The 60,948-nt window shown below is 48.4% G+C and overlaps 5 protein-coding genes across 6 annotated transcripts in view; all 5 read right to left on the bottom strand.

The window, feature by feature from the left end:
• Positions 1-4,876: 4,876 nt before the first annotated feature.
• Positions 4,877-5,783, bottom strand: LOC104036429 (placenta-specific gene 8 protein). The gene is made up of 3 exons (XM_009490037.1): positions 5,678-5,783; positions 5,330-5,454; positions 4,877-4,984 (listed from the first exon to the last, which is right to left on the bottom strand). Exons 1-3 carry the CDS (start codon positions 5,781-5,783, stop codon positions 4,877-4,879), a joined length of 339 nt encoding a protein of 112 aa, XP_009488312.1.
• A 5,319-nt stretch (positions 5,784-11,102) lies between these two features.
• Positions 11,103-14,881, bottom strand: LOC142592848 (placenta-specific gene 8 protein-like). Its single transcript, XM_075709454.1, has 4 exons — positions 14,756-14,881; positions 12,906-13,034; positions 12,594-12,718; positions 11,103-11,210 (listed from the first exon to the last, which is right to left on the bottom strand). Exons 2-4 carry the CDS (start codon positions 13,018-13,020, stop codon positions 11,103-11,105), a joined length of 348 nt encoding a protein of 115 aa, XP_075565569.1. The 5' UTR covers positions 13,021-13,034; positions 14,756-14,881.
• On the bottom strand, positions 13,015-35,763 carry COQ2 (coenzyme Q2, polyprenyltransferase). 2 transcript variants are annotated; one of them, XM_075709453.1, is made up of 9 exons: positions 35,738-35,763; positions 35,448-35,629; positions 34,962-35,128; positions 32,837-32,958; positions 32,520-32,605; positions 31,188-31,321; positions 28,174-28,362; positions 25,290-25,442; positions 13,015-13,034 (listed from the first exon to the last, which is right to left on the bottom strand). In XM_075709453.1, the coding sequence occupies exons 1-8, from the start codon at positions 35,761-35,763 to the stop codon at positions 25,329-25,331; spliced, it is 1,020 nt and encodes a 339-aa protein (XP_075565568.1). In that variant the 3' UTR covers positions 13,015-13,034; positions 25,290-25,328. The 2 variants fall into 2 exon arrangements, with proteins under 2 accessions (XP_075565568.1, XP_075565567.1); XM_075709452.1 differs by lacking the exon at positions 13,015-13,034 and having other exon boundaries at positions 24,923-25,442.
• A 2,417-nt stretch (positions 35,764-38,180) lies between these two features.
• On the bottom strand, positions 38,181-41,969 carry LOC104035851 (placenta-specific gene 8 protein). The gene is made up of 4 exons (XM_075709348.1): positions 41,835-41,969; positions 39,985-40,113; positions 39,672-39,796; positions 38,181-38,288 (listed from the first exon to the last, which is right to left on the bottom strand). Exons 2-4 carry the CDS (start codon positions 40,097-40,099, stop codon positions 38,181-38,183), a joined length of 348 nt encoding a protein of 115 aa, XP_075565463.1. The 5' UTR covers positions 40,100-40,113; positions 41,835-41,969.
• A 5,758-nt stretch (positions 41,970-47,727) lies between these two features.
• HPSE (heparanase) overlaps positions 47,728-60,948 on the bottom strand; it is a 14,057-nt gene continuing 836 nt past the window's right edge. The window contains exons 2-12 of the mRNA XM_075709343.1: positions 59,820-59,965; positions 58,290-58,415; positions 57,725-57,898; positions 57,081-57,252; positions 56,410-56,457; positions 54,288-54,381; positions 53,571-53,677; positions 52,508-52,622; positions 50,546-50,664; positions 50,246-50,392; positions 47,728-49,528 (exon numbers count right to left, since the gene is read on the bottom strand). Coding sequence (XP_075565458.1) covers positions 49,369-49,528; positions 50,246-50,392; positions 50,546-50,664; positions 52,508-52,622; positions 53,571-53,677; positions 54,288-54,381; positions 56,410-56,457; positions 57,081-57,252; positions 57,725-57,898; positions 58,290-58,415; positions 59,820-59,965 — 1,408 coding nt within the window. The 3' untranslated portion in view covers positions 47,728-49,368. The remainder of the gene's footprint in view (positions 49,529-50,245; positions 50,393-50,545; positions 50,665-52,507; positions 52,623-53,570; positions 53,678-54,287; positions 54,382-56,409; positions 56,458-57,080; positions 57,253-57,724; positions 57,899-58,289; positions 58,416-59,819; positions 59,966-60,948) is intronic.

Below are 60,948 nucleotides of genomic sequence, written 5' to 3'. Positions count from 1 at the left end.
CAGCCACAGGGTTGTGGCTACCTTATCTTTCTGGCTTGCACTGCTTTCAGGGCCTTCTTTCATGTAGCTAAGTAGGAGTTCAGCACATAGTCAGCATATCTAGGTAACAGTTCCCTGTTTGCAGCCCAAGGCTTTAACAGGCCTTGCTACTAATACTTTGTATTAGACTCTGTTTGAGCTAGGTAATTGTCGTGGTTTAGCCCCAGCCAGCAACTCAGCACCACGCAGCCGCTCGCTCACTCCCCCTACCCCGATGGGATGGGGGAGAGAATCGGAGGAGTAAGAGTGAGAAACGCTCCTGGGTTGAGATAAGAACAGTTTAATAATTGAAATAAAGTAAAATAGTAATGATAATAATAACAATATAATAATGATAATAACAATAATAATATACAAAGCAAGTGGCGCACAATGCAATTGCTCACCACCCGCTGACCGATACCCAGACAGTTCCCAAGCAGCGGTCGCTGCTCCCCGGCCAACCCCCCCAGTTTATATATTGAGCATGACATCGTATGGTATGGAATAGCCCTTTGGTCAGTTTGGATCAACTGTTCTGGCTGTGCCCCCTCCCAGTTTCCTGTGCACCTGGCAGAGCATGGGAAGCTGAAAAGTCCTTGACTGGCATAAGCAGTACTCAGCAACAACTAAAAACATCAGCATGTTATCAACATTCTTCTCCTACTAAATCCAAAACACAGCACTATGCCTGCTACTAGGAAGAAAATTAACTCTATCCCAGCCGAAACCAGGACAGTAGTGCCTTCTACAACAGTTCTCCCTTTGGTTTTCTTTTCTTAGCATTCCTGCTTAACGTGTCAGACAAAGGTCACAAAGTCTTTCTAGACAATTAACCTCCATGTTCTTATATAGAGGATAATCAGAAGTACCAAATGCAATAACGCTAAGCATACTACTATTATCATGGGATGTCAAATGTGGTTATGTATTCCAGTGGCTGTAGGGGACCATCCGAATGGGACTCCCACGGATGGTGGTCGCCATCCTTTTTCACCCTTTCAAGGACATTGTGGATTTCTTCCGCATCATAATAGACAGTGATCAGGGTCCTTAGTCCATTTTCTTTTCCTGAAACTTTGACAGCAAAGTAAGAACATAGTGAAACATTATATGGCCCTTCCCATCTCAGTCCTGCTTTAGATTTTCAAGAAAATATCTTTATTAGAACTTTATCCCCCGGCTGTATATCATGTACCTGTATTTCAGGTGGCGCTGACTGGTACCATTGAGCATATTTTCTATGGTCTTCAAACTGTTTCTGCATACTTAAAACATTCTGGGTTAGTTGTTCATCTCCATCCAACAGGCTGGTCTTATCTGGGATGTAAGTTCCTGGTATAGCTAAATGTCTCCCAAAGAGAATTTCCGCCTGCGTTAGTCCTATGGGTTGTTGCGGGGCATTTCAGACACCCCATAGGACTAAGTGCAATGTGTCCAGCCACTTCAACCCAGTATTCACGGAAATTTTTGCTATCTTATCTTTTAAGGTTCTGTTTAATCTTTCTACCTGTCCTGAGGATTGTGGGCAATAGGGAGTGTGCAAATTACCCTCTATACCTAGTGACTTACGTAAGTGACTAATTATATTTGCTGTAAAATGGCACCTCTGATTCAATTGATTCAGGAACTCCATATCTGGGTATAATGTCCTTTGATAACACTTTTACTACTCCTCCTGTGTCTGCTTTTCTCATGTGGAAAGATTCTACCCAACCTGACAATTGATCTACTATAACTAGTAAGTGTTTGTACCCACTGGTGGAGGGCATATCTGTGTAATCTATTTGCAATCGCTGAAAAGGAAGGTAGGCCCATGGTCATTCCCTGACCTCTGAGCTCAGCTTAATACTGGAAAACTTTTGGCAGGTTGGGCAGCTACCAGTGATCCTTTTCGCAGCCGCATAAGCTCCAGGTGCTGACCATATCTTTTACACCTGGTTAGCCACTGCCTCTGCTCCTCCATGAGCTTTGTTGTGAAACCACCCGGCCACAGTAATTAAATATTTCTTTGACAACACTGGTTTTCCTCCAATTGCCCATATTCTACTGTCATCTTGTTTTGCTTCCCACTTTTCCCATTGTTTCTTTTCCTCTGCTGAAAGGTCCTTTTCATACCCACTGCCCTTCCCTTAGGATAAACCCTAAATATTTAACTTCCTTCTGACACAGAAGAAGTTTGGCTGGAGACACACAATGACCTTTCTCTGCTAGGACAGCATGTAAGATGTACAGTATCTTTAATACAGGCATCCTCATCTTTGCTCACTATCAGCAAATCATCTACCTATTGTACAAGAGTGGATTTGCCCAGTAGTCTTATATCACTCAAATAATTTTTCAATATTTGTAAAAAAATGTAGGAGACCCCGCAAACCCCTGTGGGAGTCGTGTCCAGGTTAATTGTTGTCCTTTCCTCATAAAGGCAAAGGAAAGTTGGCTGTCCTCATCTAAAGGGATGCTAAAGAAGGCAGCTGTTAAATCAATCACTGTAAAATATCTTGCCCAGTGTGGTATTTGTAAAAGTATGATAGAGGGATCAGGCACTACTGGATGAGGAGGCACTACGTACTGATTAATTACCCGTAGGTCTTGTACAAAACAGTATTCCGGGTCTCCATCTTCATCTAATCTATTCTTTTTTACAGGGAGTATAGGAGTATTACACAGTGACACACACACTTTCAAAATTCCTTGGGCTAAATACGGGTCTATTTGGTTTTGAATGCTCTTCTCAGCTTCTTGGGGAATTGGATACTGCTTCACAGCCAGAGGGGGGTCTCCTCCCTTTGTTTTTGTGTTTATGGGTTGAGCTGAAAGTAGTTATCCTACATCCATGCTAGCCTTATTCCACAGCTTTGTTGGTATGGATTTCAACACTTCTGGTATTTTTAACTCATTATTTGGGCTTCCTGTGATGGCAGTCATTCCCATGATTATTAAATCTATTCCTTCAGGTGACAAGTGTAATTCTACATCTAAAGGCTGCAAGAGATCTCTCCCTAACAGGCACACTGGGGAGTCCTCCGCCAATACAAATTGCCCCCATATACTCATTTCCTATGGTTACCAATAGGGGTTTGCTCAAAATCTGTTCTCTTTGTCCTGTGACTCCATGTATTAAAATTCTATCTGTGGTCCAAGACCCTCTCGGCGTAAAATTCAAGAGGGATAATGTGGCTCCTGTGTCTACCAAGAATTCAACTTCATGACCTTCAACTTTACTATAATATGTCCCTGCTGATCTAATTGCGTTACCCACATACTAAAAATTTCTAATCTTTCTGCTTCCCCTGCAAGATCCGCAGGGTCTCTTTCCTCCAGTCATTGCAATTGCGAATCTTCCCAGGGCAATTCTCCCCGGTGATAATTCTCTTCTTTTGTCTTTTCCCATGACCAGAGTGGGCATTCTCACTGTATATGCCCTAAATTCCCACAGTAATAACACTGCTGTCCAACATTCCTTCCCAGTCCCCTTTCTTCTTTTCCTGGTCTTAGCTCAGACCTTGTATCCGGTGGCCTTCTCCCTCAGCCCCTGTCCCTCACTTGCAAATTCCTTTCTTTAACCTGCTCAGCTTTTTGCTTTTCCTCGCGCCCATCATATACAAACACAGCAATACTCAAAATCTTTTACAAATTCTCTCCCTACCACCCGGGCATGTGTTCTTTGAAGTAATTCTGTATGTTGAGGCCCACCTGATCCACAGAAATGCTAATTGCAAGCGCGTCATCAAAATTCTGTTGTGTCATTCCTCCATGTTTTAACAGAACTTGTCAGAGTCATCCCCCAAAATCGCTAGGATGTTCATCAGGTTATTGCCTGCACCCTCGTACTTTAGCCCACTTCACCCCTAATTCTCCACATGCCCTAATGGCTTCTACCAAGCCCAGAGCCCTGTCTGCCAAACGGCTCAATCCCTGCCTGATTATAGTCCCAATTTGGATCATTTGCCGGCCAGGGGTTTCTGTTTCTTCCTGCCTGCTGTGCCAGTTCTGCATCCTTATTACTTTCTCCCTTTCTTCGGGGTGAAAGAGCTCCCTTAATAGCATTTGAGTGTCACTCCAATTTGGATTATACCCTGTACATATATTTGAGAATAGTTGGGCACACCTCTCAGCATCCTCCCTTAGGCGGGGCATCTTACTTCCCCACAACGCTAAGTCACTAGGTTTCCAAGGCTGGCCTCTATAGAAGGTTAATACTGGCGCTGTCTCTGCTGGGGCCCCAGGTTGCATAGCAGCAGGATTAGGAATGTGAGTTATAGGAAAGAGCCTGGCAGCCAGAGGGTTAACAGAAGGAGAATCAGAAGGCAGAGGCACAGGTAAGGTGGGGATAAACTACTCATGCTGTCCTCTGGTGCTGCAGGAGGACACAGAGAAATAAATAACAACACACAGGCAGGAAGACAAACTCTGCTGTTTATTGCTGGTGTTACCCAGGGAAGGGGGAATCGCCCGCAATCAAGGCCAAGCCCGGCTGTGTTTCCCAAGGTCCAGGGCAGCGGCGACTCCTGCCCGCAGCAGCTCCGCAGGGTGCAGCGAGGACGGTGGCATCTGCAGTGGGTTGGGAGAGGAGAGTCAGGGAGCAGGGCCATGCCTTGCTACACCGCGTGCATGCGTCTGTCTGTCCCCCAGTCCTGCCTCACCGGACCCAGGTGACAGGCCCTGAGCGGATCCCCTGCCCTGCAAGAAGTTCCCAGCAACATTTTGCTGCGGGACATGTCACCCTTTCGCCTGGCCATGGCTGTTTCGGCACCGCAGCAGCCCTGTGTCTTAACTCAGGTGTCAGTGGAGACTCTGGGAACCCACTTGGCTCTGTGCAGCAGTGACTTTATAAACCAGTGCCAGCACGACGAGCTTACCAGAATATGCCCAGCTCCTTCCTCCGGTTGATGTCTCTCTTCAGCTGGCACAGCGCGCACAGGGGGCAGCACATGGTGGAGGTGAAATCACCCAGAATGGAGCCCTGCAGAGCAAGGGGCGCTGTATGAATAACCCTTTCCCACGTCAGCTTTTAAGTCTCCCTATTTTTTATCGTCAACACCCCTAGGCAGCTCACCCCTGGCCCCGCAGCACACTGCCGCTCATGCCCAGCGAGGACTGGGATGAGGCGGGATGCGATGGGATTAACCCCGTCTCACAGCAGGGATGCAGGTGTGTCCCTGGCTCCCTGCCTGCGGGGCTGCCCGTGCAACTCCCCACCGCTGCTCTTCCCCTCGGGCACCCCTTCCTCCTTCCCTGAGCCCACACCCCAGCACCCAGCTCAGGGCTGTTGCTGCCAGCGGGGTAGGCCCCGCGGTTGGGCACTGACCGGGATGTTGTATCTGGTGCGGTAGAGGGTCCTCATGGCCACGCTGGCCCCGCACAGGCAGCACTCGTTCATGTCCCCGGCCACTTGGCAGGAGAGGCAGGGAAAGCAGAAGGCTCCGCAAATACCTGCGGGACAGCGAGACATGGGCTTGGCTGAGGGGTGCAAGGAAAGAGGAAAGGGGGGAAAGCTGGCTGGGGATGCGGCCATGGGAGCCGTGGCTCCTGACCTCAGACGAGAGCTGCTCCGCTGCAGTGGAGTTTGCAGCAGGGGCGATGCCACAGAAGGAGTGGGGAAAACAGAAACACGTGGTGAGCCAGCGCTAGGAATGAGGGGTACGTATGTACTCACACACGCCGCAGTCAGAGCAGCAGTCCAGCAGCCCCGACAGCCACTCGCCCGTCTGCGGGGCAGTCAAAAACTGGGGCTGGACTGTGATCACATGGTGAGAGGCCATTGCCAGCACGGGGCCAGGTCCCTCCAGGCAGTTTGTGGTCTGGAAGGAAAAGCCGTCAGAGAAAGATGCCGCAGGTGTTTCTGAAGTGGGTGCCTTGCTCAGGCTGCTGCTTTCAAAGATGGAGAGGGCAGCACAGGTCCCCAAGGGGTCCCCACTGCCAGGGCACCGCCACCTCCACCGCAAAGTGGGGGGCACAGCTCTGCCAGGTGCTGCCACTGTCCTTTACAACAAAGCCCTCCCCAAAACCAGCCCCCCACCAAAGGCAGCAACACCTTGTCCCCCTGCCTATGCAAGTAAAATGCCTTTGTAAAAACAGAGGTCCTTCTGCTTCAGAACATCAGTGCTTCAACCCTTCAACCCTGTCTTCTCATACCCAGTTCATCTTTCATCATTAAAATGGTGAAATCAGCTTAAAACATATATATATATTTTTTTTTAACGCTCACAGTGTCCCAAAGCTACTACAGCTTGGTTCTAGCTTTCCCAAGCTCTCAATAGTCACCCAAATCTTTGCTTTGTTCTCTGAGCATCTCAGCCTGTTTGCCTTCCCCTCTCCCTTCCTTCTTCACCTGCTTTCTTAGCAGGCTTCAAGGCAATGGGTTTTCCTTGTCCCTTTCCATCACCCTAAGCCCAGTCACCAGTTCCCACCCCTCCTCCACTTGTCTGTCTGTGCCAGTGCCTCATCCTCCTCTTCCTTGGTTCCCTGGAGCCACCGTGGCCCCTGGAGCCCTGCTCCTGCCCATCCTTCCCCAGTGAGGGGCTGCAGCCTCTGAGAGCAGCAGAGCTCCTGCTCTGCAGCACCATCCCCAAACCCACCTGACCCATGTAACAACTCCACCTCCAACTGTGGCCCCTTCCCTCCCCGCTGCCCCCTGCAAGGCATGACCACCCTCTGCCATTATCACTTCAGCTTTGGAGCTTTAATTTAAAAAAAAAAAAAAAATAGAGGATGCTCCCATAGGAAGTTTCATACAGACACACTCCCTGCCCTGTGCCCAAGCTCGGCACTGCTTTGTTAAGCACCATGGTGATGAGATGCAAAGGCTCCCATTCTTTTACAGCTACAAGGGCTCTCTCCCGCTCCCTGTGCATAGTCACACATCCTCAGCAAAGAAATCATTACCGGGAAAGCAGCCTGAACTTTGGACCCCATAACCACGGGCTGCTGCTCCTTTGCCCAGGAAGGCTCCCAGGGTGGCTCCCCATGAGGCCCTTTCCAGCCACCACATCCCCACACGGCCCACGGGCATTTCCACGATGGGCGTTACGGGTGTTTAACAGAGCACCTTCGGACAGTTCGTGCCCCGCCTGCCCCTGCCCAGCTTTGACATACTTGTCCTGCCTGCGCGGGCAGCACCGCTGCCTGCCTGGGTGAGGGCCAGGGCGGGGGTGCCCGCTGAGCAGCCCCTCCCTGCCCCGCAGCTCACTGCCCTTGTGTGACAAAGGAGCGCCTGAGTTTCGGGGTGCTGAGAGGAGCCAAAAGAAAAACAGGGGAACCATTTACGTTTTGAAGCAAGGGATGATGGCATTAATCCCTGCAAATTCTTTTAAAACTCTATAAAGGGAATGGAATTACTTTCATGGTAGAATGACACATCTATACAGAATTTAAGCATTAAACGCAAATCTCCAGGAATACAGTGGAATAAATATATTACTACGCCCAGCACTCAGGTGATGCCATGGAGTGCATTACCCGCGGCCGACACCGGAGAGATAGAGGCTGCGGCACTGCATTTGTATTGACTATGGTCAACAGGCCAAAAACCCACCCAAAAAGGGGTGGGTGGCTCTACCGGCAGCTCCTGTGGCTCCCCATCATTTACAGACTGGCCCAGACACATCTCTGCTGTCAGACACAGCCTGTTGCTGTACGGCTGACCATTGTCCCCTGGTAGTACACAGAGAGGAAAAGGGGTGTTGAATTATGCCGTAAAAGGGAAGAAAGCTTGTAAAAAGTCTCCACGCGATTTGCTCGTGACTTTTTGCAGCTTTCTGCAGGCAGCAGAAGCGTAGCTGGGCTGACCCTAGCTGAGACACCAGTACCTGCTCCCATTAGGTGACGAGTGGCCTCGAAGGGTGACCCGACAGCTGGTGGGATTGCCTCAGCCACGGCCCCCGCCGAGGGTTAGAAGACAAGGGTGTTTTCCTGCCGCGACTGAACAGGGCTGCTGGGCAGTGAGGACGCTGCCGGGCCCTCTCCGGGGCAGGTCCCCCAGCTGTCACAGAATCATAGAATCATTTAGGTTGGAAAAGACCTTTGAGATCATCCAGCCCAACCATTAACCTAACACTACAAAGTCCACCACTAAACCAATTGAGGGTAGAGCAGCAACCCCAGGCCTCCTGGCTTGGTGGCTGGATCATTTATAATGAAAGTAAAAACTAGGAATCATTAAGATTGGAAAGGACCTCTAAGATCATCATTCCAGTCATCAGCCCAGCACCCCCATGCCCACTAAACCATGTCCCAAAGTGCCACGCCTGCCCCTTTTTTGAACTCTAGACCCTCGGAGCCAGCGCAGGCAACCCCACAGCCGCGGGGGCCGCGGCGCCCACCGTCCCTCGCCGGACCCCCCGGCCCCTGCCCCGGCCCTGGCCGCCTGCCCCCGCCCGCTCGGGCGTGGGGCCCCGGGGGGCTCCCGGCCGCTGCTGCTGCGGCGCCCCTCGGCACGCGCCAGCGGCCGCCGCTGCGCGGCACCCGGGCACGGGAGGATTTGGGCAGAAGCGCGAGGCAGGAGGGGCAGGGGCGAGGACGCCGGGCAAGGGCAGCGCGGGGGTCCCCTGCGGGGACAGGGGTGCCCAGCAGCAGGCAGGGCCGCAGGGAGAAGCGGGAGCAGCAGCAGCGGCGGCAGCAGGAGAAGGTTTAGGGGCAGGGCCGCACCAGCCTCCCGTGCCAAAAGAGACGCTCCCCCACCGCCAGATAGCAAGGTTAATAGCAGCGCACCCTGAAAACGCAGGCGGGCGGCGCTCACCGCCGCACACAGAGGCTTTGCGGGAAGGGCTGAGCGCAGGCTTTCCCACCGCTCCCCAGGTGTGAGCGCACCACCCCCCCGTGCAGACGGAGGCTGTGGTGCGGAGCAGGCAGCAGCCTGGAGAAGCCTCTGCCGCACGCTCGTGTCCTGAGAGGTGGCCCGGGCCCCGCACACCCAGCACACCACCCCGAGTGCCCCCAAATCTACAGCTCCACAGCACCACCAGCGGTGCTGGAACGGCTGATGGGAACAAAACAGACCCTGAGGGGCATGCAGACACACTTCACCAATAACCAAGGTCATAAAGCAGCATTTTGTTATGTATAGGCACGTTAGGTGCGCAAATGAACAATACAGTGCATAAGCTGATGTCCTTTACCTCTGCTGCCCGCTTCTGTCCATATGCCAGTCAGCAGCACCCACACGCTCTGGTTTAGCCCTGAAGTAGTCTTCCAGGTAGAACACCTGACCTCTCTTCCCACCCTTTCCCCTTCCCCAGCAACACCACTTCAGCCACGAGCGGTTTGCATGGTTTTGTACCGCAGCTCTTGCTGAAGCAAAGCCAAGCCATACGTACCCGCTGAGCTGCCCTTGTCCCAGGAAAGGTGTGGCCTTTTCCTGGTTCTCATCCTTTATATGCTCTGGCTGCTCCCTGGTGAACAACCTCAGCTCCCTCTGACTAACAGACCAGATGCCGCTGCAGGTGCTGCTTTGCACAATTGCAGCTTCCCCGCTCCTTGCTGCCACTTTTGCCGGGCTCCTGCTGCCCCCCCCCCCCCCCCCCCCCTTTCCCCACCCCAGCATCCCACAGGCCCAGAGCCCCGGTGGGACACACCGCTTTCAGGAGCAGTTTTCAGAGAAGGACAGTTGCATTCAGGCTCCTGGGCTGCCTTAAGAGATCTGCTGCTGGAGGAGCAGCGCCTTTCCTTCATTAAGCTTGAGCATCAGCAAGAACTGACCGTAACTCCACTGGGTGACACAGCTGCCTTGACATACAGCTATGAAATACCACACTGTGCTGGGATGAGGCGGCAGCATGGTATTTCTTCTCTCCCTCCCTCTGCTTTCCTGGCCTTTACCTCTCTTAGGCTAAATATGCATTTTCTGTATTTCCAGGGATCATCCACAGGACTGTCTGGGCCATCTGTGGTTTAGGCAGGTGCGAGTGCCACAACACAGACCCACCCCGCAGCACTGACAGAGACTCCACGTGCCCTTTACAAGGTGCATGGTGAAGGTGAAGGCAGAGAGGAAACCCCCACCCCATGTTTTCCTTAGAGAGAGAAGCTGGGGTAGATGTGTAGAGATCAAAAATCCTTTAGCATCCCTCTGAGAGTGATGGAGAGAGGGAGGATACAACCTCCGCCTTTTCAACAGAGAGCGCATCGCTAACAGCCCAGCACAGGCAAGCGTGCTCTGCCTGGCTGTGGCAGAGAGGACCTGGCCAACCCATGACCCAAGCAGGTTTTTAATCGCAGGAGGGCGGGAATTCATGCTCAGGGTCAGTAGGGGAGCATGTCCCTGCAATGCAGGAGGTGGGCTAGTGCCAGGCAGCCAAAGCTCCCCGTGGCTTTATGTTCAGAAAGGTGGGGCTGGCCAACAGCCCCAGGTGGCCACCCAGGACACTGCAGCAGGGACAACTTGGCACTCGGCGGCCTGCAGCCATCACCTGCCTGCGGGAAGCCCCAGATCTGCCCTGGAGCAGAAGTTACTTTTCCAAATTTTACAACTTGGATGAGCAACACTGACTCCTCTTATGTATTAAACATCCTTTCTAAAAGCTGAGCAAATAACAAAATAATAGTGAAAATCTTTCTCTGCAGCGGGAGCAGGGAAATCTTAGCTGGACCAGGGGTTGCTGAGACGGACAGAGCAGGAGAAGGATGGGTGCTCTCAGGTGGTGCAAGAGTGACACGCACACTGGTAGGAAAACAAACTCTGCTGTTTATTCATAATAGGACTCAGGGAAGGAGGAATCAACCATAATCAAGGCAAACATCCCGCGGTGCATTTCCCAACAGCCGGAGCAGTGGTGACTCCTGCCCACAGCGGCTCCGCAGGGTGCAGTGAGGACAGTGGCATCTGCAACAAGACAGGAGAGGAAGGTCAGGGAGTGGGGCCATGCCTTGCCACACTGTGTCTCCCCAATCCTGCCCCCCCGCCAATCCTGCCTGAGGTTCCCAGCAACATTTTGCTGCAGGACAGGTCACTCTTGTCACCTGTCCATGGCCATTTCCCCACTGCAGCAACCCTGTCTTACATCAGGTGTTGGCAGGAGAGACTCCAGGAAGCCACTTGGCTGCGTGCAGCGGTGGCTTTATAAACCAGCGCCAGCACACCCAGCTTACCAGAATATGCCCAGGTTCCTCCGCCGGTTGATGTCTCTCTTGATTTGGCAAACAGAGCACACAGGGCAGCACAGGGTGACACAGAAGTCAGAGCAAATGGACCCCTGTTAGGAAGACATTGTTTAGGGACAGAGCTGTGTTTCGGCCAAGAAAAGGTTAATCACATTCCACATAGTGTGCCCTTTGTTTCCTGGCTGGCTGCAGCAGCCCAAGTAACAGACACTCAAAACCAGTGGTTTTGGTACTGGTGGGTGCCCTGGGGGCTGGTGAAACCCAGACACTGGAAGGGAAGGAGGGAGCCCTTTGTTCTGGCTGGGACAGAGTTAATTTTCTTCCTAGTAGCTGGCATAGGGCTGTGGTTTGGATTTAGTATGAGAATAATGCTGATAACACACTGATGTTTTAGTTGTTGCTAAGTACCGCTTACGCTCATCAAGGACCTTTTCAGCTTCCCATGCTCTGCCAGGTGCACAAGAAGCTGGGAGGGGGCACAGCCAGGACAGCTGCCCCAAACTGGCCAAAGGGCTATTCCATACCATGTGATGTCACGCTCAGTATAGAAACTGGGGGGAGTGGGTCGGGGGGGCAGCGATTGCTGTTTGGGGACTGGCTGGGCATTGGTCAGCAGGTGGTGAGCAGTTGCATCACTTGTTTTTTTCCCCTGGGTTTTGTTTCTCTCTCTCATTCGCCTTTTTAATCACAATTTTTATTACTATTATTATTTCAATTATTAAAATGTTCTTATCTCAACCCACCAGGTTTCTTACTTTTGCCCTTCCAATTCGCTCCCCCATCCCACCAGGGGGAGAGGGTGAGCGAGCGGCTGTGTGGTGCTTGGTTGCTGACAGGGGCTAAACCCTGACACCCTTTCTGCAGGGTGCAGGTAGGTACTTACCTTTCAGCTTCCAAGGTTGAGATTTGGCAGAAAAATGCACACAGAAAGAGACAATTTGGGCAAACTGGACTTGGGCTACAACGGTTTGCACTGGGGACGGCACTACCCCCCAGTGGGAAGAAACCATTTTACATATGTACTGTATGCCAATGTTCACCTTTCTCCTGCATCTGATTATGGGTGTTTATCTGTGCAACTGACTTAATTTATTCTTTAGTCTGCCCATAATTATCTCAAACCTTTCCCATCTTTCAGAGACCGGGGATGGTGTGGGGAAGCAGCAGCCAAGGCTCTGAGAGCCACTGGGGTTGGTGGCAGCTGAAGGCAGGACACGTGCCCCCGGTGAAGGGTGCTGGGAAGGAGCTGTGTCCGATTAACATGCATTGTTGGACACCAGCCCAGGGATCAGCACGGCCGAGGGTGTCCCAACCCCTGTCCTGTGCTCCTGGCATCATGCAGGATACAAAAGCGAAAAAAAGGGCGAGCGGAGAGCGCTGCTGCCCCATGCTCATCCCTCGTGCAGAGAGAGGGGCCTTGGGGGCACCTCATCTTTCACCTCACAGCACGGTGAGGGGGTGGGTTAACCACTGACCGGGATGTTGTATCTGGTGCGGTAGAGGGTCCTCATGGCCACGCTGGTCCCACACAGGCAGCACTCATTCATGTCTCCGGCCACTTGGCAGGCGAGGCAGGGAAAGCAGAAAAACCCGCAGCAGACTGGCAGGGGGAGAAACGGAGCAGCAGGTGAGGCTCTGCCTGCCTGCCCCGCATCGGGGGAGGAACTGCAGCTACCACACCACCGACCCGAGCAGCAGGGGCGAGAAAAGTGTCCCGAGAGGGCATGGGACCGACTGCAGCACGTCACTGCCGACGGCTGAGAGATGGGACCGCGTGAGGCACTCACAGACACCGCAGTCGGTGCAGCAGTCCATCAGCCCTGTCTGCCACATGTTCCTCGAGACACTGGGCGTGGCCATGGCATACTGTGGCTGGACTGTCACGACGGACGGGGTGGCCATTCCTAGTTGCTCTTCTGAAAGAGACGGGAGGGGAACAGGACAGTTAGTGAAAAAACTGCAGTCGGTCTGATCCCCCAGCCAAGCTGGTTGCCATCACTCTGCAGCACGCAGCCTTTCGCCCAGCTCCCTTCCTGCCGCTGGAAGTGATGAAGGGTAACCATATCGTGCCTGCATTTGTGTCTTTTGAAGGTTTTTGCATTTTCTGCCATTTTAACCAGCCTTCAAAATAGCATAAGGCCATTGACGTTCCCCACTCCACCCCACAAAGGCTTCACTAGTGCTTAGATGCAGTTCACCAATTTCCCCTGTGCCAAGCAGGGCTGGGCAGTGAACCTAGGCTAAAACCAGTGACTTGGGCATTTTGGTTGTTGAACTTGGTATATTTCACACAAAGATTGCTTTGACATGGGTACAAAACATGTGGGAAGCAGCTGCGGTCTTGCCTTTCTTTGTAGGGAAGCCGGGCTCCACGCAAGAGAGAGACACCGTAGAAAACTGGTATCTCCGGTTTCTTGTAGAGAGCCAGAAAGGCAGAAACTCAACGCTATGGCCCAAGTCTGAACCCCAGTCCTTGCCTTCCTGCGGTTAAGCAAGCAAGTAAATCATGAGGTCTAAAATCTCAGGTCTAAAAAAATCCCCACAAATATCTGTGCTCCTATTCTCCCAGCCAGTGAAAGACAACACAAAACAATTAAACGCAAGTTTTGCCCTGAGGCCAAGTTCTTCTAGTTACGCACAAATAGAAGAAAGGGGAAAGAAAAAACATAAGATAAACTGCCTGCTCACATTTGTTGAGACTTTTTGCTATCACTTTGGGTTCCTTTTTTTCTTCTTATAAATAACAGCTTGGCAATAGCTGCTGGGTGGTCACGCTCCTTCCTGCGCAGCTCCTGAGCCCAGAATCCAGAACAGAAACTGAAACGAAGTGGCGATGCTCTCCATGCTTTGGGGCAATGCACGCTCCTCCAGAAAAGCCACTCCTGCCTTCACCTGCCAGCACACACCAGCCTGCAAGCCTGGCATGAACGCAGCCAGAGGCAGTATCAGGCATGCGTCCAGAGGGAAACTGAGCGTGCATTGCCTCCGAGCGCTTCCCTCTGCTGACCCACAGCTATACTACCGACACATGGTAAATCTCTCTACTTTCTACACATTTACAAATGCACAGTATTCTGTAGATGAGTATTATTCACACACTTTCTTCTCTCTTAGCTGCAAACAGTAATGAAGAGATTGCAATATTAAGATGCTCTTGTCACCAATAGCACACCCCATTGAAAAGGACAGCAAATACACAGGGAGACCAGGCAGCAACATATAAAAGCAACTGACATCCAAGCTTCTGGCAGGACAGCAGCTACATCCAGCACACCCTCAGAGTTTACCAGAAAACACATAGAGCTAAGCAGCCTTGCTAAGAGGAATTTGGTCTTCAGCATCCATGCAGACAAGAGAGAGCTCAATTTAAACGGAGAGCAATGTACCAGCCAGATTGCTTTAACACAGTTATACAATTCTGGTAGCAGGAGAAAGCAGCAAAGAAGAAATAACCCCACCATAATCCAGCTTTTGTGCATAGCTTTTTAGAAGCCTCCCCCCTTCCCCAAGTAGGATTTGCCATATATTTTCCTTTAAATTATGTGCTGAGCGAGGCGGGGAATCTCGTTTTGCACTATCATCCCACTCTTCCCAGGCTAACAAGTTTTTACTATTTCCATGCTTTAAGAGAACCAACCTTCTGCTGAGCAGCCTCTGTTAGTTCAGGCTTCCTTGCCGTCCGGAGCCCTGTGCAGAGAGACTCTGGGGAAATGAAACTATACTTTCTCTCTCTTGGAGGCTGTTATTGGTAGGCAGCAATGGTGGGAGGTAACTGGAGGGGAAGGTCAACAGCTGTACCCTATCAGAATTGCCACAGGCTTAACACATCAAAGCACATTATTTTTTCTTTCCTTTTCCCAGAATTAAACCACAGACTGCTATTCAACTTTCCAAAAAATGGTTGCATGTCTATTGTCTTACTCCTGTAACTGTGTACATGTGGTTGTTGTTTGGGGGAGAACAGCTCTGAATGGTGTGCATTCTTTGGGATAGACATTTTTCCAACATTTTTCCCCAAAGAAAAAGCATACTTCTCACACCAGGCTAAATGAAGAGTACCTCAGGGTGCTTCACTCTGAGCTTTTCCTTTTCCTCACGGAAAAGGCGTCAGATGAAGGAGTTTTGCAGATCTGCTTGCTTTCACAACCAGGCTTGGGCGATGGTGGGTGGGCAGCGTGGTGGTGAAAGGGGGCCATGGCAGGGGCTCCTGGGTGGCCAAACCATCCTGTGGCGCCCAGAACAGCCCCTGCCCCAGCCCGCTGACACAGGGGGCAAAACAGGACACTCTCAGTCAAAGCCAGCAACAGCTAAACCCATATGCATCAGGGGATGGCTCCCTGCGGGTCAGCACCCTGTGCCATGACACTGTGAATGGGGGGGAAGCCCCAGCCCGAACTGTTCTCCTCCACTTTCATTCAGCCCCAGAGAAGGAGGCAGCAGAATGCCATGGTACCTTTGCTTTTAATCCTCTCCTCCATCTGCAAGTGTGCTCCCTGCTCCTTCTTAGGGATGCATTTGGGTTTTCATTTCTGAATTAGTAAATACACCCCATGTGGAGGCTTTCTATAAGAAGTAGGCAGATTCTCTAAGTGCTTGTCACAAGCCATGTAGCCCAGCTATTGTAAAATTAACTGAGTCCTTACCATACACGCATCCATTTCCCTCTACGAGACACTACTATTTACTATTTCTTCAATAATATATCCCAAATATTTAACCTTCCACACCCTGTGCAAGTCACTGACAGTTCTGGATGCACTCTGGTCTCACCAGCCCTTTCAAGAGGCAGAGTAACAACCTCAGGGTTTCAACAGGGTTTTGTTTCAGACATGGAGAAAGGCTTCTGCGTCTGAAACATTGGGGTTTTTTTCCAGATGTTTCAGCTGGTTTCAGACATTTTCAGCACCTCTCCTCCAAACCTTGCCTCCTTCCCACAACCTGGACTGACTCAAGGCCAAAGGAAAATCCCTGCAACTACAACGCACACCTGTGCGTCCCTCATCCCTCCCATGCCACGGACAATGCACACAGTGGAGCGGGTCCACTCGGCTGGCTAATCAGACAGAAAAATGGCACTGGGGTTATGGCTGGGGGGTGCATTTCGACCTGGGCAAGCTGCCTGAACCCCTCATGCCACAGACACCCAAACACGAAGTCCAGCACACAGCAGGGAGCTCACAGCTGGGGCCAAGGGCGTTACCTGCTTTGCAGCAGCTCACAGCCACAGTGCATCAGACTCAAAGGAAAGTAGGAAGAGAAGTGGTTTTACATTCATCTGCGGACATATGCTGGCCTGGGCAGAGGTTTCTCATGAGATGCTTCACTCAGCCTGGCTGAGCTTCTGCTTCCTGCAGTCAGCGCCTGATATTTCTCACCATCCCTTCAGCACCTTCAGCGGTGCCAGTCTTCCTCCGGGTCACTCAGATTTACAGGACTACGCACCCTGGGAATCAAAGTTCATAGAACCACAGAATGCTTTGGGTTGGAAGGGACCTTTAGAGGTCATCTAGCCCACCCCCCTGCAGTGAGCAGGGACAGCTTTAACCAGATCAGGTTGCTCAGAGCCCCAGCCAACATGACCTTGAATGTTTCCAGGGACAGGGCCTCCACTGCCTCTCTGGGCAACCCATTCCAGTGCCTCGCCACCCTCATTGTAAAAAATGTCTTCCTTATATCCACTCTAAATCTACCCTCCTTTAGTTTAAAACCATTAGCCCTTGTCCTGTCACAACAGGCCTTGTTAAAAAGATTCTCCCCATCTTTCCTATAGGCCCCCTTTAAGTACTGAAAGGCCGCAATAAGGTCTCCCCGCAGCCTTCTCTTCTCCAGGCTGAACAACCCCAACGCCCTCAGCCTGTCCTTGTAGGAGAGGTGCTCCAGCCCTCGGATCATTTTTGTGGCCCTCCTCTGGACCCGCTCCAGCAGGTCCATGTCCTTCTTGTGCTGAGGGCTCCAGAGCTGGACGCAGTACTCCAGGTGAGGTCTCACCAGAGCAGTAGAGGGGCAGAATCACCTCCCTCGACCTGCTGGACATGCTGCTTTTGATGCAGCCCAGGATTTGGTTGGCTTTCTGGGCTGCAAGCGCACATCGCTGGCTCATGTCCAGCTTTTCATGCACCAGGACCCCCAAGTCCTTCTCCACAGGGCTGCTCTCAATCCCTTCATCCCCCAGCCTGTACTGATATTGGGGGTTGCCCCGTCCCAGGTGCAGGACCTTGCACTTGGCCTTGTTGAACCTCATGAGGTTCACACAGGCCCCCCTCTCCAGCTTGTCCAGGTCCCTCTGGATGACATCTCGTCCTTCTGGCGTGTCAACTGCACCACTCAGCTTGGTGTCGTCTGCAAACTTGCTGAGGGTGCACTCAATCCCACTGTCTATGTTGTTGATGAAGTTATTAAACAGCACGGGTCCCAGTACGGACCCCTGAGGGACGCCACTTGTCACCGGTCTCCATTTGGACATCGAGCCGTTGACCACTACCCTCTGGATGTGACCATCCAACCAATTCCTTATCCACCCAACAGTGCACCCATCAAATCCATATCTCCCCAATTTAGAGAGAAGGATGTTGTAGGGGACTGTGTCAAAGGCTTCACAGAAGTCCAGGTAGATGACATCCATTGCTTTTCCCTTGTCCACTGATGCAGTCACTCCTTCATAGAAAGCCACTAGGTTAGTCAGGCAGGACTTCATCTCAGGAGCTCACAAGGTAAAAAACAACTAAGGTAAAAATCAATAATCAAATCAACCCTCTTGTAACATACTCAACTCATCAATTTTTTAATCTGCTACTTCATTAATTCCCTAACTCACAAATTCACTGACTCGCACCTGCGCACAAGCAGAAGAGCTACCAGGGGGCATGGTGGTGGGAAGCAGGAGAACCTCAGCAGTCCGGCTGTTGTTGGGCTGGCTCCCGAGGCATTTTTGGGCAAGCTGACCTGTGTCTACCTTCCAGCTTGGACGTGTACTCTGTGCCATTTCTGTGGCCTCCCAAGAGTTTTATCCCAAGCTGCCAACTGCTGCCACCACACCGCAGGGGATGACAGACGTTACCATCTCCTGTCCTTTGTGCCCAGCATACATGATGCCCTTGCTTTAACCTGATGGCACTGCTCCCAGCGTACATGAGCAGCAGCGCATTAGTCCAACACCTGAGCAGGAGCTGAGCAAACAGCCACACATGATGCATCACAAAGTTAATTCAACATTAACCAAGGTATTGGCAGAATGACATCCAGCATGCTTTGCAACAGAATTTGACATGTGACAAGTACTTTTTAAAGGTACTGATGTTACTCAGTTGTCCTGCTTTCGGCTGGGATAGAGTTAATTTTCTTCCTAGTAGCTGGCATAGGGCTGTGGTTTGGATTTAGCGTGAGAATAATGTTGATAACACGCTGATGGTTTAGTTGTTGCTAAGTACTGCTTACACTAGTCAAGGACTTTTCAGCTTCCCATGCTCTGCCAGGTGCACAAGAAACTGGGAGGGGGCACAGCCAGGACAGCTGCCCCAAACTGGCCAAAGGGCTATTCCATACCATATGATGTCATGCTCAGTATAGAAACTGGGGGGAGTGGGTCGGGGGGCAGCAATCGCTGCTTGGGAACTGTCTGGGTATCGGTCGATGGGTGGTGAGCAACTGCATTGTGCGCCACTTGCTTTGTATATTATGTTGCTATTATTATTATATTGTTATTATTACTACCACTACTTATTTTATTTCAATTATTAAACTGTTCTTATCTCAACCCAGGAGTTTTTCCTCACTCTTACTCTTCCGATTCTCTCCCCCATTCCACCGGGGCAGGGGGAGTGAGCGAGTGGCTGCGTGGTGCTTAGTTGCTGGCTGGGGTTAAATCACAACATTAGTAGAGTAAGTTGTACTGTTGATTAAAAAGGGCCTTTGCTACTGTTGTAGTTTAACCCCAGATGACAACTAAGCCCCACACAACTGCTTACTCACTCCACCCTGGTGGGATGGGGGAGAGAATCAGCAGGGTAAAAGTGAGAAAACTCGTGGGTTGAGAAAAAAAAAAAAAGCTGCCCATGCAAGCAAAGCAAAACAAGGAATTCATTCACTACTTCCCATTGGCAGGCAGATGTTCAGCCATCTCCAGGAAAGCAGGGCTCCATCACACGTAACAGTTACTTGGGAAGACAAATGCCACCACTCCGAACGTCCCCCCTTTACCTTCTTCTTACCCCAGCTTTATATGCTGAGCATGACGTCATATGGTGTGGAACGTCCCTTTGGTCAGTTGGGGTCAGCTCTCCCAGCTGTGTCCCCTCCCAGCTTCTTGTGCACCCCCAGCCTACTCGCTGGTGGGGTGGGGTGAGAAGCAGAAAAGGCCTTGACTGTGTGTAAGCACTGCTCAGCATTAACTAAAATATCCCTGTGTTATCAACACTGTTTTCAGCACAAATCCAAAACATAGCCCCATACTAGCTCTAGTAGGAAGAAGAAAAGCTCTAGTATGAAGAAAATTAACTCTATCCCAGCCAAAACTGGCACAACTACTTAATAACAAAGATGCTTTTTAAGATAGATGGGAGAAGGCAATCTGAGAGAGAGTTGGACTGGGAGAGATGATGTGCAAGAAGGGGAAGCTGTGTGGCTCCGCTCCTGCTGTGTACACATGACCACAAATCTTCTTCAGGAGAGCTTTGCTCACCTTCAGTTTGATGGCAATCTCATTTCTCTGCTCCGTGTGCATGTGATGCCTCTTGTGCATGATGGGATTTCTTCTGTGTGACTTCATCCACCTGGCACCCAACACGCTCACCCTGATAGCCGCTCGTGGTAGCTCCTCATGTGTTTAACCTCCAGTTTTCTGAAGTCCCTTCTGACTGACCTTGGTGTAAATAAATCAGCACTGAGCAGCTCGAACTCCTGAAGGCAACTTTTTGGTCCCCCCGGCACTGCCACCGATTCCTTGAGCAAGGCCTGAAGACAGCAGACACAACAGTCATCGCCTTTGCACCCGCTCTGTAGCAGATGGTTTATTTGTACTAATGTTCCAAGATCTCAGAGGACCCCTGACAGCACAGCAGCTCACAACTGGGTCGAGACACACGGGAAGGAGTGAGAGGACACTCCCCATCTGTTACGATCCGATTTGGATGAGAGGAAGGCCTCCTTGCATTCTAACTGACCTCAGGCGAGTCTGGGAGGCTAGGGGCGGCTAGACCAACCTCTCATTTCAGGTTTGATCTCTTCAAGCGAGACTAAGACACAAACAAGGTCAGATGTCGTTAAGTCCACCCATTTATTAACTACTCAGAGGAGAGAGAAACAGACAGTGATAGAAAAGGAAGGCAAGATGGGAAATTAAGCAAGAGTTTGGGATAGAAAAGCGCAAACAGTCACCACTATGGATCCACAGCATCCCGGGGGTCCGTGCGTCTGGGGTCTTCGGTGGCAGGTGATCACGCCGGAGTCTGGGGCGGGGGTCTTTTATAGGCTGTGTGCCTGAGGCAACAACTTCACGCTTGCACAGAACTCCCTCGCGTCCTGCTTGCCCAGGGCGACGGCATGTATCCCGCGTCTCTGAGCCCCCTATGCCCGGGGTCTCGAGCGCCGACCACGTGCACACGCCCACAGCCAGTTATCTACACTGAGCGATATGCTACTATGGCCTTGCTGCTGCATGTCTTGCCTGCAAATTCCTGCAAGATTCTGTTAGCTTCATGTGGACAAGCTTTGAGACAAATGTTCAGCTGTTTTGTCCCTCACACCATCCTAGCCAGCATACGAGACAAAACAGGCAACTGGTCCCCAGGTTGTGCTGGCACTGGGCCAGCTGTGGAGAGCACCCTCACCAGATGAAGACCCAACAAGGGATGAACCTGCGGGTGCCAAGCCCTGCTTGGGGTTGAGCAACCGAGTCTTTATCACCTGCCACCTGGGAGAGACGGTATGCACTGCAACACCAGACCTTCAGCCTGTCCTCTACCCCAAGAGCAACCTCAGCCCCATCAGCTTCACGGACGACCTGCACTTACACAGCCTTGGCTTTCTGCCCCGAGTCTCCCCCCAGGCAGGAACAAGAGGGGAGACCTCACAGCCCCTCTGTCTGACAGATATGGTCAGCGCGACACCTTTTCCAGTGACCTGCCAAAGCTTTCATTTGTTGCATTACTGCATCCACTGTGTGGTGTCTAGCACGCGGAAGGTGGGGGGTGAGGAAAAGAAAAAGCATCACGTCAACACTAAGCAAATAAATTCTTTAAGGTCTCTTCCAACCAATGCTTCAATAAAATACAACAGTAATGCAGGTATTGCCAAAAACCACATTATGGTGTACATAAAGTCTGTGCTTTCCTTCATTTTTCTCTCAAGTACTTTTATTTCCATTTATATATTTCCTGAAAAAGTGGTTAATAGCATGACAGCATTTGGGGAAAAATCTGTCTGACAAATATTTGGCCATGCTACAGCATGACAGCCAACACAAAATGCACACAGGTCTTTCTATTAAGCAGCCACTTAACATTGTTGAATTTTTTCCTCTAAACAGTCCCCTCATGCTATGCACATGCTGTTGCCTGCAGGGTTAACTTGGAGGTAAAATTATTTCCCTTCAATATACTTTTCATTCAGAGGTGAACAATACTTTGATGCCAGTCCAGGAAAAAAAACAAGGTACTGTGGAATGGGTATGCAGTTGCTTCCTCCCTGTCCCCACAGCTTGTTACAGGCTTTGTTCTGTTCTTAATCCAGTTGAAGCAAAATAGTTTATATTGGATATCCTCGTTACTCTGTCATAGCCAGGAAGTTCTGCAATTCAGAGGCACTGTGTTCTGATGGTGTAAACAGTCAGGGGTGGGTTTTGGTTTTCTGTTTTTTTTATTAAGGCAGGGATTTCCTCTCACTCTTCCAGAAATCAAAGCTGTTTTGAACTTGGCATTTGAATACTGTTTTTTCTTGTTGGTTTTGTTTTGTTTTTTTAATTGTATTAGACCTCGTCCTGCTTAGCTCAGAGAAAACCATGTGCGTACAGCTGCCTGGCTAGGAGTAGGGGGGTGGCAGTTTTTAGCCACCAATACCCAGGAAAGGTGCTGTAAAACCAACAAGGGGTTTTGCAATTTCCTTTGTAATTCTGGTACTCTATCTGGCACACACTGTGTTAAAATGTGCTCTGACCTTTTGCCTCTGGCACAAATTACAGGGAGGCACTGCAGGAAACTCACATCTCCAGCACCCAGGAGCCTTCAGCTAGTACCGAAACCCGCTATCCATGGCCAGTTAACATCCACATTTTTTCTTGTCAGCTTTGTTTTGAAGCTTAAATGGACCTTCTCTCCTTGTATTTGCACTGTGATGCGTTTAGAAACAAATTAAGGACCCTTTCCCTGCTTTTTCCAAAAGGAATGTTGTGTTTGTTAGTCTTCTGTTTTCGCTGAGCAACTGCCAGTATTTCATGTTTGCCTTTGCAAGGCACATTTGACCTTCCTGCTGCCTCCAAAAGCATTTGTTATGGCAATATTCTGTGGAGTAACATTTGGAGAAGGAAGGGTAAAAGAAATGCAACATCTGACACTGGAGGAGAAACTTCTAGATGACACTGTTTATTTGTGCAAAAGCACACTAGCTAATAATGAAGCTGCTGTTTAGAGATAGGTGTATTCGAGAATTTTTGTTAAAAAAAGACTGTATCGAAATACAGCAGAGAGTGTCTTTGTGAAGATTTTGAATAGAATAGCTTGGGAATGGGAGGAGAAGAGAAGATACGCACATATACCTGCCAGCAGATACAAACAGGGTTTTAGCCAGGAAGTAGTTCAGCCTTTGTCTCTTTTGCACTTAAAAAGTTATTTCTTATTTCTGTGTATTAATCATAAAATGCTCACACAAATAACACTCTCAGTGTTATAGCCTAGAACCTAAAACTTTCTTCATTTCTCAGGCAATGAACCTAAAATACAGCTATAGCTTATCTTTGTAAAATGCATTTCGAGATGAATTTGGAAAACCCCCACAGAAAACGTGCAGTGATTTTCAAGTTTAGGACATGAGGACTGTTTTGAAACTTGAGTTTTTACTCTATTTAGCTACAAATTCTTCTTCCTCTCACTACAAGACAAACACATGCTTGTGACAAGTTGTCATCAGGCAAAGGACACTAGTAGGTACAAAGGCACTACAACATGTGAGTTCTTCCTAAATCTAAGCTACCTAAAGACACTGTAATGTGTCAGAAACAGATGAACAACTTTTGCCACAACCTCTCTAAGGTAATATTGCTACTATTAAGAAACTGATCCATACTAATTACTTCACAAGACTTTTTCATTACTAGTAAATGCCTTACAACCAAAGTTCAACACAAAGTTGGATGCACCCAATTCTCCCTCTACAAAATGCAGCTTTGTCACATAATTGTTCAGAAACTTACTATTCTTAATTTTTAAACTGCTTTTCTTCAATTTAATGTTTCCTCCACCCCCAAATTATAAACACTATTTAAGAACAATTTCTGTGTAAGGACCAGGGAGACCCTAAAAGCAGTTATACTTCCTAACATTTTCACATACTTATATGCAGTCAGGCTGAAAAATCCGCTCTAATTTGCTCAAAATATATTTGACATCATAGGTTAAATAGTAAAAGAAAAAAACAACTTTACAAGGTGTTCATTAAAAAGAAGAAATGTTCAGAACCCACAAAAGTCTGTTCCAGGCCCCAAAAGCCATTTTTGTGACTAAAGCCACTGACTCATTATGTGCCTTCTCATTTCCCTGCAACAGGAACTTCTTTGCCTGTTCACCATCATCGGTAACACAAAACTACAGTTAGCAAACCCTGAACACCTGGCTCTGGACTGCAATGTCTCTCAGACATATTGGTTTAAATAACCTTAAAATATGATACCCATCTTCAGAGCTAGAGCAGTACACAGCCTTATCTTTGGTGCGTGCGCACGCACAGTTGTGCCCCACTACTCAAGGAGCAGAGCAGACATCAGGAAAGGTTGTTGGAATACCATAAGGAGCTTGGCAACCAAACGCTCTGCATCACCAAACCACAGCCCCACAAGCAGGCACACGCAAAGCCTCATGTGGAGAAAAGCGCGCTTGCACTGCCTGCCAGCATGTAAACTGAGGTAAACTCCACTGCATAATTTTCCTAGAATAGGCGTGTCTGTTGCTCCTCCCACAGAAATTAATTCCAGAACGTGCCATAAAAGTTCTTTAACACCGTAAGTCAAAGAAAAGTTTAACTACTGTGCAAATCATGTAACTGAGAGAGCATAAACCGTTGAAAACGTGAATGGTTTGAAGCAAGGTAACTGCTAGCCTGCAGCTGCTATTTTATCGTTTATAGGCATCCTCCTATAAACGAGTTCTTCCTGTAAGACTACAAATAAAACCAGCAGGCACAAGTCAAAACGAATAGAATTAAAAAATAAACATAAAAAAATGAGGATCACTTTGCATGATGAATTCGTAGCTCAGGGTTAACCACCAGTGGCACACAAGGCAATACCTCTGGGCTGCTCTGGTTTTAAGTCAGTAGTCTGTGTTCAAATCATTCTTGATAAATGAGCTCGTTCTGTGCAGGCTACTTTACAGAAGCCTGTTCTTTTCACATGAAAAGGAACCACCGCCAGCAATCACAGCAAGAACAAAAGGTAATTTTAAATACTTCTCTACTGACCTCTTATTCTGGACACTCATAGAGTCCTAACTGCTTCTAGACATCTCAGGATAAAAACTGTTACTACAATTCTTTCACACAACAAGCTCCAACTCAAACTGAAAACTATTCATGTAATGAATCATTATTATCACACCAAACATGTACAGCCAGATTTTATTTACATCCTGAAATCACTTTGCATTTTCCCACTAAGAGACACTGGTTTCACACAAAATCTTGGGCTCACAGTCTTGAGAGCTTGACATAAGTTTGCTTGTCCTACACAGGACCAGCAGAGCAGATTCACTTGTTGAAGCTTCTATGGAGGTTGAAGTCATTTAAGGATAATCAAAACTTACATTGTAGGATAATCTCATTTGCATGTTTTTAGAAGCAAGAATGTTTTCACCAGCTTTTATAAATGAACAGTATAAAGCAGCTATAGTTATGTTAAAAGTGTTTTCCTTCTTATAGTACTTACATTTTAGCTGGACTAAAATACCAGTATTTACAGTAATTTCAACTACCTGTTTCCTAAAGGCTCTTCTATATTTTTTTGAGTCTTTTCATTTCCACAGATTTCCAAGCACAATCCCTATGAAGAGCAGAACTCCTACAGTACGATTTGAAGCAAATTTCTTCCAACAGTCTTCAGGTTTGTCTATGTCCAAAGTGTAAATCTGTAAAAGCACAGTATAACATTCTAGCATTATTATTCTACAGACTCATAAATATTTGACACATCACAAAAAGGTCTGTAACTTCAAAAACTGAATCTCAAATTCTGAAGTCTACCCTTATCTCCACAAGAAACAGGAATACTCTGTGCTTACAAAGGATTTTTTGCACAACTGGCATCTATGTTTACTTGACAGATTTATTCAACACACAGCAGAGAAGTCAAGGATCACATATGAACACGATTCCCGGTCCCTCTCAATGAAGGACCATATAAACAGCCTGGATACTGGTGTGTCTGGTTTGATATTTAAAAATGTAAAAATATCTGGGCATGTAAGTAAATCTTTTTAAGATTTTTCTCAGTAGGTAGCCACCTAATTCTTCAATGGGAACTTTAAATAAAAATAAAACCCCCCAAACCTGCCTGCACCTTTAAATCTCTGCTGCAAGGTGTTGCTCCCTGTTTCAGTAGAGACAAGGCACTGGAGAGCCAGCAGTGAACCAGGCTAACTGGAATGCACAGGAAGGTGCCTGGCCCTGCCTAGTCACACAGGGCTGGTTTAGTCCAGTTGCTCTTAGCCATGTCTATTCAACTCTCTTGCAAAAAAGAACCGGGACACCTGCGACAACAGCTAGAAGCAAGGCTTTGCCCAGCTCCACAGCTGTCTGCTGTGAGTCACAACTAAAGGTGAAAAAACCTACACAGTGCAGCAAGAGCAAAGTTACTGAAAAATAGTCCTGGAAACAAAAAACTTGGTGCAAAAGTCTTGAGAAAGATGACAAGAGGAAATGTTAAGCAAAACAAGTGAAAAGATTAATAGAAAAGTACCCCCTAAAGCCTAAAATCTTGCAATTCAGCCTCTGAAGAAGTCAAAACAGAATGTATCTAACTGAAAGAAGTGAAACCTCCCCTGAGAAACCTGTTCCTCTGCCATCTGCAGTTGTACAGAGGCGATGGGCTGGGTTCTTACCAAATAACCTGAAACATTGTCCACAAGCTTCTAAAAACAATTCTATGATTCTATGATTCTAAGACGTGATGCTATCCACACCCTTGAAAACCTGTCAGCCCCTCAAGCACAGGGAACTCAAAACACTGAACTGACAAATAAAACCCAACAGCAGCCAAGCCACGAGATATACCTTCAGAAATGCAAAGCAAATAAAAGATGTTATTTTTCTATCAGTGAACTTCTTGAGTGCGATAGAAATTTGACATCTTCATGACCCAGACTCCTCTGTCTCGGGCACAAATTCAATGAATTAAGGAAAACCTACCCCTCATGCAGCTTACTCAGCTTTCTAAACTCAGTTAAACACATGTTCAGAAATATTGAACAAGAAGATAAGCAATAAGCATGAGAATGTTTAGGCAGAACTAAAAATAATCACTCAAAAAGAAGCTACTCTGTGGTACACAGAACAATGCTGCTCTTGTGACTTTGGCAATCTACACAATTGTTGTGCACTCTTCACCACTTACATTCAATAGGTCTGCATTCTCACTTATAAAAACCCTCCCTGCAGGGAAGTTATTTCCATTTGTGCCAAAACTACAATGCAAGGCCCCTCTGACAATTCAAACTGTAAATGATTATGCAGCAGATCCTTACAGATTTCCAAGCACAACTACTAGGAAAAGCTGACAAGTACCAGACAACATTATCACAAGAATTCTTACTCAGAAATACGTTTAATATCCATCACCTGCAGGAACTCCCCCATTAAAGCATAACATAAGTCTAATGTGCTTTAAAAAGTTTCATGTTAACCACAGACTTAACTTCTCAGACTGTCGACTGTTTTACTACTTGCAAAGCACAAACCTCTTTGCTCTCACTCACCTATCAAGACTAGCAATTAATTTTCATACAGACTGACTTGTCACTAGAAGACTGGGCAACGCAGTTGTTAGGATTCAGAAAGAACAGGGTAACAAGATCCTACCTGCTTCCTTTACTGACAAACCTGATTTCTTTCTGTTATTCATTAATATTTCTAAACTAACACAACTACAAGACTGAACTGGATTGTTCTCTGCTATAAAAAGAACTGTGAATTAGAACTGTCAATTACCATAAAATTATAATATTAACATCTGCTACAGGTGGTAGTGAACCAGCCACAGAAAATTTTGTTATACTGTCAGATCCCAGACTGAAGCTCCAGACCACAGTACAGAATAATTATTTAGATGTAAAACTAAGTATCTCTGAGACAGAACACGCAACATCCATTTTCATATAGCTACTGTACAGCATGTTATTAAAAAAAAGCCTGCATGTATCCTTGATACTGTAGACCACATAACCTTTTAAAGTAAGTGAATGATCATAATATAAATCAATTGCAGTCTCAGATCATATGCACCAGACATAGCAAGAGCTGTATCAGAACAGTAAAAACTGCACAATATTGCAGGATACTGAGGTGGATATAGCTGCAGTTTCTACTGGAAGCAAGAAAACTGCACCCTTGTGATCGCAGCTTAACGCAAGGCAGTTCTTTTGGTTAGGAAGAGATTGAAAACCAGTGCTCTACAGTCTGTGGACCACTGGAGGTCTCTTCAAACAAAAGGTCTGCAAAAGGTACTTAAGAGAAGCAAGCATAGTCAGTTCTATTTACAGGAATTGTTTTTTAGGTAGTTGGCAAATTGATGGGGGTTGAAAAGCACTCTGATTTCTTACGAAGAACTTCCACATGGAAAAAGTATAAATAAATCCACCAAACCTGGTGCGCTAGGTGAGCCCCTACGGCAGCCACAGCTGAGTAATAAGGGAACGTCTGGTTGCAATTCATTCCTGCCACGCACAAACTCAGGAGCATTGCAAGGCTGAAGCCACTGAGCCACTTCTTCGTACCCTCCTTGAATTGTAATGCTGTTGATTTCAGACCAATAAGGATGTCGTCCTTCTTATCCTAGAATGAAAGGATGCATTAGCTAAAAATCCAAAAAGGGGGGCCTTGCTTAAGTTTCCAATGCTTCTTATTAGGAACCCAATTTAAGTGCATTTGTAGGTCCCTACATTAGAATTTAAATTAGAAGGTTGGTCCTTAGAGCTGCTTTAGCAGCAAAGAGCTAATACCAACATCAAAGTTATTTACACAATGCAAATGCGCAAGCACATGAACTCGTGGGATAGATCGTGGTTGGAGGCCACCTTGGGCTTAGTGACCATGATACGGTAAGAGTTTTCAATTCTTGGCAAAGTAAGGAGGAGGGCCAGCGGGATCACTACGATGGACTTCTGCTGGGCAGACTTTGGCCTGTTCAGGTCACTGGTTGGGAGAGTCCCTTGGGAGACAGTCCTGAAGGGCAAAGGGGTCCAGGAAGGCTGGGCGTTCTTCAAGAAGAAAGTCTTAAAGGCGCAGGAGAGGGTTGTAGACATGTGCTGTAAGACCAACCGGCGGGGAAGACGACTGGCCCGGCTGAACAGGGAGCTTTTGCTGGGACTCAGGGAAAAAAAGGAGAGTTTATCACTTTTAGAAGAAGGGAAGGCAACTCAAGAAGAGTACAGGGATCTCATTAGGTCATGCAGAGAGGAAATTAGAAAGGCAAAAGCCCAGCTAGAACGCAATCTGGCCACTGTTTTAAGAGATAATAAAAAATGTTTCTACAAATACATTAACAACAAGAAGAGAGACAAGGAGAATCTCCATCCTTTACTGGATGCGGGGGGGAACACTGCCACCAAGGATGAGGTACTTAATGCATTCTTTGCCTCTGTCTTTAATAGTCAGACCAGTTATCCCCAGGGTATTCAGCCCCCTGAGCTGGAAGAAAGGGACAGAGAGCAGAATGAAGCCCCCATAATCCAGGAGGAAGCAGCTGATGACCTGCTATGCCACCTGGACACTCACAAGTCTATGGGGCTGGATGGGATCCACCCGAGAGTACTGAGGGAGCTGGCGGAGGAGCTTGCCAAGCCACTCTCCATCATCTATCAGCAGTCCTGGTTAACAGGGGAGGTCCCTGATGACTGGAGGCTTGCCAATGTGACACCCATCTACAAGAAGGGCCAGAAGGAGGACCCGGGGAACTACAGGCCTGTCAGCCTGACTTCAGTACCAGGGAAGATTATGGAGCAGTTCATCTTGAGCATGCTCAACAGGCATGTGCAGGTCAACCAGGGGATCAGGCCCAGCCAGCATGGGTTCATGAAAGGCAGGTACTGCTTGACCAACCTGATCTCCTTCTATGACCAGGTGACACACCTAGTGGATGAGGGAAAGGCTGTGGATGTCATCTACCTGAACTTCAGTAAAGCCTTTGACAGTGTCTCCCACAGCATTCTCCTAAGGAAGCTGGCAGCTCATGGCCTAGGCAGGTGTACTCTCCACTGGCTGGATGGCTGAGCCCAGAGAGTTGTGGTGAATGGAGTTAAATCCAGCTGGCGACCGGTCACAAGTGGTGTTCCCCAGGGCTCAGTTTTGGGGCCAGTCTTGTTTAATATCTTTATCAACAATCTGGATGAGGGGATTGAGTGTTCCCTCAGTAACTTTGCAGATGACACCAAGTTGGGTGGGAGTGCCAATGTGCTCGAGGGCAGGACGGCCCTGCAGAGGGATCAGGACAGGCTGGACCGATGGGCCAAGGCCAATTGTATGAGGTTTAACAAGACCAAGTGCCGGGTCCTGCACTTCGGTCACAACAACCCCACACAACGCTACAGGCTTGGGGAAGAGTGGCTGGAAAGCTGCCTGGCCAAAAAGGACCTGGGGGTGTTGGTAGACAGCCAGTTGAACATGAGCCGGCAGCATGGCCAGGTGGCCAAGAAGGCCAACAGCATCCTGGCTTGAATCAGACATAGCGTGGCCACCAGGAGCAGGGAAGTGGTCGTCCCCCTGTACTCGGCACTGGTGAGGCTGCACCTGGAATACTGTGTCCAGTTTTGGGTCCCTCAGTACAAGAAGGACATTGAGTTGCTGGAGTGTGTCCAGAGAAGAGCAACAAAGCTGATGAAGGGTCTGGAGCACAGGTCTTATGAGGAGCAGCTGAGGGAACTGGGATTGTTTAGTCTGGAGAAGGGGAGGCTGAGGGGAGACCTTATCGCTCTCTACAACTGCCTGAAAGGAGGTTGTAGTGAGGTGTGTGTCGGTCTCTTCTCCCAAGTAACTTGCAATAGGATAAGAGGAAATGGGCTCAAGCTGCATCAGGGGAGATTTAGATTGGACATTAGGAAAAACTTCTTCATTTTAGAGCACTGGAACAGGCTGCCCAGAGAGGTGGTGAAGTCACTATCCCTCAAGGTGTTCAAAAAAAACCGTGCAGATGTGGCACTTTGGGACATGGCTTAGTAGGCATGGTGGTGTTGGGTTGATGGTTGGACTGATGATCGTAGAGATCCTTTCCAACCTTAAGGATGCCTAGTTTTTACTTTCATTAAAAAATAATCCAGCCACCAAGGCAGGAAACATGAAATTATTACTCTACCTTTAATTGGTTTAGTGGTGGACTTGGTAATGTTAGGTTAATGGTTGGACTGGATGATCTTAAAGGTTTTTTCCAACCTAAATGATTATATGATTCTATGAACTGCATTATACTTAACAGCTTTCTACCCGATATGTAAAACATTTGCAAACAGCAATAAATGGTCCAAGGGCTGGGGTTTCTTTGCTGCTGTTTTAGCTCAGCTGAAAGTGAAGAACCGCAACAGGTTAGTACTGCTGTTTGACAACAAAGTTGTAAATTAAACACACAAACATACACAGACATCTGAAATTTCCCACTGTTACTCTACCTGATGTGCGTAAATGGTATCGTATATCAGTGTCCACATTATTCCAGCGAAGTACAAGGGCAAACACACAGACCACTCGCATGACCCTTTGATAGCAGACCAGCCAAGAAGCGCTCCCCAATTAAATGTCATTCCTAAAAACATAAAGAGAATATAAAAAAGAAAAAAAAAGTTGTAAGATTTCTAGGAGCAATCTAAATTACATGTACAGAATGAAATATTATTTGTTCCGAGTGTGTATCTTATCAGCAGCTTTTTGTACAATACTGGGATGTCTATTTTTCTGCCACTTATTTTCAGTCAGTTAATAAATATAAATAATTTGAGATTAAATACACTGAACATACAAGGAGAAATACGTACAGCCACACATTTTTCACCAACTTAAATTTGACTTCATTAGCATAGGGAAACATTTGCACAGAACTCTTCCAGTGTACTCAAACAACGGGTCTAAAGTTAAACACTTAGATGTCAGTATAACAAAAGATGTCAGTATATCTGACTGCAAAAGAGTGCACAGCAGCCACCTATGGTACTTCAAGGCTGACAATGACAATTTTGGCTGAAAAAGCTGAAGGCAGCTGGAATGTGAAGGCCAAGATACAAGGATATGTTTTAGTAGCTCAACCCGAAATATGAGCACCATCAGTTTCTGCACAGGAGTTATTTTAGAGGATGAAGACTGAAATGCAGGACAAATGCATGTTTAAGGAAGGTTTCCAGATAACCCTGAAACTAAAGCTGATTCTCAAATGACAAAGATTTATTTTCTCCCTCCCTTTCTCCCTCCCCTCACTCTGTCAAAATAAGAAACTGATTTTTAACAAAAAAAAAAAAACGAAACCCAAGCATCAACTTTTATATGTGTTATAGAATAGAACAGAATCATTAAGGTTGGAAAAGACCTCTAAGATCACCTAGTCTGTCAACCCAACACCACCATGCCTACTAAACCATGTCCCAAAGTGCCACATCTACCCATTTTTTGAACGCCTCCAGGGATGGTGACTCCACCACCTCTCTGGGCAGCCTGTTCCAACGCTTGACCACTCTTTTGGTAAAGAAATTTTTCCTAATATCCAATCTAAACTTCCCCTGATACAACTTGAAGCCATTTCCTCTCATCCTATTGCTAGGTACTTGGGAGAAGAGACCAACTGTTATAAACTGTTTAAGAAGCTTCTGGCACAACAGAACTTTGTCTATAAGGTATTTTTATTTTAACATAAAGTTATAAAAAATCAGATTGCTAAAGTTCAATTACTAATTTGTAAAACACCCCAAAAACTACATCTGAAGAAAGAAGTAGTAAAAATATTTCCAGCTCACCCAAAAATAACTGTGGCCAGTATGTTATTCTCTTCATCAGAGGGTAGGTGATCACAAGAGGCAAAGAGGCCGCTCCCAGAACGATACTGTAAAAAGTACCAAGAGGTTTATTGTTTGCCAGTCTAAAGATCACAAGACATAGCACAGCATTACAGGAGCTGTACATAGTACTGAACTAATTCTTTTACTTTCAAATACAATTCCATGACTAATAACCTCCTCCCTCTGCCCTCAACAGCTTTTTTGCTGAAAATCTCTGTGCTTAACTCTGGACCCGGAATCAAATTTTTAAAGAAAAAAGTTAACTTATACGTCACCTATAGTGATTCAGACATAGAAGCATACAAAGCCCCAAGCTAAGCTGTCCTCCAAGAAAAACGAAGGACTGAAAAATGGAGATATCTCCAGCTGCCAGGGGCCTATTTGCTGTCCTCACAACCTAAAAATGGAAAGAACAACATTAATACCAAATCCAACATAACACATTCCAATGAATCTTAAAATTAGAAGTCACACCATTGGCATATAAATGGAAAAATAAACAGAAACAGGTCGCAGAATGTATGAGACGGAGTTCCTTCAATGATACAAACCTAGTGTATCATCATGGACATGAGCTGTATTTCTAAGCAGCAGCGCTTATAGTAGAAGCATGCAGGCTTTAAAAACTAGAGCAGAAATAAAGTGCCACTTGTGTGCTATGAAGCCGATTAGAAACACTGTAGACATCTTGTGTATGAACTTTATTGCCTTAAGGGGAAAAAAAATCAGACTTAAAAAGTTGTGAGCTAACTATCCCAATTTCGAGAGCAGTTCTGTGCTTAAATGCTTTCAAGTGATTACTATGTAAAATATCGTAAAGATGCAGGGCTCCTCTAGCACACATAACCATTGTTAGTAACAGTGAAGACAATTAATTTAATCCTAGTCGGGATACAATGGAGTTTAGAAACTCTGGAACAAGAAATCATACAAGGCAAACTGAAGGAAGAAACAAATATCAGAAAAAAGTTAAACTGAAACATATGGTGAGTTACTTGCCAAAGGTGACCACTGCCAAAAAAAAAACCCCAAAAAACAAAGGACAAAAGTTTTGCATGCTGATGAAAATGGTGTAATGTCTCTTCAAAGAGGTTCAAAAGCCAACTTTTTACAGAATACTATGTACGTATAAAGTGTTCTGCATAGGCTTTAAGAATGTGAATTTAAGTAAAATCTTTCAGTTTGGCGTGTGTCCCCCCCAGTCAGGTTATGTTAAATGTCAAATACTGCTTTTGCAGTTTAAGCATGCGCTTAACATATTTGTGACCAATTCCACTGCACATCGTAACCAAACATGGGATATTTCATTTAAAGAAAATAAAAGACTTACCAAATAATCAATAACATAAAATCTAAAACCCCAACCCACCATCACCAACACAAGTCAGAATCCTGCTATTGACCTGGCCTCTATCGCACTTGTTTTGAAGACATCCTTTTAAGGTATGTAAGAAAGAACTGTGATGGGAATTTTTAAAACTTTACATCTAACCACATCGCATTAATGCGTAAATGCATTCATTATATTGAAAATTCCATCTTACTTAACCACACACCCCATCCTGTCAAATATCTTTAGCTTATGTAGTTCTCAATAACCTCTGAACCCTAAACCATCCAAAGCTGCCACAAAACTTGTACTGATTCGTTGCCTTCCCAACAGCACAAATACAACAGTGCTGTAAGAACTTCACATCAGATTGGCTCACTATCCTGTCTCTTGCCAGCGCCGAAACCCAAAACTGGAAGAACAATATAGGAACAGAAAACAGGACAAGCAAACAGTGACTCGTTGCCAGGATACTCCCCTCCAAGCCTGCACCTGTGCACATTTCAACATCTGACACTGGCCACTGCCTTTTGCTTATTTCCCTCTACTGAACAAAGATGAAAAATACAACATAACAGAAGAGGATTAGCTCAGGGTTGGGCATGATACTCTTGCCAGCCATTCTCATGAAGAAATTAACAATACTCAAGGAAACCCTGCCTCTATCCCAGCTGAAACCAGGACAATCATAACTAGCAAGTGTAGCAAGAAAGTGTTACTTTGTTCTGTCATGCAAAACAAAGTTGAAAAATAAAGTTGTTCAAGTACTACCTACAGCTGACAGCAACATATACTTTACCTTGCACAGAGGTAAGTACTGCAGAAGACTTATTACAGTCCCAGACAGAGAAATGTTATACAAAATAAAGTGATTTCTACTATTCTAGGAGGAAACGTAGACAAATTAACTACACACATCTCAAATAGAAACACGGGGGAATTTATGAACTTGGAGCCCTACACCTGCACTCAGCAAGGAATCACTCACTGGTGATGTTGCACAGGTACTTGGTTAATTAACCAACAATTCACTTCCCTAGGTCTTTGCAAGCCCACGGGGCTTTCTCCACCTGTCTGTCATAGTTGCGATCCCACATGTCATTGATCGTGCAGCCAGCTCCACGCATGACCACCGCTCCGAGGCCGAAGGCGGCCAGCATGCGCCAGTCCGGGAGGCAGCCCGGCTCGGCCGCCAAGCCGATGCTCCAGGTGCACGGCAGGTACAGCAGCCACGACCCTGAGGGAAGACAAAATCCGCGGGTGGGGTGAGGGGGGCAGCGAGGAGCGGGGGGCGGCGGGGCAGGGGCGGGACGGCAGCTGGCTGCCAAGGAACGCCACTGCCGAGCGGACACGCGCTTCTCTGGCAAAACCAAGGGCGAGGGAGGGGTGCTACGGCCAGCGGCACAGGCGTCCCGTCCCCCGCCACACCGCCGCTCCCCGGCACCGGCGGCGCTCGGCCGCCGCCCCACGCGTCGCCGTGGTGACCGCACCGCCATGGCTGCCGCGCCCCCAAGGCTGCACCGGCGCCGCCCCGCCTCCGGCGCCGCCCCGCTCACCTATGGGCTGGTGCAGCCGCATGAGGTGCAGGTAGGGCTGCAGCGGGCCCGGCGCGGCGCGCACCACCTCGGCCGCCGAAAAGCTCAACGGCCGCGAGGAGGGTGCCGGCGGCGCGGAGGGGCGGCGGAGCGGCGGGGCGGCGAGAGGCAGGCGGGCGCCCCGGAGGCCGGAGGCGCCCCGGAGGCCGGAGGCGCCCCGGAGGCCGGAGGCGCCCCGGAGGCCGGAGGCGCCCCGGAGGCCGGAGGCGCCCCGGAGGCCGGAGGCGCCCCGGAGGCCGGAGGCGCCCCGGCAGAGCAGCGCCAGGAGGGCCGACATCTTGCCGTCGCGCTTCCGGCGTGGCGCAGGCGCTCGGCGCGGCGCATGCGCAGCGCCGCCGTCTTCCCGTCTGCGGGCGGGCGGGGCGCGGCCTCCCCGGTGCCTCGCTTCCGGGAGTGGAGGCTGCGGGCCCGGCCGGGCGGGGCCCCCCCGGCGCCTCGCTCCCGGCAGTGGAGGCTGCGGGCCCGGCCGGGCGCCTCGCTCCCGGGAGTGGAGGCTGGGCCCGCCCGCCGGCGCTGGAGCAGCCGCTCCCCGTAGGCCTGCCGCAGGCAGGGAGGGCGGCAGCCAGGGTCTCCTGGTAGGGGATGTGAGGCGGGCGGGGGCCTCGCCTGCCCTGGGCTTCGAGCGGTGAATACTGAGAGCACCCGAGGGGGACCGGTGGGAGAGCAACAGCATGCTCAGATTTAGTAACTTCCGTAATCTACGGTTGCGGTACCTCAGCCCCTCACTAAAAGCATGTGTGCTGTTTTCACTAGTAAATTTCCTCGAAGTCTTCCGTGCTTATGTGTAGAAATCCCATAGGTGACTGTATATCATCAAACAGCATCATCAAGACACATGTTCATGCATCAGCATATGTCTCATCTCCCAAACCTTTCCAGACTTCAGTTAATTAAAATTTCTGATTTCATATATGGCCTTTGAATCTCTGTCCTCATTCCCTCAGTTCTCCCACCATCTTACGTGAGTTACTGCATAAACTGGGGAGGGAGGGGAGCTTTGGACACAGCCATGAAAACTTTTGTCTTGCATGGCATGGTTTCAGTGATAAAATGACCCCAGATTTGCTACTGAAAGATTTCTTGGAGAATTCAGTGGCCCTGTAACATAGCTTCTGTCTCATTCTGCACTTCCTTCAGCTTGAACGACTGACACACTGACAAAAAACAAGGGAAAACATTTTGAACTTTCATTTAGCAAGATGTTGACTACCAGAAGGAATTGAAAAACTAATGTGATGGAGAAGTGACTTTCACATTTTTACTTTCACAGAATCATAGAATCATAGAATGGTTTGGGTTGGAAGGGACCTTTAGAGGTCACCTAGCCCACCCCCCCTGCAGTGAGCAGGGACAGCTTTGAACAGATCAGGTGGCTCAGAGCCCCAGCCAACATGACCTTGAATGTTGCCAGGGATGGGGCCTCCACCACCTCTCTGGGCAACCTGTGCCAGTGCTTCACCACCCTCATTGTAAAAAATGTCTTCCTTATATCCGCTCTAAATCTACCCTCCTTTAGTTTAAAACCAGCTTTCTATAAGAAGCAGGCAGATTCTCTAAGTGCTTGTCACAAGCCATGTAGCCCAGCTATTGTAAAATTAACTCTGAGTCCTTACCATACACGCATCCATTTCCCTCTACGAGACACTACTATTTACATACCCCAAATATTTAACCTTCCACACCCTGTGCAAGTCACTGACTGAGATGTGTAGAGATCAAAAATCCTTTAGCATCCCTCTGAGAGTGATGGAGAGAGGGAGGATACAACCTCCGCCTTTTCAACAGAGAGCGCATCGCTAACAGCCCAGCACAGGCAAGCGTGCTCTGCCTGGCTGTGGCAGAGAGGACCTGGCCAACCCATGACCCAAGCAGGTTTTTAATCGCAGGAGGGCGGGAATTCATGCTCAGGGTCAGTAGGGGAGCATGTCCCTGCAATGCAGGAGGTGGGCTAGTGCCAGGCAGCCAAAGCTCCCCGTGGCTTTATGTTCAGAAAGGTGGGGCTGGCCAACAGCCCCAGGTGTCCACCCAGGACACTGCAGCAGGGACAACTTGGCACTCGGTGGCCTGCAGCCATCACCTGCCTGCAGGAAGCCCCAGATCTGCCCTGGAGCAGAAGTTACTTTTCCAAATTTTACAACTTGGATGAGCAACACTGACTCCTCTTATGTATTAAACATCCTTTCTAAAAGCTGAGCAAATAACAAAATAATAGTGAAAATCTTTCTCTGCAGCGGGAGCAGGGAAATCTTAGCTGGACCAGGGGTTGCTGAGACGGACAGAGCAGGAGAAGGATGGGTGCTCTCAGGTGGTGCAAGAGTGACACGCACACTGGTAGGAAAACAAACTCTGCTGTTTATTCATAATAGGACTCGGGGAAGGAGGAATCAACCATAATCAAGGCAAACATCCCGCGGTGCATTTCCCAACAGCCGGAGCAGTGGTGACTCCTGCCCACAGCGGCTCCGCAGGGTGCAGTGAGGACAGTGGCATCTGCAACAGGACAGGAGAGGAAGGTCAGGGAGTGGGGCCATGCCTTGCCACACTGTGTCTCCCCAATCCTGCCCCCCCGCCAATCCTGCCTGAGGTTCCCAGCAACATTTTGCTGCAGGACAGGTCACTCTTGTCACCTGTCCATGGCCATGGACTTGGCTGCGTGCAGCGGTGGCTTTATAAACCAGCGCCAGCACACCCAGCTTACCAGAATATGCCCAGGTTCCTCCGCCGGTTGATGTCTCTCTTGATTTGGCAAACAGAGCACACAGGGCAGCACAGGGTGACACAGAAGTCAGAGCAAATGGACCCCTGTTAGGAAGACATTGTTTAGGGACAGAGCCGTGTTTTGGCCAAGAAAAGGTTAATCACATTCCACATAGTGTGCCCTTTGTTTCCTGGCTGGCTGCAGCAGCCTAAGTAACAGACACTCAAAACCAGTGGTTTTGGTACTGGTGGGTGCCCTGGGGGCTGGTGAAACCCAGACACTGGAAGGGAAGGAGGGAGCCCTTTGTTCTGGCTGGGACAGAGTTAATTTTCTTCCTAGTAGCTGGCATAGGGCTGTGGTTTGGATTTAGTATGAGAATAATGCTGATAACACACTGATGTTTTAGTTGTTGCTAAGTACCGCTTACGCTCATCAAGGACCTTTTCAGCTTCCCATGCTCTGCCAGGTGCACAAGAAGCTGGGAGGGGGCACAGCCAGGACAGCTGCCCCAAACTGGCCAAAGGGCTATTCCATACCATGTGATGTCACGCTCAGTATAGAAACTGGGGGGAGTGGGTCGGGGGGGCAGCGATTGCTGTTCGGGGACTGGCTGGGCATTGGTCAGCAGGTGGTGAGCAGTTGCATCACTTGTTTTTTTCCCCTGGGTTTTGTTTCTCTCTCTCATTCGCCTTTTTAATCACAATTTTTATTACTATTATTATTTCAATTATTAAAATGTTCTTATCTCAACCCACCAGGTTTCTTACTTTTGCCCTTCCAATTCGCTCCCCCATCCCACCAGGGGGAGAGGGTGAGCGAGCGGCTGTGTGGTGCTTGGTTGCTGACAGGGGCTAAACCATGACACCCTTTCTGCAGGGTGCAGGTAGGTACTTACCTTTCAGCTTCCAAGGTTGAGATTTGGCAGAAAAGTGCACACAGAAAGAGACAATTTGGGCAAACTGGACTTGGGCTACAACGGTTTGCACTGGGGATGGCACTACCCCCCAGTGGGAAGAAACCATTTTACATATGTACTGTATGCCAATGTTCACCTTTCTCCTGCATCTGATTATGGGTGTTTATCTGTGCAACTGACTTAATTTATTCTTTAGTCTGCCCATAATTATCTCAAACCTTTCCCATCTTTCAAAGACCGGGGATGGTGTGGGGAAGCAGCAGCCAAGGCTCTGAGAGCCACTGGGGTTGGTGGCAGCTGAAGGCAGGACACGTGCCCCCGGTGAAGGGTGCTGGGAAGGAGCTGTGTCCGATTAACATGCATTGTTGGACACCAGCCCAGGGATCAGCACGGCCGAGGGTGTCCCAACCCCTGTCCTGTGCTCCTGGCATCATGCAGGATACAAAAGCGAAAAAAAGGGCGAGCGGAGAGCGCTGCTGCCCCATGCTCATCCCTCGTGCAGAGAGAGGGGCCTTGGGGGCACCTCATCTTTCACCTCACAGCACGGTGAGGGGGTGGGTTAACCACTGACCGGGATGTTGTATCTGGTGCGGTAGAGGGTCCTCATGGCCACGCTGGTCCCACACAGGCAGCACTCATTCATGTCTCCGGCCACTTGGCAGGCGAGGCAGGGAAAGCAGAAAAACCCGCAGCAGACTGGCAGGGGGAGAAACGGAGCAGCAGGTGAGGCTCTGCCTGCCTGCCCCGCATCGGGGGAGGAACTGCAGCTACCACACCACCGACCCAAGCAGCAGGGGCGAGAAAAGTGTCCCGAGAGGGCATGGGACCGACTGCAGCACGTCACTGCCGACGGCTGAGAGATGGGACCCGCGTGAGGCACTCACAGACACCGCAGTCGGTGCAGCAGTCCATCAGCCCTGTCTGCCACATGTTCCTCGAGACACCGGGCGTGGCCATGGCATACTGTGGCTGGACTGTCACGACGGACGGGGTGGCCATTCCTAGTTGCTCTTCTGAAAGAGACGGGAGGGGAACAGGACAGTTAGTGAAAAAACTGCAGTCGGTCTGATCCCCCAGCCAAGCTGGTTGCCATCACTCTGCAGCACGCAGCCTTTCGCCCAGCTCCCTTCCTGCCGCTGGAAGTGATGAAGGGTAACCATATCGTGCCTGCATTTGTGTCTTTTGAAGGTTTTTGCATTTTCTGCCATTTTAACCAGCCTTCAAAATAGCATAAGGCCATTGACGTTCCCCACTCCACCCCACAAAGGCTTCACTAGTGCTTAGATGCAGTTCACCAATTTCCCCTGTGCCAAGCAGGGCTGGGCAGTGAACCTAGGCTAAAACCAGTGACTTGGGCATTTTGGTTGTTGAACTTGGTATATTTCACACAAAGATTGCTTTGACATGGGTACAAAACATGTGGGAAGCAGCTGCGGTCTTGCCTTTCTTTGTAGGGAAGCCGGGCTCCACGCAAGAGAGAGACACCGTAGAAAACTGGTATCTCCGGTTTCTTGTAGAGAGCCAGAAAGGCAGAAACTCAACGCTATGGCCCAAGTCTGAACCCCAGTCCTTGCCTTCCTGCGGTTAAGCAAGCAAGTAAATCATGAGGTCTAAAATCTCAGGTCTAAAAAAATCCCCACAAATATCTGTGCTCCTATTCTCCCAGCCAGTGAAAGACAACACAAAACAATTAAACGCAAGTTTTGCCCTGAGGCCAAGTTCTTCTAGTTACGCACAAATAGAAGAAAGGGGAAAGAAAAAACATAAGATAAACTGCCTGCTCACATTTGTTGAGACTTTTTGCTATCACTTTGGGTTCCTTTTTTTCTTCTTATAAATAACAGCTTGGCAATAGCTGCTGGGTGGTCACGCTCCTTCCTGCGCAGCTCCTGAGCCCAGAATCCAGAACAGAAACTGAAACGAAGTGGCGATGCTCTCCATGCTTTGGGGCAATGCACGCTCCTCCAGAAAAGCCACTCCTGCCTTCACCTGCCAGCACACACCAGCCTGCAAGCCTGGCATGAACGCAGCCAGAGGCAGTATCAGGCATGCGTCCAGAGGGAAACTGAGCGTGCATTGCCTCCGAGCGCTTCCCTCTGCTGACCCACAGCTATACTACCGACACATGGTAAATCTCTCTACTTTCTACACATTTACAAATGCACAGTATTCTGTAGATGAGTATTATTCACACACTTTCTTCTCTCTTAGCTGCAAACAGTAATGAAGAGATTGCAATATTAAGATGCTCTTGTCACCAATAGCACACCTCATTGAAAAGGACAGCAAATACACAGGGAGACCAGGCAGCAACATATAAAAGCAACTGACATCCAAGCTTCTGGCAGGACAGCAGCTACATCCAGCACACCCTCAGAGTTTACCAGAAAACACATAGAGCTAAGCAGCCTTGCTAAGAGGAATTTGGTCTTCAGCATCCATGCAGACAAGACAGAGCTCAATTTAAACGGAGAGCAATGTACCAGCCAGATTGCTTTAACACAGTTATACAATTCTGGTAGCAGGAGAAAGCAGCAAAGAAGAAATAACCCCACCATAATCCAGCTTTTGTGCATAGCTTTTTAGAAGCCTCCCCCCTTCCCCAAGTAGGATTTGCCATATATTTTCCTTTAAATTATGTGCTGAGCGAGGCGGGGAATCTCATTTTGCACTATCATCCCACTCTTCCCAGGCTAACAAGTTTTTACTATTTCCATGCTTTAAGAGAACCAACCTTCTGCTGAGCAGCCTCTGTTAGTTCAGGCTTCCTTGCCGTCCGGAGCCCTGTGCAGAGAGACTCTGGGGAAATGAAACTATACTTTCTCTCTCTTGGAGGCTGTTATTGGTAGGCAGCAATGGTGGGAGGTAACTGGAGAGGAAGGCCAACAGCTGTACCAGAATTGCTACAGGCTTAACACATGCAAAGCACATAATTTTTTCTTTCCTTTTCCCAGAATTAAACCACAGACTGCTATTCAACTTTCCAAAAAATGGTTGCATGTCTATTGTCTTACTCCTGTAACTGTGTACATGTGGTTGTTGTTTGGGGGAGAACAGCTCTGAATGGTGTGCATTCTTTGGGATAGACATTTTTCCAACATTTTTCCCCAAAGAAAAAGCAAGTCACTGACAGTTCTGGATGCACTTCCACATTTCACAGAGAAGCTGTGACACCGGGACAGCAGTTCCTGTTTCCCAGTGCGATGCACAGAGCGTGCAGAGAGCACAGAGTGGGTCTGAGCAGCTGCTTGCCCAGAGCAATGCAAGTTTAAAGTACCCCACACGATGGGGTATTGTGCTGATGGCACATTCCCCTTATCTCTCACCACTGACGAGAACCGCAGGGAGGAGAAGTTCAGGTTAAGCTGCAAATTACCAGCTTTGCCAACAGGCTGGGATTTATGGTTCATTAAGCAGAGCCTTTTACCAAGGCTGCTGAGATAACTGCGACATACCCTTAAATGCTCCCCTTGGCTTCCAGCAGCTTCAAAGTCCCTGCTTTATGACAAAGCTGCCTGGCTGACCCCTGACTGGATCATAGATGGGTCATGGTTTTTTTCAAAAACATTGCAAGAGGCTGCGGAAATTCAGGTTTGCAAAAAGTTGTAGTTCAGCAGATGCTTCCTAGAAGAGGAGATACCTGACATCCCACCAGCTGGCTAGACTAGGTTCATGCAAAATGCCAGCTAGCCTAGGAGTCTGCTGGGGAGAGAAGGGAATGGGAAACTGAAATGCATGGTCGATATGGGAGATAACACATTAAAAAACAAGCTCATCAGCATCATTTTAAGGATTTTAACACTGTCCTCTATTCAGAGCTGGGGTGACACTGACTGTCTCAGCAACCAGGCCCTGCAAGTGCTTTTCTTCTGCAGAAACGCAGCCCACTTCTACCTGCAACCCTGGTGCATCAAAGTGTAACTGCCCTTTGCCGCTCTGAGAAAACACCACCATAAACACCTACCTCAGCTCATTCCCTTCATTTGGCATTTCAGTCAGGCAAAAAACCCTGCAACAATCTCACCAGTGAAATCAAAACACAAACTCCTGAAACTTGCAGCAAGAGCATCACCCTTGCCCGGCGCCGGCCAGGAGTGCCCATTGCCTCCTGATGCAGCCACCGTGGTTTCTGGCCGAAGCTCACCATGGGGCCTGACCGGGGCTCTGCTGATGGCAGGCGGCTGCGGTCCCCTTCATGTGCGGCTTCCCCGCGTCTGTGAAGTGGCACTGCGGGAAGACGGGCAGCTGCCTACACAGCACGCCTCTCTTAGGCCACAGCAAGACAACAAAGAGCAAAATGTCTCAATAGCTAGGAAGAAAGGAAATGCACTAACAAAACCAAATCTGTAATGCCTTTTTCCATGCGGTAAGAATAAAAGATTATTTCCAAGCAGACAATGGAAAAATTCAGCTGAAATTAACATGCACAGTAAATGCAATTTCGATAAAAACTCAGGAGTACAGATTTAAAAAAACTCCCTGAACACATTTTTGCTTTCTCTGCAAAGAACAAAGTATAAATTACGTGGTCTACCATTGTATTCTACAGAGAAGTGGCAACCAGAAACTAGTTTATTCCATTTTATGCCAATGCCATCCACATGCAAACATTCCCACCTGTTCTCCGTACCGTTTGAAACAACTCCATCATGCAACTTGAAACACTACCACAGATGAGCAAAGCCACTTCCCCCAGTACACTGCCTCATGCTGCTAGTTACACAAACCCTGGCATCTCGAGTGGCAAGAAGTGGGTTTATTTACAGAGGGTTCGCTGTAAGCCCACTGGTGTGCAGGTCAGGGGGGGCTGCCTGGTGGAGGAGGGTGCCTGGGGGGCCTCCCTCCAAAGCTCTGGTCTCACCAGCCCTTTCAGGAGGCAGAGTAACAACCTCAGGGTTTCAACAGGGTTTTGTTTCAGACATGGAGAAAGGCTTCTGCGTCTGAAACATTGGGGTTTTTTTCCAGATGTTTCAGCTGGTTTCAGACATTTTCAGCACCTCTCCTCCAAACCTTGCCTCCTTCCCACAACCTGGACTGACTCAAGGCCAAAGGAAAACCCCTGCAACTACAACGCACACCTGTGCGTCCCTCATCCCTCCCATGCCACGGACAATGCACACAGTGGAGCGGGTCCACTCGGCTGGCTAATCAGACAGAAAAATGGCACTGGGGTTATGGCTGGGGGGTGCATTTCGACCTGGGCAAGCTGCCTGAACCCCTCATGCCACAGACACCCAAACACGAAGTCCAGCACACAGCAGGGAGCTCACAGCTGGGGCCAAGGGCGTTACCTGCTTTGCAGCAGCTCACAGCCACAGTGCATCAGACTCAAAGGAAAGTAGGAAGAGAAGTGGTTTTACATTCATCTGCGGACATATGCTGGCTTGGGCAGAGGTTTCTCATGAGATGCTTCACTCAGCCTGGCTGAGCTTCTGCTTCCTGCAGTCGGCGCCTGATATTTCTCACCGTCCCTTCAGCACCTTCAGCGGTGCCAGTCTTCCTCTGGGTCACTCAGATTTACAGGACTACGCACCCTGGGAATCAAAGTTCATAGAACCACAGAATGCTTTGGGTTGGAAGGGACCTTTAGAGGTCATCTAGCCCACCCCCCTGCAGTGAGCAGGGACAGCTTTAAACAGATCAGGTTGCTCAGAGCCCCAGCCAACATGACCTTGAATGTTTCCAGGGATAGGGCCTCCACTGCCTCTCTGGGCAACCCATTCCAGTGCCTCGCCACTCTCATTGTAAAAAATGTCTTCCTTATATCCACTCTAAATCTACCCTCCTTTAGTTTAAAACCATTAGCCCTTGTCCTGTCACAACAGGCCTTGTTAAAAAGATTCTCCCCATCTTTCCTATAGGCCCCCTTTAAGTACTGAAAGGCCGCAATAAGGTCTCCCCGCAGCCTTCTCTTCTCCAGGCTGAACAACCCCAACGCCCTCAGCCTGTCCTTGTAGGAGACGTGCTCCAGCCCTCGGATCATTTTTGTGGCCCTCCTCTGGACCCGCTCCAGCAGGTCCATGTCCTTCTTGTGCTGAGGGCCCCAGAGCTGGACGCAGTACTGCAGGTGAGGTCTCACCAGAGCAGTAGAGGGGCAGAATCACCTCCCTCGACCTGCTGGACATGCTGCTTTTGATGCAGCCCAGGATTCAGTTGGCTTTCTGGGCTGCAAGCGCACATTGCTGGCTCATGTCCAGCTTTTCATGCACCAGGACCCCCAAGTCCTTCTCCGCAGGGCTGCTCTCAATCTCTTCATCCCCCAGCCTGTATTGATATTGGGGGTTGCCCCGTCCCAGGTGCAGGACCTTGCACTTGGCCTTGTTGAACCTAATGATGTTCACACAGGCCCCCCTCTCCAGCTTGTCCAGGTCCCTCTGGATGACATCTCGTCCTTCTGGCATGTCAACTGCACCACTCAGCTTGGTGTCGTCTGCAAACTTGCTGAGGGTGCACTCAATCCCACTGTCTATGTTGTTGATGAAGTTATTAAACAGCACGGGTCCCAGTACGGACCCCTGAGGGACGCCACTTGTCACCGGTCTCCATTTGGACATCGAGCCGTTGACCACTACCCTCTGGATGTGACCATCCAACCAATTCCTTATCCACCCAACAGTGCACCCATCAAATCCATATCTCCCCAATTTAGAGAGAAGGATGTTGTAGGGGACTGTGTCAAAGGCTTCACAGAAGTCCAGGTAGATGACATCCATTGCTTTTCCCTTGTCCACTGATGCAGTCACTCCTTCATAGAAAGCCACGAGGTTGGTCAGGCAGGACTTGCCCTTGGTGAATCCATGTTGGCTGTCTCGAATCACCTCCTTGTCCTCCATGCGCTTTAGCATAGCTTCTAGGAGGATCTGTTCCATGATCTTCCTAGGCACAGAAGTGAGGCTCACAGGTCAGTAGTTCCCGGGGTGTTCCTTTCTTCCCTTTTTAAAAATGGGCACAATGTTTCCGTTCTTCCAGTTACCAGGGACTTCACCTGACTGCAGGTTTTAATGAGCAGTGCTCCACAGCAGTGAAACAATTTGCGTAGGGCCATAAAAGAAACATTTGCTCAACTCTGATGAAGTGTAATTTTTTTTTTTTTTTTTTTTTTTGTGACCTTGGCTCTGTTTCACAGCGATGAGGTTAGTCATCATGGGCTTTATTCAGGTACGGACAAATGCCTGAGGCGTGTTCTAACAGTGCATGCTGCAGGGCAGCGAACAAGTCCTGGCGACGCGTGCGCACAGCCTTTCTGCCTGCTGTGTCCATAGGAACTCCAGATTTCACTGGGTGGGTACTCCTGTGGAGACACTGTGGGCTGGTTTGGTTTTTGTTATGTGTAATGTGATAAGCAAACCCTGGACCGTCTGCAGACAATTTTTAAGGAGCTCACGAAAGCAAAGCAGAAAAGCAAACTTATTGTCACTACATTTATATTCATTGTAAGGTGGCCTGGCCCCTCACTGAAAAAAATCTAGGGAATAGCACATTTCAGACTTTGAAAAATCACCGAAAGCTATTAAGGCCCCACTGTCTTGTTTGACTGAAATCTGAGTTGACTGTCAAATTGCCCCTGATTCTAAGCAGATTATCAGTTTCCTTATTTTCACATACATTAAATGATGCTCTATACAAAGGTCTCATGATGCAATTTACTCCACCTTCCAGGAACTGCTTTACAGTAAATACAAGGTGAGTAATCCAATCTCCAGCGTCAATAATGCGAAAGTATATTGGAACATATGCAAGAGAGAATTCTTGCTCCTGGCCTCAGATAGACTCCAAGGTTTACAACATTCGCTGAGGAAAAAAAGCCCTCGAGATAAGGTGCCTGCGGGGCGGGCATTGCTGCTGCAGATGGGCCTTGCGAGGGCCTCCGGTTCTGATCATACCTGTCTTGGTGTGCTGGGATCCAGCGTCTCATTTCCTACGCTCCTCTCCCTCCTGCTTTGTTTGTATAAAGCTAACAGTAGCTATCACTTTGTAAAGAGAAGTCATCTGGGCATGTGTAGAGCTTTTTAAGTTGAAAGCAGTTCCATGAGCTGTAAATCATACTTCTTGCCACTCCGCCATGTGAAGAACCAGGCCGTGAGCTCAGAGAAGGACACGTGGTTGGGAGGTGAAGCCAGAGCAGCTGTCATTTGCACACCTGGACATCTCTGTACCCCTCTTAGTTCCTGCATGTCGACCATCAGCCTGCGTATTGTCTCCGAGTCAGACAGCGGGGTGGAGGGCTCTGAACTGGTGGTCAACTACAACTGAAACATGCCAACCTGGATATGATTTCTTTCATTTTTATTTACTTGGGTATTCTTGTTGGGAATCATATAAAGCACAGATGATGTATGACCAAAAGTAATGTAGGGAGTTTCGCAGTACCAGCATGCCAAAAAGGTGTCGTAAAAAAAAGGAAGATTGCCAAAAGCTGGTATAAATCACTTTAATTAAAATCTTCAAATATAAAAGTCACAAGCACTGGAATAAACAACACTGTTAGAAAAGTTCTAAAAAGAAGCTACCAGGCAAATAATAACTTTGATGTCTTAGTTGTAACTTAAAGTTAATAATATATTAATAATATATCCATATTATATATAATATATCCATATATATCCAATATATAATAATATATCCATTTTATGCTCTTTACTTTTCGTATTAAACTTGCATAATGTAAACAAACTTAACCTTCTTTATTCTCATTTGATACATAACTTCACAGAATGCATCTGCGCTGTGGATGCAAACACTCCTTTGACACACTGAACTTAAATATAATCCTTTTATGGTGCAATTTTTCATCACAGCTTCAGATATACATCTGTTTTTAAAGTATTCTCGTTAAAAAATGTCTCCTCCCCACCCCACCCTGCACTGAAACCCCATGTAGCTGGTAGCATCCTTTTAAGGCTTAAAAAGGGAAATACAGTGGTGTGCGGTTGTTTTCCCCTGCTGTGCTCAAAACATCATAAGGCGTTGACAGTGGTGTGGGTTATGTATCTTCAAGAAAAGTAGATGCAAACACGTACATTGGGAAACCACAGGTATTCTCTGAGGTGTTTTGCTACCCTGCAGACCGGTGGCCTGCGTGCCAGAGGCACACAGAACCGCAGCAGGGTGTGCGCAAGGAAGGCACGGCCAGGGAGAAAAACCACCGCCAATACAGATTTCTGGCCAAAACGGCTGTTTCCCCAGGGGGAGGGATGTCAGCCTGGCCGGGCAGGTTGGTCCCCGGGGTGCTCTAAGGCCACTGGACTCCCTCTGATGGCTGAGGGGTGGGTGGTTTGCTCAGTCTCTTTACTGTCCCATTTCCTCGAGAACAGGGGAGACCTGAGCGAGGTAGGGAGCATAAAGCAGAGCTTCACCTGCAGGTAGGCTCAGGGAAGCCCTTTCCAGCTGAACCGCCTGCGGGGTGGTAAAGGCTGAGGGGTCGCGCGCCCTCGCCGCACTGCCCACTGACCACGGAGAGTTTGCCGGGGTGGTGGTGGGCTCCTCTCCTTTCCTCCCGGGGATGAAGCGTGTGAGGGCAGAGGTAGACCACCGTGCAGGAATAGCCTGCATTTCCTGTGTCAAAAACTCACCTTTGGAAAGCACATGGGCACAGCTCCATCTTGTGACTGAACTCTCCTAGCTTGGGAAAAACGTGTGGTGCTGCCCCAAATCCCACGAGGGAACTGGTTTCTCAGCAAGGTGTTTTCCCCTGCAGGCACCCCGACCTCAGCTTGCTTTGTGTGTCCCCGCTTTCCACCCCAAGACGCCCTCAGCAACCACAACCCCTCCTCAGGCTTCCCCACATGGTGCAGGCAAAATCACAGCTGTACAGCTGAAATAAAACCCCCTGCTCATCCTTTCTGAAGGCAAGCTTTTGCAGGAACTGTTCTAAGAGCTGTGCTTGCAGAAACGAGAGGGAGAGGGGAGGTTGCAGTTCCCAGCTGGCAGAGCCTGAAGTGCAGCGTGAGAAGCTGATGCAGCTCTGTGCGTGGCGTAGAGAAGGGCCCCGTGCTCGAGCACAGCAACCCAGGCTGGACCGAGAGCAAAACCAGCCCCTGCCTGGACTTGCTCTACCTCGATAGTTCTCCCAGGAGCTTAACGAGCATCTTCCACGTACAAATTACCCAGCGGGACGTCATGTCCTCCCCAGCCCACAGATCGTACCAGTGCCACAACCCCTGCATCCCTTGCCAGAATTAAATCTCGTGGTAGAAATGTGAATTTCTAGGATTAAACTTCCCTGCTAGCCAAGTGCTTTACATTTATCCTGCGTGTGTGTTAACCATTTAAATGCAAACAATAGCTTTGGCGTTTTTGATAACGTAAAAGCCGTAAGAGAAGGCTGGAAGGCCGAGTACGCTGCCGGGACCAAGGGGTTTTTCAATAAGGTCTGGCAGCGTTTTGTCATCCACCATCCGTAGCACACGGCCATTCAGCTCAATCGACCTGGAGAGGGACAGAGTAACTGTATGGGCAGCTGTGCTCTGTTTGCTAGCAAGCACAAACAGCTCTGGACCTGAGTGTAAACATGAACTCAGCCCAAAGCCAAACTAAACTTCCCTTGACGGTTTATCTGTGCACACACACATGGAGCATCTGCAGCACCCCCTCTGCAAGGACTCCTTTAGAGCCGTAGCACAAGCAAGTTGAAAAGTACATGTTTCTTACTCTTCTAGTGAGGTTAACAGCAGAACAGGCTTTGAAAAGTACACCTTTTAATTGGTTTCTCTCCTGCAAGGTATCTTCTACACCCACAGAGCAGATCCTTCCTGTGCTCATGCATTAGTGGTAACAACAAAAGAAACCATACAAAGCCTGAACATGTTGCTGTAAGTCAGGAGCCAGCACTTGGGAAAGCAATATAGATGTGCTTGTGCAAAACAAACAGGACTTTAGCGGCTGGTCCAGAGCCCTGAAGCCTGCTAGGAAAAAGCCTCCCAATTAACATCAAACAAGTGTCCTCGTACCTTAGCAAGCTTTCAGCAGCCTGATTTTAGGAGAACTGATTTAACACAAGTCAGACCTTACTGAAAAAAATCCAGATGACTGAATAGTAACCTCTTCCCCCGCCCTGCCTTGCAAGTTGAAGAAGGTGAGGTTTTAGAGGCCATCGAGCTCTACTCACAATCCTTTCTACAGAGAGAGCAGGAATTGCACGCTTACCTGGAAAGTATATTCTCTTTGCCATGAGGCAGCAAGAGGTACTGATCCACATGCTTGCTTGATAAGTACTTTGGTAGCTGCAAATGTTGGGTAACATTGTAGAGGTTTAAGGCAAACAGTGTCACGTCCCCTTCTCTGTACTTTGGGCTGCAAGGCAAGACAAGATGATGGTGAGGATCAGGAGAGAAACAGGTTTTGTAGAAATAACATGCATCCTTGTGCTGTCCCAAATTGCTTTTGTTGGCTGGGGGTGGCCATGGGCTCAGTTTCTGGGATATTTTGCCTTTTCTGGAGGCTTACTGGAGGGGGTTCGTGCAATGGAGGTAGACGCGGAGCTTCCTCTTATCGGCTCCTGTCAGGCCAACCTGCAGCACCTTGGTACCCATCAGCTTCTTGTAGAGCAGCGAGAGCCAGTAGTCCTAGGAGGCACAAAACCAGATGTAAGCACTTGTGTACACAAAGGTACTCCACACAGGGCTTAATGTAATGTTCATTTTGCTGGTAATTTCAGGGCTTTTTTCCCCATAATTTTTTGCCTTACCAAGTTTTTCACCATATCCATTTAAATTCCCACAAACAACATAGCTAAAGAGAAAATCCTGCCTCCAAGCTGCAGAGCAGCTGTGTTTACAAGGTACTTTAGAGTCATTTTTCCCTTCACATGCAAATCTCTTTCTGTGGGGGAAAGACTATTTGCATTTTGAAGATGCCCTTCTGCAGGGTACAGAGCACCTCAGGTCTGACCCAGCGGCGGATGAGCTGCCCTTCCTGCAGGGAAGCCTGTGCCAAATCCACAGGCACAACGCCAGGAAGAAGCCCCCGAAAACTTTTATGCCTTTCACTAACATCATGCTTTTGAACAGGTCTCAGGATTAATTTCTGAACACCAGTCAAGAGTAAATCCTCTGACACCCCAGGACAATGCCCGAGAGCAGGGTGATGCCCAGTGCAGACTCATTTTTTTCCAGGCTTGCTTTTTCTTGCACCTTGACCGCTACTTTTCCGTGACCATACCAAAAAGAGTGTGTGGTCTGTGCAGATGTGTTTTGGGACTAGGAGGCCCCAGGCAGGCTGCATTTTGCCGCATCTCTTCTTTGAGCGCAACCCCAGGGGAGGATGTACTCCAGCTGGTGGGTTTCAGAGAGCTTCTCCCAGCTCATCTGTCTGTCTGTCTTTGAGGTTTTCCTAGAAGGGAAACCATCATGTTTCTCTCCTGACTCACCACAAGCCTGAGGAAGTGACTTTTCCTATTGGTGTGCATGCTCAGCCAGTCTGCCAGGAGGTGAAACCTTCTGACACTGCTCTGCTTCTTCATTTCCATACTAACTGATGGACCTGGGTTTGGATTTCCCTGCCTCTAAAGCATTATTAGCTTGATTAGCATTTGTACTGCCTGTAGGTGAGGAACAAGGCAGATTCTTTCAGTCCAAATTAAATCTATTTTAAATGAGGGAATAAAAAGCCCAAAGCAACAAGCCTGACAACACAGCCCCTGGTGTAGGGACCAGCTGAACAGGCAGGACAGAAAAACCCCGTATGCTGGGTTTCCTCTCAGACAGTCTCTATGAGCCTGTGAAAATCACATCTTGGAAGCAGAAAAATGAGAGGAAAGGTAAAAAGAAAGACGCTATCCTCTCACCCCAAGGTAAGCGCTACTAGCACAAAGAAACGTGCTGTGCATGCAAGAACAATGAATAATGATGTTTCATGACACCAGAATGTTAATTCCTAATAAATTCAATTATACTAAATGCATGTTTTCATTTAGTTATCCTTCAGCCACTACTGAAGGCTAAATATGCTCATGACCTAAGAAATGCTTGAGTCTTGACTTCATGCTGGTTTGGTTTTCACTTGGGATGTAATTTATTATAACAACTCATACTGCTTCTGTTTAAAAGCTACTCATCACTCAGCTGAGGAGTACTCAAACCAAAACAGTCCATCCTGAAAAGCCTTGTGAACTCCAGAAGCATCTGCATACAAGTCAGAGCATCATGTCCCAGAAATCAGTCTCTGCTGTGCTGAAGACTAGCTGCATCCCTGCAGTTGCAGTAAATATCTTGTATCTATATATATATAATACACGAACGCATAATGAAACATGAGCTAACTTTAGGTGCAAGGATAACTGCGACTATCCTACAAAATCTGTTGCTATGTTGCGTTGTTAAAATAGATGACTTGTCCCTCCACATCCAGTGTTGCCGGTGCAGAAACACATGCAGCATTCAGATGGTGTTAGTGGGGTTGCATACATACCGGCAAAGGCTCAAAGTTGGCATCCACCAGGTGATAGGTCCCTGCCCCAAAGAAAACCTGTCTCATCACCACGTCAATCCCCTGCCTGGCTGCAAGCCCAAGTTTGTCCAACCACCTGCCAAAATATGAGGCAAACAACATGCAGATGAAATTGCTGACCTCAACTGTACACTGTTGCCCCTCTCCAACCAGCTCAGGAAGTAGGAAAACAAGAATTAGGGCATGATGCTGACTTCCTTAAAATCACACAATTAATTTCAATTCAAGTCTTGCATTGATTACCTTAAAAAATAATTTCAGATTACCTCTGGAGGTCTGAGTTAGTGGGAATAGTTGCTCCACTCCCCTGTTTGCAGGCAGTGGAAACCAGGAGTGGCAGCAGATACTCCTGAACTGGCCAAGGGCCTGAAGGCTGAGAGAAATCATCACACCAACAACAAGGTTGTCTGCCATTACCAGGCTTTGACTTGGTGACCCACCAGGCCCTGATGAAAAAGTTCATCATGCCTTATAGGAGGAAAAAACATACATTGCAGCCATGTTTTTGGTTAATTTTCAAAGTGTGAACTGCACATTTCCATGCAATTTTATCTCCCTGAACCTACAAACTGATCAAAGTGCTAAGAAAAGCCCGAATTCTTTTATTTCAACAAAATGCTACAACTGAAGTCCTTGGAGAAAATTATTTTCATGACAAAATTTCCCTTTGGTTAGTTATTTCACAGTGGTTGAAGGATGACATCAGAAAAGGACACCCATCTCATGAATTACTTTTGTCCTCACAAAAGGATGGAGTTAGCATTGCAGATCTGAGGGCAGAAATACAACTTTCTCATGCTTCTCATCCATCATTACCCATAGGAATCTGCTATTTCCTGGGCCTACATTGAACCTCAGGCACAAGGGAAGCACACAGCGAGCAGTGGGGAGGGTTACGATCCTCAACCCACCCATTACCTGTGCTCCCCAGGAAGCTTGAGACGTTCCTCCCGCGGGGCATGTACACAACCCCCTTCAGCTAGTAAAACGTGTAATTTCCCCACACTTGTGTCATGGTACTCACATAAAGCCAGCAATGTAAGTGTTGGACAGCCTGGGAGCTCCCCCTCCATAGGCAGAGCTCGTCTCTCCTAGCCAGACCTTCTTGTCGGGCACGGTCCCATCAACAATCTGGCCGGCATGGTGTAGGGAAGAAGAGAAAGAGACAACAGTTAAGTTTTTGGCTACTGAAATAATAGGCAATCAAAGTTTTGTGCTTTAGCCAAATGCCTACGTATGATGTTTGCATTAAGGGATAACACCAACTGAGGCGGGATGTCACAGAAATTTTGATCAAAAGGACTAGAAGCAGATTTACTTCCCCCCTCCAAAAATCATGTCTATACATGTAGAATGAGGCAAACATCACTAAAAGCCAGGTCCTGTAAGTCTTCTCGTGCCGAGTAGTGGTATACTCTAAGTTATACTGTTCTCAGGATCTCAAAATACAAAGAAATTGGGGCAGGGGGTATGACCATAAATTACATCCCTGAGTAATGACTACATCAATAAATGAGAAAGTTGTAGGTTTGTGATGTATCTGGCACTGTGCTTGCTGCATGGCACATGATTGGAGCTCATTTGTTATTAGTATTGCTATTTTTTTTTTAACTTACAATGACAGCAGCACCCAAGCTTTGAGGATCCCTGTTTATTGCTAGTGAGAAACTGTAGTTTATTCTGGATTCTCTGCTACCCCCCTGGAAACTGAACACGGGAATGATTGAACAGGACAAGGCACCTCCAGGACTTCATGTACAGCTGTGGCAAAGGTATCCAGCACTTCAGGGCTCAAGAAATCCTCCCTCGTTGCAGTTCGTCCGTTCACATAGTAACTGGAAATGGAAAAAAACCCCACAGCCAAAATTAAGGAAAAATACTGCCACTGGTACAAAACACCACTGAAAGTACTCAGTTGCTCAATTCATTCATCCACAGCACTATTTTTCTGTCCAGTTCTTTTTCTTTTTTTGTTTTCCAAATATGTAGGTATGTTGTTTGTATTTTAGGGATTATCAGGTATAATTTCCTCCATGGAGGCAGGATATCACAGAAGTTTTGATCAACAGAAGTAGCGCGTTTTTTTTCATCTACTTATTTAGAACAAGGAAAACATCACTGAATAAGAGCCAGCTTCTGTAAATCTCTTGCTGAGGAGTCTGACAGTCCTATATGATTACTTGCTTTACTGTATCAAGTTATATATTAAAAATATCAGATCCCAGTTTCTGTCCCTCTGTTGGAGTATTTTGGCCATCTGGAGGGGAACGGGGTGGAGGCATCCCTATGGGATGAAGGTTGCCCTCCACCATGAGCAGACAAGCTTTTAAGTCTGGTTTGTTGGACTAAAGAACGGGAAATTGGGATCCCTGTGGTTTTTGCGTTTCATCGCACTATCGCTCAGTCCTACCAGAAGCAGCTGAAGTCTTCCAGCCACAAGAGGAAGCTAAAACCCAATAATCCTAAATTAGTAAAGAAAATAATAAATGCCCATTTAAAGCAAAGGCAGCCACAGGGCAAGAACAGCCCAGGAAGGGGAGAGGACATGTTTCATGCCTTGCTAGCAGCTCAAAACACATAGATAAGTCATATATGTATACATATATATAATATAAGCATGTGCATCTTTTCCCACTGTTACCTGACTGCTGCACATCACCGTGCTGCATTTGACTCTGGAAAGAAAACCACCTTCACATAGAAATCACTTTGAAACATGTGGAGTTCATGGCAGGTGCCCTGAGGCCAGCTTACCCCACTGCCCACCCGAGCACTTTAAAACTGCATCTCTAAGCCACGGCACAAGAGCCAAGGGCTGGGACTGTGCTGGTGCTGTCTGCACTCCGGGTGGGATCTGAGGGCGAGTTACCCACACACAGCCTGAACTGACTTGGAGAGCAAACTTAAGGGAGCAGGAGAAGCTGCTAGCACTTCTCTATGGATAAGGATCAGCCAGACCTGCAGGGCTTTTCATTTATATCAAACAGTCATAAACAGAGAAAAAAGGCATCATGTAACGCATCAGCTAACAAGGCTCCCTGCTGCATTTTTTACAAGGAGTTGGGGGCATTTGCCAGCAGGGTTATCGGTGACTCCCTGAATTTGCTTTTAGGGAGCGAAGCTTTCACTCAAGCAGATTCAGCCCTTCTAATGCCAAGGAGAGCACCAACATCAGGGGTACTGACTCCATTTCAAAGCCCAGCCACCCATATGTTGTTTAAAACCTTACATTAAAAATGTGCTCTTGCAGAAGTTCAGCAGAGCTGAACTCTGCTGAGTAAATCTGAGCTATCTCCTTTTCCTTTTATACAACATCCCCTTCTTCCCAAGGGAAAGTGCATTTTATTTGCAAGGGTTGGCATCTTGGAGCTTTGAGACAACCGGGACTGCTGCTCAGATCTCAATAGCTTTTGGTACACGTTGAAACATGGCACATGCAAAAAGGCTCAACTGCTGCAGAAACTCTCCTTATGTGGGGGAAGCTGTGACCTACCCCCTCGTGCTCTTCTGAGAAATAAAGCTGCCGTGCCATCTTTTTCTCCACATCCCACTTCTGTTTTTCTCAGTGCACATATTTAGCAAGCAAAATGACGGCCTTGCACATGTTGCATTCCCTGCTGCGGTGTCTATGCTACAAACCCCCGCCACTGCTTTTGGGTCTCTGCACCATGTAGCCTCTTTGGAGACCTCCTGCATTTCTGTAATGCAATCCCTCAATTCAACTCTTATTCTGAGCAGAGGAGTTTGCAGAGAGGCACCAAAGGAACTGCTGAAAGGGGTAGTTCACCCCCTCCTTCCTGTTGAGATGTTCAAACCGACATTTTGTACAGGTGATAAGCAGAGTGACGATGAGCAGTACTTACTGGTGCCATGTGACAGAGTCGATCACCTTCCCTCCCGATTTCAGGAAGCTGCAACCAGAGGGGATGCAGTTGAGAGCAGGGGGGGTTAGTGGGTACCGGTGATGGGTCGCAGCCCCCCACAAGCTAGCTGCCACGCACAGCCCTCCCCTCTCCCCCCAGCTAGCAGTAGTGATGGTGACCTGCTTTGGGGCCACGCTTGCTGTGGCTTTTAAACAGGCTTTGGACAGCCCGGCTGCCTCAGTGGATTGCTGGGAGGATGAATTAATGCTTGTGTAACACACAGATTTCTAGGGTGAAAAGCCCTTGTCAACACAGCACTAGAGCCAGTGCTCAATTGAAAGGTGTGCAGATCACTGAAGTACTGCTAGCGTCTTAATTTCAACGGGCTGAGTATTTAAGCCTTGAGCTCATGCATGCAGGTAAGATTTCAGTCATCTACAGTAAAGGAAAAAAAAAATTCCATGTTTCTAATTTAAGGAAAAATGCAGGAAATTAGTTCTCAAAATAGACTGGATGTATCCATTTATACATCCATACTATCAATTTGGAGCAGAAAATCCTTAAAACCCTGCCCAGATGCCTCCTCAAGCCCCCTGCATCTGGGTGCAGACGAGCCACTGCTACCCACACTTGCCCACCCTGGGGGTGCTGCCAGGGCCCCACACCCCTACCTTCTCAGCAGTCTCTGTGTGTGCTTTCGGGGCTGCCCGACATCAGGACCATAGAGCTTTGCACGCTGATAGAGGGTATAGTTACTCAGAAGTTGGCGTAGGTGAATAAAATCTTGCCCCAGCTGGTAGCCGTCGATGTAGACACCAGATTTCTTCCTGAAGCTATTGGGCTCTGGGGAAGACACGTGGGCATCAGCACCCCACTCTAGTTTCAGGGCACAAAATAGGGCAGCTCGTTCCACATGGGGAGTACCAATCCCGTACGTCTTCATATGATCTGGCACAGTACAGGTGAGGTATTTGAAGGCAATGAGCATAAAACCGAAAGCCCGGGTGACGCAGAGCACTGCTCTCCAGCGCTCTGTCCCAGCCAGTCTCCATAGGTGACATCCTGCACCTCGTGGGACATTGCTCACCTCATCTCAGAGCCTCGGTAGAAGCAGCAAAATCATCTCAATTTGCTTATTCGTTGGGCCTTCTATGAAATTCCTCCTTGCAAATTAAGACTGTAATGTTTCCCAATAAAACATCACCTTGCCTTTATGGGCTGTCATCCAAAACATCCAAAATTACCATACCATACCCTGCGGTGGTACCTTTCCAGGTGACCACTGGCCTGACCCCCAGGCAGGCTTTGCACTTACCATTCCCGAGCTCCCAGGAGATGTTGTACCTCTGCGAGGCGCAGTAGTCCAGCAGAGCCTGGGCATTTGAGCTGTCCCACTGCAAGCCATCTTTCCGCAGCAAGGCATTGAGCCCAAAGATCAGGTGAAACCCTGAGCAGTTTGCAAAGCTGTAGAGAATATCTAACGTATTTCCTGTGTGGAGGAGAAAGGGGGGATGTTCATCTCAAGGCTATGGCATGCTAACTGAGCTCCGGCCAAGTGACAATCTTTACTCCCTGTATTTATTTAGCCTGGTGCTGCAGATGTGCCAAGCTCTCCCAGCCAGACAAGAGAGCCCAGACCTTACTACACACCACCCTGCAAGGTGTTGAGATCCTCCCAACTCCTGCAGCAACTGAATACTATTGAATACGAGGTGGCAGACAGTAGAAAAAGATTTCTTAGAAACATTTCCCCCACTTAGAAAAGTATTTATTTTCAGTGGTTTCAGCTCCTAACAGCCTATGACCCTTTTACCGCAGGGCAGAGATTTGCAAGCCCCCTGGTTATAAACCCTAGCAGAAAAGATCCATCGAAGTCTTACTTGTGATGGTGGTGTTTTCGTGCTTTTTCCGGTTATGCTCTGCAAGAATCAGCTTCTCCTGGCTGGGCCACTGGGCCAGCAGTAGCTTCTCAACAGGAGCAAACACAGGGCTCGAGCCACAAGACTCTGTAGGGCAGAAGAAGGGTGATAGCAATCAAGTCCTCGTCTTCACAGCCAGGGTCCAGTATGCAAAGGGCTGCGCCCCTCAGGAGGAAGCACAACCGCTTGGTGCTAGGCTGAGAGCCAGTTGTGCACTTCTGTGAAATGCACCCCTACTTGCACAATGTTAACCACATAGAAAAAGTAGGGTTGGCTTGATACATAAGTATGTGCTATATAGAAAATGTATATTTCCCAATTTAAGGTGATGGAGATGGGGGGGGTGTGGGAAGACTAAGCTGTACTTCTGGAGGCTGGTATCATGGCAGTCACACCCCAATAAACTATTTTAGCTAGAGCTAAACCGGAAACCCTCATTCCAGTGAGCTGACAAAGCATGGGCTGCGGCGCTTGAGGAGCAGATAAGGCACCCCGGCGTGCGGCGGCATGGCAGGGCTGATGGCCTGCCTTGCTGTGGGCAGATACAGGGCGATGCTTCCTGTGCTGCCCATCTCATGCAGGGGAAAGCGCTGACCGCCCCGCGTGGCTCCAGCGGCAATGCCAGCGGGAGTCATAAGACACTTTCTCTTCAAAGTTCATATTCTTTCTTGGCATGCAAACCAGGAACAAGCCATAACCAGAGAGGAAGGTGCAAGCTGGAGTCACAGTTACCCAGAGAGGAGGAAGCCACTCAGCAAAGTGGTATGGGGGGAGAAGTACCACTCGACGTCAAAACCAAGCATCACCGGTTGTACAGTGATGTATGATTGCACTGTTGTGCTATGTACCACAGGAATAGATGGGATTTTTTTCATCTGAAACACCTCTAGAAGGATTTATGTGCTTTTGCTAAGTTTAAAGAAGAAATTGACTTTAATGCAGTGGGAAACCTCACCCACCAGGACCAAGCTCGAGCAGTTGGCAGTGGCCTGGTGGGTTTGCACTTGCCCTGTTGAAGCAAAGGAAGAGAATTAACTATCCCAGCCGAAACCAGGACACCAGCCTAGCTCTGGCTTTGGCCAGGATAGAGAAGACAGACTCTCTGTTCTCATCAGATTATTTCTTTCATCTGTTACTTAATTTTCATAATGAAACCGCAACTTTTCAGCTGAACTTGACCACCTCCCAGGCAGCGGGGGAGCTCCCAAGGCTGCTGCAGGGAGCATGGAGCAGCAAAGGGAGAGTGCCAGCAGATGCTGGGGTGGACATGAGGTCCCCCACGCCTTTCCTCGCTTTCCCACGACTGGCACAGCAATTCCCATGGACCATGCTGAAGGTCCACGGATCAACTCTCCATGGAGGAGAGCAATGCTGACCCCGTGAAGGACCCCCAGTGCTGCCACCATGCCCTTGTGGCATCCCCAGCTTGCATCAAAGCCACCTCCTAAACCCAGGATGGGTTCAAGTCTAACACATTGATGCCCATTTTACCTTGATGGGCCTGAAGTTCCCAGAGGATTTTTTCTTCCAAAGTTGAATCCTTGTTGGGATCAAAGATGAGAAAATCTGTCTTGGTGCCGCCGAACCTCAGGAAGCCTGGGGACAGGGCCGTTGCCAGGGCACGTAGTTTGGGATTGCTGAGGAAGGGATGTCAAGAAACAGAAGAAACACTATATTCATGCAGACTATGGCTTCGGTGTAGAGGCTAAACACAGCAAGTGCTTGGAGGGATGCACTGCAGTAGGTACTCCTGACCCCGCTCTGGACCTGCACCCCAGCCCTCTGCACTGTGCAACAGAGACGCTGCCAGCTGAGCAGGCCAGGAGAGCATCGGTGAGGCAGTGAGGGGGAGATGTGCCCCACAGACAGGGAGTGAAATCCTGGGGGCAAAGTAATGCAATACTTCAAAACAGGTATTTTTTTGTCCTAAGCATCCTTCTCCCCTAGATTTTTTGGTTTTGTTTATACAAAACTAAGATACCAGTCCTGTGAGAAGGTGGATGTAAAACCGACTGATGGTATCAGTCCCAATTTCCATCAACGACAGCCAAAGCGAGTGTTTTCATACCCAAGAGAGATTAAGAGTCCGTGCTGGGACAAGCGTTAGCTTTAGCCAAGCAGTTTCATAAAACAACGTAAGCTCTGCCTCTGCGACTTGCGCACCCCCTGCGCAGGATGTGCAGCACCAACACCCGGCCTTCGCTGTGGGAAACCACGAGGCTGCGGAGGATGCCGGGCGCACAAGCGCTATCTGCTCAGCGGTGACACACAAGCAGATTAGAGGCAACCAAGTACTTCCTGCTCCTCACGGAGGCGGGGTTGGCCCCAGGCTGAACCCCAAGGTGTGCAGCTGGGGCTGGAGACCTGAGCACTTTCCAATAAAGCTGGCATCACCTTTCTCCCCACCTTGCTGAGGAGGAAAAGATGAAAGCGGGGGGAGGAGGGAAATCAGGACTGGAGAAATACCGTGGGGCTGAAAAATGGGGTCAGATGGATGAAAAGGAAAGAATTAAGGTAGCTTCCTAAAAAGGGAGAATCAAAAAGGAATAGAGTACAAAAAAAAGTAGAGCAAAAGCAGGGAAGAAAAGGCAAGAGAGAGGTCAGAGCCAAAAGAACGGGC

Source organism: Pelecanus crispus, chromosome 4 (genome assembly GCF_030463565.1).
Source record: "Pelecanus crispus isolate bPelCri1 chromosome 4, bPelCri1.pri, whole genome shotgun sequence".
Lineage (NCBI taxonomy): Eukaryota > Metazoa > Chordata > Aves > Pelecaniformes > Pelecanidae > Pelecanus > Pelecanus crispus.
The sequence above is the reverse complement of the archived record's forward strand: the minus strand, read 5'-3'. Positions and strand labels throughout refer to the sequence as shown.

Excerpts from the sequence above, each read along its gene's own strand:
- COQ2 (XM_075709453.1), bottom strand. The coding sequence starts at position 35,763 with ATGTCGGCCCTCCTGGCGCTGCTCTG. Across the intron at positions 35,630-35,737 it reads GCCCTCCTGGCGCTGCTCTG|CCGGGGCGCCTCCGGCCTCC; the intron begins CCGGGGCGCCTC and ends CGCCTCCGGCCT. Across the intron at positions 35,129-35,447 it reads GCGGCTGCACCAGCCCATAG|GGTCGTGGCTGCTGTACCTG; the intron begins GTGAGCGGGGCG and ends GTCTTCCCTCAG.
- LOC104035851 (XM_075709348.1), bottom strand. The coding sequence starts at position 40,099 with ATGGCCACCCCGTCCGTCGTGACAGTCCAGCCACAGTATGCCATGGCC. Across the intron at positions 39,797-39,984 it reads CTGCACCGACTGCGGTGTCT|TCTGCTGCGGGTTTTTCTGC; the intron begins GTGAGTGCCTCA and ends TCCCCCTGCCAG. Across the intron at positions 38,289-39,671 it reads GCACCAGATACAACATCCCG|GGGTCCATTTGCTCTGACTT; the intron begins GTCAGTGGTTAA and ends TCTTCCTAACAG.
- LOC142592848 (XM_075709454.1), bottom strand. The coding sequence starts at position 13,020 with ATGGCCACCCCGTCCGTCGTGACAGTCCAGCCACAGTATGCCATGGCC. Across the intron at positions 12,719-12,905 it reads CTGCACCGACTGCGGTGTCT|TCTGCTGCGGGTTTTTCTGC; the intron begins GTGAGTGCCTCA and ends TCCCCCTGCCAG. Across the intron at positions 11,211-12,593 it reads GCACCAGATACAACATCCCG|GGGTCCATTTGCTCTGACTT; the intron begins GTCAGTGGTTAA and ends TCTTCCTAACAG.
- LOC104036429 (XM_009490037.1), bottom strand. The coding sequence starts at position 5,783 with ATGGCCTCTCACCATGTGATCACAGTCCAGCCCCAGTTTTTGACTGCC. Across the intron at positions 5,455-5,677 it reads CTGCTCTGACTGCGGCGTGT|GTATTTGCGGAGCCTTCTGC; the intron begins GTGAGTACATAC and ends GCTGTCCCGCAG. Across the intron at positions 4,985-5,329 it reads GCACCAGATACAACATCCCG|GGCTCCATTCTGGGTGATTT; the intron begins GTCAGTGCCCAA and ends CTTGCTCTGCAG.